The following is a 72,089-nucleotide window of genomic DNA, read 5'->3' as shown; positions in this document are numbered from 1 at the left end:
GAAACTACCTGAATCAAGGAGATATCACAAATATAAGGCTATGGTTGTACCGAAAAAGATCAAAGGACGTAAGAGTCTATAATTTACCATCTTCTAATGAGGTCGCAGCTCTAATAGTAGGATATTTTGATTCTGAAGATACAGGGCGTGATATTATAGTTCAATTAAAGTTCGGACATCTACAAAGAATTCATGAGACACACACCGCATTTATTCCTTTTCAGTATCCTATGATGTTTCCTTATGTTGAAGATGGCTACCAAGAAGACATTCATTTGCGAGAATCTCATAGGGCTGATGAAAATAGAAAGAAACAGCATGTGAGTTTAAGGGAGTTCATAGCATTTAGAATACAAGAGAAAAGGGTCGAGTATGTAACCATTGTCAATGGTGGACGACTATTTCAGCAGTTCTTGGTTGATTGCTTTTCTATGATTGAAGCACAAAGGCTGACCTACTATCGAAACAACCAAACCAGGGCGAGGAGTGATATATACAAAGGGATTCAAGATGTAGTTGTTAGGGGTGGGACTCGTGCTTCCAAAGCAGGTAAACGTGTCATCCTACCCGCGTCCTTCACTGGTGGCATGAGATACATGTTTAATAATTGTCAAGATGTTATGACAGTTTGTAAGAAATATAGATATCCAGACCTTTTCATCACAATGACACGTAACTCGAGTTGGCAAGAGATTGGCAGGGTTAACAATCCAAGAAACTTAAAGGTTGAAGACCGGCCGGATATATCGTGTAGAGTGTTCAAAATTAAGCTTGACATGATAATCTCGGATCTTAAGCAAGGAATTCCATTTAGAGTGCTAGATGCAGGTATTGCTCATTATCCAACCTTATTTTTAGAGAAATATTTCTTTAAATTGTTATAAAATAAATGGCAAAATATTTTCTTACTTAACATATTGTTGATTTTCTATTATCATCTTTAATTTATCAAAGTACATATATAAAATAGATAGTTTATTTATAACATATTTTTTTTGTCTTTTTGGTATAAGGGATGTAGGTGGAATTTCAAAAAAGAGGTCTACCACATACTCACATTCTTTTATGGTTAAGTGGAGACAATAAGATAACAACGACAATTCAAATTGATCGGTTAATATTTTCAGAGTTGCTAGATCCTGTTCGGTACCTAAAATTGTTTAGAGCTGTATCTACATATATGATTCATGGACTATGTGGTAGAGCTTTCTCAAAATCTCCCTGCATGAAAGATGGGTACTGCACTAAATATTATCCCAAAACATTCAGTAGAACCACAGTTATCGATAATAGTAGATACCCATCATATAGAAGACGAGGCACATGAGTGATTACTGAGAAGAAGGGAGTCCATATGGATAATAGGAATGTGGTTCCATACAATGCATATCTGCTGATGTCTTATCAAGCGCATGTTAATGTAGAGTACTGCAACAAGTCAAATGCTATCAAATATTTGTTCAAGTATGTGAATAAAGGTCCAGACAGAGAAGCAGTTGGAGTTACAAAAGAAGCTTCCAGTGGAGAGGATGCTCAGGTTATTGATGAGATTAAACAATTTTATGATTGCAGATATTTGTCTGCATGTGAGGCTATGTGGAGAACTTTAGCTTATGATATTTATTAGAGGTGGCCTTCAGTGATGAGATTAACCTTTCATTTGTCTGGAGAATAAAATATCATCTTTAAAGACGATGACAATCTTGAAGAAATTGTGAAAGAAGAGGAAGAAAAATATACGATGTTCTTAGTATGGATGGAGGCCAATAAAAAATTTGAATCAGGTCAAATTTTGATATATGTTGAGTTTCCAAATCAATTTGTTTATAATAGAAAAGTAAGGGAATGGAATCCATGCAAAAGAGGGTATTCTATCGGGAGGTTAAACTATATTTCATCGGGTACATGTGATATTTATTATATGAGAATTTTGTTAACTGTTCAGAGAGGTTGTACAACATATGAGTCTATTAAGACAGTTAATGGAATTACATATTCTAGCTTTCAAGATGCTTGCTATTTCATGGGACTACTGTGCAATGATAGGGAATTCATTACAGCTATTAATGAGGTAGCTGAACTTACATCTGGTCATCAATTAAGAAAATTATTTACGATGCTACTGATGTCTAATAGCATTAGCAACTCAGAGCGTGTTTGGAATGCAACTTGGACATTATTAGCTGATGGAATACTATATGAGAGGAGAAAAGTTTTGAAAAATCAAGGTATTTTACTATGTCTTTTTTTTATATCAAGATTGTGTTCTCTTATTATTTTTATTAATAATATTAATAGTTTTATTTTGGAATTACTTATTAAATATTTCATAAAACCACCATGTGCTTTTGTTAGATACTCAACAGCAATGCGAGATCTTTAAGAGACTATCAATCAATGCCATATCTTGAGATGTCTGGTGTTCGCCTTTTTCAGAATAAGCTAATAGAGGAGGAGTTAGCATATGACACAAATGAGTTGACTCATACAAACTTATATACAGAACAAAAGATGACTCATGAGCAAATGTTAGTATTCGATGAGATACTCAATGCTGTTATTACAGACTCTGGTGGTTTTTACTTCGTTTATGGGCATGGTGGGTGTGGTAAGACATTTATTTGAAATGGACTTTCTTCTGCTATTCGGTCTAGAAGAAAGATTGTTTTAAATGTCGCATCTAGTGGAATTGCGTCTTTACTCCTACCTGGTGGCAGAATGGCTCATTCTAGATTTTCAATACCCATTACAATTACTGATGAATCTACTTGCAACATCAAGCATGGCAGTTTGAAGGCTGAGCTGCTCATCCAAAGTAACTTAATAATTTGGGATGAAGCTCCAATGCTCAATAAAATGTGCTTTGAAGCACTTGATCAGACGCTCAGGGATCTTATGTCAGTTACCGATCAACATAAGACACATCAACCATTTGGTGATAAGGTTGTTGTTCTAGGAGGTGATTTTAGACAGATACTTCCGATGATTCCGAAAGGGAGTAGACACGATATATTGACATTAACTATTAACTCATCCCATCCGTGGTCGTTTTGTAAGGTTCTGAAACTGCATACGAGCATGAGGCTTCTAATGCCTTCTTCGGATCAAGATGAAGGTGAAATAAAGAGATTTGCTAATTGGATACTTGATGTTGGATACTTGATGTTGTCATGTTCAAAAAAGTTTTTAATAATATTTAGATAAGAAAAATAGTATTTTCATTTTAGTAACATGTTATGATTTTTAATTTTGTACGAATATTTGCCGTAAATTTAACTAATTTATCTATAACTATACTTTTAGACTTAAAATGAAATGTGTAACATAGAACACAACATCATATGGCAATTGTTTATCTAATGATGTTAGTAAAATATTATATTGTTGATAAACTTTTGTTAGGTTTTTTGGTATAAAGTTTAGTGCAAAATTAATATGCTACCAATACAGTTATATATATTCTTATCTTTTTAGGTCTCTTTTCTTATCGTTTAAGAATATTATAAATTTTAAACTATTTTATTTGTATTTTATTTTAAATAAATATAAAATAACAAATTCAATACACTTATTATATAATAACGATGATAGTATTATACTAAAGTTAAAAATTTTATGGTTATAAAATACTATTTTTAATTTATCATGTCAAATTAAAATATAAATTCATGTATCGCACGGATTTAACACTAGTTATTAGTAGCATGACCTTTTTTGAGATATTTTATAATTTTTTTGAATTTTTAAAATTTTTAAACTCTTAATTTATTTATTTTTTCTTCTGATAACAATTCTTGATATCATAACTAAGCTTATAACATACACGGCAAAAGGTTTAATTTTTAGTTTTTTTTTTTTTCAAATTTTTTTTAACATATTCTAAACTAGATTTCATAAAATATGATCTTTGACCATCAAATATTATTTCAATATTTTTAGAATTATTAACCATATTTTCTATCAAATTTCATAAATATATATTTTTTTAATTTCGTTTTCTTTAAGGATATCCTTCTTAGATTTATCAATTTAAAAATGTAGGACATTCACTTTCTTAAGATTTCATTTTCATTTCTTAATTTATCAATTTTTTTCGTTTAGAAAGACTATCTTAGACTTTTGAGATTTTAATTTTTAAATTTCATATATATATATATATATATATATATATATATATATATATATATATATATATATTTTAGACATTTTGAATAGTTAACCACGAGTTACTAAAATAAGATTTTGAGATTAAAACATAAAATATCATATTCAAAAATAAGTACTATTAATACGAGTTAATGAGATCAAGTACTTGAATATAAAACTCGTTGGGAGGTTGCGACTAAAAAAGTTATCCGGCATTTGTAGGCAAAAGGTATTGCAGGCAAAATTGAAATTCATAGGGGTGGATTAAAACGTACTTGAGGAGCTCGGAGTCTCCTCTTTTTATATCTGTCCAATAGCTATGACCAGGCTATTAATTCCTATGATTCGAAAAAATAAGTCGGAATCTTCCTTTTTAATTGATCAAATCTTTTCTCACTATGATTAACACTGTGTTTGTTTCAAATGAATATGGGAAAAAGAAAATATAGGGAAAGAAAAAGGGTGAAAAATCAAATTTTCTATTGTTTGGTTTACCGAAAAAAATGAAGAGGAAAAGAAAAAAGTAGAGTGGGGTCTACAAAAAATTTTTCTCCTCAACTGTGGGATGAAAACCAATAAAGAAAGAGGAAATAATAATGTAATTACGGATTTACTCTCTTTTTAATAAAAAAATCAAAATTTTTCATTTCACTTCCTTTCAAATTTAAAAATCATCTCTTGTATTTTTTCTAGTTTTACAGTTCCATCAAACTTCATCTTTTTCTTATAATTAAAGAGATTAATGGTGTAACTTATGAATAATTTTCATTAGTCTTTTATAAAATTATTTATTTGTATATATTTAAAAAATAATGATAATTTTTTATTTACCATATTTAAAAGATAATAGAAGAGAATAATCTAAAAAAATATTGTTATTAACAAAAATAATATGTTAAAATCTTAAAATTTAATTTGAATGATTTTTTTTTATTAAAAAAATAACTTGAATATATTAATAAATTATAATTTACATATAATATAAATAAAGGTATTAATGTAATTTTATACTATTATAATTTTTTTTCTTCTCACTTTTCTTTCAATCCAAACAAAAGAAAATTTTCTCTCTATTTTCTTTCCATCCATTTTCTCTAAATCCAAACAACATACAAATAACTCTACTTTTCTTTCTATTTTCTTTCCTCTCATTTTCTTTTCTCTTATTTTCTTTCCTTTCATTTTCCTTTTTATATCCAAACAAAGCCTAAGGATTTCGGACCCTGATTGAGTCATCGAAAAAGTCTCTTGTCACATTATCTATATCGTAATTATTTAAAGATAATGTCTCTCAAGCAAGGATAATCTAGGCTGCCTATCCACATTTTGAGCTAACGGAACAACGCATTCAATTTCTCTTTATAGGAGTCAAATCCTCTTTTTATTTGGAGTCAGATTCTCTCATTGTTGGAATCATATGCTCGGATCCTGGCATTTAATGCTTCTTGCAACTTTTTAAAAAATGATTGATGGATACAAAAAATGCGGGGTGGTTTCGCAGTTTATAAGATTGGAGTGGAATTTTTCTTTTTTTTTTTTCTTCCGTTAGTCGTTCGAATTTTGATGCAATTTTACCCTTTTCTTTCATTAATATAATGGTAGTTACCAAATTATCCCTAATTTTTCGATTTTTGACTTGTGGTGAGGGGTTAATCTAAATTGTTTTTCCCCACTACTACATTAATTTTTGGGCGCGCCTAGAGAGTTTTGCTTTCCCCTTCCTAACCTCCTCTTCTTCTTTCTAAATACTCCTTTTTTCCTTCTTAGTTTTTTTATAGTTCATTTGGAAGTACCATTTTTCGGATGGTAAAAACTCAGGTGAAGTCGACTTCACGTGAAGTTGATATCTGAGAGCCGTTAGATAAAAATTTAGTCAAATCAGTCAAATTATTTAACGGCTCTCAAATATCAACTTCATGTGAAGTCGACTGTACTTGAGTTTCCACCTTTTCGGATTCTTGTGGAAGTATTTTTTAATTTTTTATGACATAGTCCTTTTTTAATTTGTTTCAAAAGTCTTGTTTAATGGTTGCTACTTCTAGTCGTGAAGTATCGGTTGCATTTTTTGGAATATTGTGTAGTAAAATTTGACTTAACAAACTTAATCAAGGGATTTTTTATTATAATAAATAAATTAAGTGTAAGATTTACCGAAATAAATATTTTTCAGAGAATTTACTGAATTAATTTTCGTTGACATATATCGTTTATAGTGTAAACGAGATGTTTTTTCACGTATCTTGTTTACACTATAAATGAAATACGTGAAAACGTCATCTCGTTTACACTGTAATATATATATATATATATAAGACAAATATCCAGCTTCTATAAAAGGATGTGTAACCCTTGGTATTCCTCACATGCATATCATATCCTGTCTCTGTCTCCTTTTTCTCTTGAAAACATAGCTGAATGACCAGTAACAATTCATTCATACTCGTGCTTCTTTATCCGAATTGTAGTATGAGAAATGGTGATAATGGGGTGACATTCGAGTGTCAGAATCCGATATTGTTTTGCACTCATCGTGTGGAGAAGTTGTCGGATTTGAAGAGTTTGATATTGAGCAAGTTTGGTGGGACAGAAAGGAGGGAAATCGGAAGGTGGCGTATAGGTTGCTGGCACCCATGGGAAATGAAGTCTTCCGGTTTTGACTATTTCGACTTCATGGGGACGAGCATGTGCGACTGACGATGTTCAGTATTCATGGAAGGATCATGTGTGAACAGGTAATGGAGCTGTCCGCCGAGGTGGGTCATGGTGGTAGTGGGGGTTCCGCACAAGAAACCTATGTGCAGGACGACCTACCTATCGCACCACCTCCCATTCATGTCGCAATTACGGAGCATGAGGCAGAAGAGGGTGAGGAGGAGTCAGACGAGGATTACGTGGTGGACAGTGAAGATAGTGAGTCTGTCGATGGTGAGGATGATGATGAGTTTGTGCCGGAGACACCTACAGGGGCTATGCCGCGCCTTGTGCTGCCTCCACCTCACACGATTCTGGTGCTATCGGTTGTGCCTAGTCACTATCACAGTCTAGATCTGGACGCCATGCATGAGAGGATCCTGGTTTCTGACACCTGTGGAGTGGATTACAACCTAGACGGCGGTGTGGAGTTTCGGGTCGGACACAGGTTCAGAAGTCGAGAGGCGGTGCTTCAAGGTGTGAAGAACTACAGTATTCGCAGGAGTGCTGAGTACTGTGTGATCGAGTCCAACCGATTAAAGTACCATGTGCAGTGCCGTCAAGCTGACAGTGGGTGTCAATGGAGCCTCTGTGTGGCCCTTCGTCAGAATCTCGGATATTGGTAAGTTCAAGTTTAATTGTGAATTTGAGAAGTTTTGTATGATATGTTATTTTGGTTAGAGATATTATGTAAGAATAAATTTTTTGTTGTGATTAGGGAGGTTCGGAAGTTTGGTGGATCACACAGTTGTCTGGCACCCACCATGTCTCAAGACCATCGTCAGTTAGATAGCAGGCTCATCTGCAAAGTCATATTGCCATTGATTCAGTCCAACCCATCTGTGAGTATCCCAGTCTTGCAAGGTGCGGTCTAGGCAAGCTATCATTTCAAACCGTCATACAGAAAGGTATGCATGGCAAAGCAGAAGGCGATTACACGGATCTACGGTGATTGGGAAGAGTCGTACAACAAGGTGTCGAAACTTCTCCAAGCACTGTAGAGATGTTTCCCCGACACCATATGTGACATACGCGTCAAACTGTACTACGAAGGACACCTCATGGTGCGAGACTGCTGCATATTCGACAAAGTATTTTGGGCTTTCCCGTCATGTGTCGAGGCCTTCAAGCATTGCAAGCCATTTGTCTCTGTAGATGGCACGTATTTCTGTGGCAAGTATAGTAGAGTGTTGCTTATATCGGTGGCGGAAGACGGGAACATCAATATACTGCCAATTGCTTTCGCCATTGTTGAGTCTGAAAGCACCGAGTCATGGTCATTCTTTCTTACTAATTTGAGGCGCCACGTCACCCCACAAGACGGCTTACTGGTTATATCGGACAGATCTCAGGCCATCAAGGCCGCCCTAGCATCCGATGATAGTGGGTGGCATCCCCCTAAGGCGTTCCATGCTTACTATATCAGACACATGGCGGTGAATTTCATGAGCCGGTTCAAGTCAGCCGAGGGCAAGCGATACCTCATAAACGCTGCTTACAGTCTAAGTCAGGCTGGGTTTGAGTGGTACATGTATGTATTGAGGGGCGTCTCCCCGGCAATGGCAGACTGGGCTGGTCATTTTAGAAAGGAGATTTGGCTTCAGCATTGTGACAGTGGTCAGAGGTTTGGTCACATGACCACCAATTTATCCAAGTGCATCAATGCTGTGTTGAAGGGGACCCGCTACTTGTCCATTTCGGCCGTTATACGTATCACGTATGAAAGACTGCAGAAGTTGTTTGTTACGAAGGGTAGGGAAGCGCAGAGCCAGTTGGTGGCTGGTGCACGAATTGTAAATCACACTTTTCATAAGTCGTACCACTAACCAGCAAGTGCACTGGGTCGTCCAAGTAATACCTTACGTGAGTAAGGGTCGAATCCCACAGAGATTGTTGGCTTGAAGCAATCTATGGTTATCTTGTAATTCTTAGTCAGGATATCAATTATAATTATCAGTTTGGATTGCGAAAAATAAAAGAGTATGAATTAAATACTTGTTATGCAGTAATGGAGAATATGTTGGAGTTTTGGAGATGCTTTGTCTTCTGAATCTCTTCTGTCTCCATGTCTTCTTCTTCATGCACGCAAGGTTCCTCCTATGGTAAGCTGTGTGCTGGTGCATCACCGTTGTCAATGGCTACCATCCGTCCTCTCAGTGAAAATGGTCCAGGTTTGCTGTCACCGCACGGCTAATCATCTGTTGGTTCTCACTCATGCTGGAATAGGATCCATTGATCATTTTGCGTCTGTTACTACACCCAACCCTTGTGAGTTTGAAGCTCGTCACAGTCATTCAATCCCTGAATCCTACTCGAAATACCACAGACAAGGTTTAGACTTTCCGAATTATCAAGAATGCTGCCAATGGATTCTAGCTTATACCACGAAGATTCTGATTAAGAAATCCAAGAGATACTCATTCAATCGAAGGTAGAACGGAGGTGGTTGTCATTCACGCGTTCATAGGTTGAGAATGGTGATGAATGTCACGGATCATCACATCCATCATATTGAAGTGCAAATGAACATCTTAGATAGAAACAAGCGTGTTTGAATAGAAAACAGAAATAATTACATTAATTCATCGAGACACAGCAGAGCTCCTCACCCCCAACAATGGAGTTGAGAGACTCATGCCGTCAAAGAGTACAAAGTTCAGATCTAAAAATGTCATGAGGTACAAAATAAATCTCTAAAAGTTGTTTAAATACTAAACTAGTAACCTAGGTTTACAGAAAATGAGTAAACTACGATAGATAGTGCAGAATTCCACTTCTAGGGCCCACTTGGTGTGTGCTGGGGCTGAGACTTGAGCTTTACATGTGCCTAGGCTGTTTCTAGAGTTAAACGCCAGGTTGTAACCTGTTTCTGGCATTTAACGTCAGAATGCAACATGGAACTGGCATTGAACACCAGTTTACATCATCTATCCTTGAGCAAAGTATGGACTATTATATATTGCTGGAAAGCCCTGGATATCTACTTTCCAACGCAATTGAGAGTGCGCCATTTGGACTCCTGTAGCTCCAGAAAATACACTTTGAGTGCAGGGAGGTCAGAATCCAACAACATCTGCAGTCATTTTTCAGCCTCTGAATAAGATTTTTGCTCAGGTCCCTCAATTTCAGCCAGAAATTACCTGAAATCACAGAAAAATACACAAACTCATAGTAAAGTCTAGAAATGTGATTTTTATTTAAAAACTAATAAAAATATAATAAAATGTGACTAAAACATATTAAAAATACCTAAAAACAATGCCAAAAAGTGTATAAATTATCCGCTCATCAGTGGCTGGGAACTGCTTCTCACAGAGACTCTTAGTGGCCATTGAGAAGAATAGGGAATGCATTCCGAAGATCTGTGTGACACATTGCGATAGGCGGGCCTCCGTGTTTGTTGTGGAGGAGCTAGAGCCGTTCGAAAGCTGGGGTCATGGTTCCTTTTGGGTTCGGCTATCGAAAGACACATGTGATTGCGGGTTATTCCAGTCTCTCCACTATCCGTGCCGGCACGCACTTGCCGGGTGCGCCGCCGCTAGCATTGAGTGGGCCCCGTATGTGAATCCAGTCTACCGGTAGGAAGCTGTGTTAGAGGTGTACGAGATGGAGTTCCCACCCATTCCAGACGAGTCGCTATGGTCGGAGTGGCATGGGACGATGATACGTCCTAACCCAACCATGCGGCGAAAGGTGACCAGAAGACCAGTGTCCACCAGATTCCGGAACGACATGGATGATGTCGAGCGTCAAGAGAAGCGGTGTGCCTTGTGTAGGCAAGTCGGCCACACTAGACGAGGTTGCCCTAACCAACCCACCGGAGATGCCTAGGCCATTTTAGTTTGGATGTACTTTACTGCCTTTTGAGTTTCATTTTGAAAGTGTTGAACTCCATGTTTTAGTTCTTATTGTCATTGTTTAAAGTTTAGTTCTTTAATGTTAAATAATTTCTTTGTCATATCTCTGAATTATCCGTTACTATGAAAATAAAGATAACATGACATCAACCCAACCAAAATAAACATAACATAAATCCAACGAATACATAAACATAACTCATAATAACATATACATATACAATCCAACTAAAGTACAGAAAAAATACATAAAATGGCAACTAGTAAACATCATCTGTGGTGGGGATCCTGATAGTGGAGTCTGTGACCGGTGCCACATGGTGGAGGCTGAGCCTGGCGATGAGGTCAAGATGGCCTAGGGTCTCCGCGGGGCGACGCCGGGCCAACTGGCTGCTGGGGCTGTGGGGCATGGTATGGGTGGGCCCTCGCTGATGGTAGACCGGTGGCGTACTGATGTAGTTGTAGGTGTGGATGAGACGGTGGCCTTGATGGAGGGGTGATTCGCGGCTGGGAGGAGGTCAGATACTTACCGTAGTCATGGGAGGGCGGCGTCACATACTGGCTACCCGGCTGGATACCCGCCCCGAACGACGACGCAGAAGCCGGTGATATCTGAGGAATCTAGGAGGACGTCTGTGCGGGACCTGATGCATGCTGGTTATCCCCTATCCCAACCTTCCTATATGTGCGGAAATGCTCGGCTAAATGATCCATAGTCACCAGCGCGGCCGTGTGAAGCTGGAAGGCATCATCAAGGAGGATCTCATCAAGCATATCCTCCTCCTCCTGATGGCACCGGAAGGACCACCCTCATGCCAACCAGAAGGTGATATATCCCAGTCTCCCATAGGCTGCGCACCGCCGCTCCCAGATGCATGCCAAGCTCCATGTGACGGGGGAGGAGGTGGTGGTAGAGGTGAGGCCTCTCTGTCCTGTGGTATGTCTCCATGCTCCTCCTGGTGGGCGTACTCTACCTCATCAGAATCAACTCCGACCCCCACCCATCGTGGGCGGTCCCTCTCCCTCCTCACCGGCTCGCCAGGCTAACGCTCTCTGTGGCCCCTGTCCCTCCGAGAAGGTCTTCGAGTATCATCCCTACCCTCCCTTACACATCGACGTCAATCCGGCACGCCCCGAGGAAGGGCGAGATCGTCCCTGGGCTGGCTGGCAGTGGGCTGTACGTTAGGGGGCAACTTCGCCGGCCTCGGGTCCTCCAATACCTCCTTCCCCGATAGATGCCTAACACGAGAAACCCACGCCATCAGTCATAGTACTCCAAGATCGGCCTCGTATCGAATGTGTGGTGCACAGTAATCCGGCGATCGGGCTCAAACTTTTGATGCCATCTATCATACCACTCCTTCAGCTTGAGCGGCCACCATACATCCTCACCTCGACCAGTAGTATTCAGGTACCTGTCAATAAACATGTTGTGTTAAATACTTCATTAAGTCATAATAAATGAAATATTTTAACGGATAAGTAAGTAGAAATACAACATCAATCTCACCTATCAAGATTTATCGGAGTGCTTGGTACCTACTGCTCTCCATTGAACTGCCGTTTCACCCAATCAACATGGTGAAATCGGACGATATTGAAGCACAATAGGGGGACGGCTAACAACCATGTCCCCCACTCCTCCTCCTCACGAAATCAGGGCGGACACAATGCCTGCAAGGCGGGGTCATCGTAGACTCTCCATGCAAACTGAAGAAAGAAAGTTTTCACCATAACACAAACACAATTCTTATACGAAATCTCTCGAATTATCCTTATAACAAGCATATTAAAGGATACGATATCTAACTAATTATAGAAAATAAAAACATACGCATAATAACTACTGACCTCGTCGAACCGTAGCCGGTCAAGGGAAACCCTCCAACGCAGGACCCTGGCCTCATGCTGATCCCTAATCTGCTGCGGAAATCCAACCAACCTAACACATCGAACGAGAGCAAAAAAGGATTCGTTAAGTAACATACCAAAAGATTTGACAAAATTATTTAACTCAAATACATAAAATGATATTTCTGACCTCGCAGTCAGTGGATACTGGTAGACGCCTCTATCTGGTGGACACCACTGGGAGAATCTCTGATAAATCCAGGACATCAACAATGGAGTGTAGTCAGCGATATCCGTGATGCCCTGCTGAGCCACCAAAGAAAGGGATTGATACGTCCAGGCCAGCACAGCGGAGCTCCAGGAAAACACTCTACACTCCGTAAAGTCCCTGAGCAACGGTAGCCAACGAAGGTGCACCAGATTGTTGGACTTGTCGGTCATCAGATACCCTCTGATCAGTAACATGATATAACACCTGGCGTACTGTCGGAGGGTCTCGGGATCGTCTGTCTGTGGCATCTGGCGGACACGATCCTGTAGCCACACAAGTTTCAGCGTGAACGACTCCTTCCTCTGTGCCTCCTGCTGTGCTGCCACAGGAGGTCGAGCACCGAGGAGCTGCTCCACCAATGCCCACGACTCCGTATGGTACCACCTACCAAAGTCACGGAGCCACCCCCAACGGGGTTACCGTGTGTGCGTAGGCCTAGGTGGTATGCCACATACTGTAGGGTGATAGTGACCTCACCTCATGGGAGATGATACGTGTGTGTCTCTAGACGCCATCGCTCCACCAGTGCCGAAATCAGAGAATTGTCAAAGATAAAATCCCTGAGGGGTACGGTGTCGCCGAATCCAGCCTCAACCAAATTTGGGACGATGGCATCCGGTGGAGGTAAAGTATGGTCACTCGCCAGAACAGTAGGAGGCAAGGCCTCTAAGTAACGACAAACGAAAATATAGTTAAATTATATAAAATTAATTATAACTTATAAATTATTTGTTAACATTTTATAAAATTAATTTTACTTCTCATAATATTTATCTCTCAAAAGTCTCAAGATTAATTATTTTTTTGTTATTTTTATTACAAATTAAATAATATAATGCAAAAAAATAAAGTCTTAAATTTCTAATAAAATAAAAATATCAAAATTTATTAATGTAACCAGTGTTAACTATAACAGCATTAAATTTATAAATACTAACAAAATAGCACAGGAATAACGGGGTTCCAAACTAATCATACCTCAGTTCATACGAACCTAGCACAAGCAGATAGAGTTCTAAATTAAGCCTACAGACCTAACTAATAACTCATATACCAAAGTTTCAGATCTTCATGACTACCCTAATAATGCCAACATCATTAAATTTAACAACGATAACGAAACTAACCTCAAAGTCGGCCGCCCTGGTGTAATGTGTCATCTCATTCAGCTTGTTTATGTCCCCGTCATTCCCCACTTGGCGTGCCATCACCGCTTGAGTCAAAGGTATAGTCAGAAAGGGTTAAAAGAGGAGAGAAAGATGTTGACAAAGTGAAACTGAGGCCTGGAAATCGGCTGTAAACGACTTCTATATATAGGCGGATACGGGCCATATCTCGTTTACCCTGTAAACGAAATATGCGTATTGTCATCTCATTTACACTGTAAACGAGATATGAAAAGGGAATTTAAATCGGTAATTTTTCAAAAAATATTTATTTTATTTATTAAAATAAAAAATCCTTTATTCAAGTAGTAAATTTAATTGTAGTTATGAATTCATCAAATTTTAATTTTTTTTTAATTTGTAGGTTTAGATATGAAAAATATTGGTGAACATAATGTTATGAGTTTTACTAATTTATAGATATGAAGTTATTGTTTCTTTTAATGGTTCATGATTAGATAAGTTTTAAAAACTATTTATTGATTTTTGATTTTTAATTTAGTTTTATGATTAATATCTTTGATAAGTATCTGCAGATTCAATTTGTAGATTCAAATATAATAAATAAAAAATAAAAAAATTATATATATGAGAAACTTTTTGGGGCAGTCATTTTTAATATTTTTAGTTATTATTTGACTAGCACAAACACTAAATTATTTTTAACAAAAAAATTTTATTAATTCATGTGTGTAGACTCTGAAAAATGTGAGTACAAATTGTATTGATTCATATTTGTAAATTTTGGTAAAATATAGATACAAACTATAATATGTTTTTCAGTCCCCCTATACATACAAGCCTTTTTGTCAAACAAGTCCAACCAAATTAACCCTAACCCAACAAAACCCACTTACATAAAGTGCGCGTGAAATCACGTCGTTCTTTTTCGTGTTTTTTCTTCTTCTTCTTTGCATTCCTCCTCCAATGTTTGTACCCCGCGTTCCTCATCTTCCTCCTTCTTCTTCTCCTTTTTCATTGCATTTCTCCTCTTTTTTTCGCGTTTCTTCTTCTTCTTTGCATGTTTCATCCTTATCATCGCTCTTTTTATTACTGTTGTTGTTGCTTCATTTTTTTCTTCTTCTTTCTATTGATTTTGCAACATTATGTATTTTTTCTTCTTTGTTTGATTTTTCCTCTGAAGAATAATTATGAGAAAATGAAACAAGAAGATGACGAAGAAAAAGCAGCAGAAGATGAGGAGGAGGAAAAGGAAGAGTTTTGAATTATGTAGAACTTATCAGAATAAAAATACACCAAAATTTTTTAACAATAACACATAAGTTTCTTAGTTTTTATACAAAAATTTTGCTACAAATACACAAAAATATTTTCTTTATTGCTGCATTTTTTTCTTCTTCTTTTTTTTTTCTTATTTTTTCTTTCTTTTAGTTGAATAAATGTAGGTTTATCATCTTTCTAAAAATTTTGCAGTATTATGTATTTTTTTTTTTTTGTTTGATTTTTTATTTTTTATTCTTATTAAGAAGTAAAATAATAAGAAGAAGATGAACAAAAAAAGAAGAAGATGATAATGATGAAAAAAGAGGAGGAAGAGGAGTTTTGTAACCATTGCACATAAACTTTTCAATTTTGACATTGAAATTTTTTAATTGTGACACAAGGTTTTAAGAGGGTTATCATTAAGTAATTTTAGTGCATTGAGGGTTATCATTAAGTAATTTTGGTGCATTCTATATTTAATTTTGGTGCAATATGGACCTAAATAAGGTGCACTTTTGGTCTGAATTTATTTTTGTAATGCACCTCAATTAATTCTAAAATTAGAATAAAAATACACCAAAATTTTTTAACAATAACATAAACATTTTTTACTTTTTACATCAAAATTTTGTTATAAATGCACAAAAATATATTTTTTTTAATGCTGCATTTTTTCGTCTTTTTTTTTCCTTATTTCTTTCTTTTTTTAGTTGAACGAATGTAGGTTCATCACCTTCTAAGTAATTTTGTAGCATTATGTATTTTTTCTTCTTTATTTGATTTTTTTTGTTCTTATTCTTATTAAAAGAGTAAATCAAGAAGAAACTTGAGAAGGTAAAATAAAAAGAAAAAGATGAATAAGAAAAAAAGAAGAAGAAGAAGAAGAAGAAGATGATGATGATGATGATGATGATGATGATGATGAAAAAGAAGAAGAAGCAGCAAAAGATGAGGAGGAGGAGAAAGAGAAAGAGTTTTGAATTATGAAAAATTTATCAGAATATAAATACACCAAAATTTCTTAATAATAATACATAAATGTCCTAGTTTTTACATCGAAATTTTGCGTTTACAGTTGCACATAATTGCACAAAATCCAAGTGAACGAGACCAAACACACCTAAATTAACTCAGAAATGCATCAAAGGTACTTAATGATTGTGATACACAAATTCAGTTCGAAAACAATACAAAAAAATAACTGAATTATCAACAAAAACACATCCAAATTAATTTTGGATCAAATAACGTCATCAATATGGTAAAATTTTACGATAACGATAACATTAATGATGACAACGATAACTATAACGATGATGATCATGATGATGGAGGAGAAGGAGGAGAAAAAATTCCAATGAAAAAAAGAGGCGGAGGAGGAGGAGGAGGAGGAGGAGGAGGAGGAGGTTGTAAACCCCGCGTAATTAGTGAATAATTAGCGAATAAATAAATTATTAATAAAAAATTAAAAAATAGAATTTTATAGTTTAATGAGTTAGAATTAAGAGTAAAGTATCGTCTTTGTCCCCAACGTTTGGAGTAAGTCCCAAAGTTGTCCCTAACGTTTCAACCGTCCTATTTAAGTCCCTAACGTTTCAAAACTGACTCAATGTTGTCCTGCTGTTAGGGATCCGTTAATAGAATTGACGGCAGGACAAAATTGAGACGATTTTGAAATGTTAGGGACTTAAATAGGATGAAAATGTTGGGGACAAAAATGATACATAGAAATAAATTTTAATTTTATCCTTCAATAATATCATTTTTTTACTATACATAGTATTCAATTATTTTTTAATCACATCTAAGTAAATTACACTTAATCATATTACTTTCATTTTAAATAAATTAATTTTTTTTATAATTTTACTCTTAAAAATTTTTAGTTATCATGAAATGTTTGTAAAATGACTAGTATATAAACTTGTAGAAAAGAAAAAAAATAATATATATAAAATAAAATATAAATTATACCTTTTGTCTCTAATGTATCAAAATTCTTTAAAATTATAAAAAATAAATTTATTTAAAATGAAAGTAATGTGATTAAGTGTAATTTATTTAGATGTAATTAAAAAATAATTGAATACTATGTACAGTAAAAAATTACTATTATTGAAAGATAAAATTAAATTAAAATTTATTTTTATGTATCGTTTTTGTCCCTAATGTTTTCGTCCTATTTAAGTCCCAAACGTTTCAAAATCGTCTCAATTTTGTCCCGCCGTCAATTCTGTTAACGGATCCCTAACGATAGGACAACATTGAGTCAATTTTGAAACGTTAGAAACTTAAATAGGACGATTAAAACGTTAGAGACAATTTTATGAGTTACCCCAAATGTTAGGGACAAAATCGATACTTTACTCTATAATTAATTAAAACATTAATTTTGACACTAATTTTAAAAGTTTTGTCCCGAAATTGGGCCAAACTGGGCCCAAGGCCCAACCCAACTTACTTAAACACATGAGCATAAAGTCTTCTCTCCCTCCAACATAATGAAACACGATGAGCATCCATGGAAGGAGAAGGAAGAACTTTAACTCCAACCTTCACTAAATTTCACATATCTCATAACTCCGAGCTCCGATCACGGTGCCATTTGCGACTACGCGTCCACTGCGTTGAGCTCTACAAATTCCAATACTCAATTTAGTAAGAACTATGAAGCATAGATACTTCGCTGAGTTGCCCTGTCTGCATGTCGGACACATTTTGGACAGGACACTTACCGACACTTGTCCGACACGCGTATCTGCTGTGTCCAACCGTATCTCAATAAAAATAAAAAATTCTTCTCCGAACACGCTTGGACATACCTAAATACCATCACGTGTCAGCGTGTCCAATCTTATTCTTAACATATATTCTTAAACTATATTTAGATATAGTAACTATTATTATTTTTTAAAACAAAAAATATTTTAAATACTTGATATAATTAAAATAAGACATTAAAAATAATTAAAAAATCAATTTATATTTTAATATCAATAAAATATTAAAATATCATTAGAATTTATCTAAAAAATACTTTATATTTCATATGTATGCGTGTCCCCATGTCTTATAAGATTTTAAAATTCGCGTGTCAGCGTATCCCGTGCCATGTCGTGTCCCGTGTCCGTGTCAGTTCCGTGCATCGCAGGGTAAGAAAAATCACGTTTTCATCCTCAAGCTCTCTTCTCCCAATTTCAAAATTTCAAGGTTGTGGGTGTTGAGATTTTTAATTCTTTGATGTTTTAGAGTTCAATTAGCTTGAGAGAGTTGTGGGTTTTCATTCGATTAAGGCACATATAAGGTAAGGACTCTCAAGACCTTGTAAATTCTTGGATTATGTGAGTTTGAGTATTGAAATTTGGTATATGAATGTGATAATATGTGTTAGGTAGAGTATATATGAACTTGGAACTCATTTGAAGATATTAGAAACTTGGTGGAGCTTTAGGTGCTAGAATCTTGAAGGTTGAGCATCTTGGGCTGAGTTTTGTGCCAACTTGTGGTCTCTTTAGTTTAGGAGAGAAATCGGTCAAGGTATTATTTTGGTTTCTCGTATATAATATGTAATGTGTCGTGAAAACTTAGATTAGACGACCTAGGATAAAATGAATTGTGTGTTTGATGCCTATTTAGTGATTTTAGTTAATGCATTATGGGTTAGATTGATGTGGATATTTGGTACGTTGGTGAAAGGTATGAATGTGGTGTATGGTTGATGAGGTGATGGCTTTAATGAACTATAACGATACATTGATGATTGATGTTGTAGCGAGATTAATGAACATGAAATATTATTGTTGGTATATTGATGAATAATGTGTATTGAATGTAATTATTGGAGTTGGACTTGATGATTTTGAGGAATGGGATATCATGATATGAAAATGAAGTGTTGAGGTGTGGTTTGGTATGTATTGGTGCTGAGTTATAGTTGTCAAAAGCTTGACACTTGGCAACACTGGAGCATATGGAGCACGGTAGACTTGCAGAGAGCTGGAGCGTCATAGATTCGCTTTCAACCCATTGTATCACCACCTTTCCTCTTCCTATAGGCTAGTCAACTCTTGGCCATTCTTAGCCACCACTTTCTATGCCACCATAGAACTTCCCATATATATATGGCCATAATGAAAATGAATTATGAATGAATATGGTAACTAGTCAACTCTTGGCCATTCTTAGCCACCATTTTTTATGCTACCATAGAACTTTCCATATATATATGACCATAATAAAAATGAATATGAATGAATATGGTAAATAAGTCATGATTGAGGATGTTTGATGATGAGTATGCTATGTTTTCTCTTTGGTTGTAAGGGTGATAGGGCACCGATTCTCTCTAATGGTGACAGGGCACATATTCTCTCTAATGGTGATAGGGCATTCTCCCTCTAACGGTTAGTCGATGTGCTGAGATATTTATGCACAATAGAGAAATAATGCCCAGATTAGCTACCAGACATGTCAGGTTGGCTGTATAACCGACAAATAAGCTCATTAGCCATAGCACAGATATACATCATATGCATATGTTTATTTTATATTTCAGATGCAAGTCGAGAGACACCTCGTTAGGCATCTGAAGTTTCTGTCGCAGCAGAGTGGGATATTACTTTTTGGGGTGTTTATTTATATGTATATATATGTATATGTATAGACTTCTCCCATGTTATGTTTTGCTGCTATACTTCATAGAGGCTTTTGATGAAAAACTAGGGTTTATTTAAGTTATTTAGACTTGGGATTATATGTATGTATGTAAATATTCTCTAGCCAGCCTTAGCTTCGCAGGTTGAGCTTGGAGCTTGAATATTTTGTATCCTTGATTCTCCACTCTTATTATCTATATATATATGCTTTCTTCGTACGCAAGTAAACGTTATCTTGAGCGTTGCGCTTTTATTTTCACGACTTTGCTTTAACCAACCTTCAAGGCTCCTCGAATATTATATTTCTTCAATTATATTATGTATGTATGTTTTATTTTATAGATCGTAATACCACACCACCTCTGTTTTACAGCTTAAGCGTAAAGTCCTGTGTGGTAGGGTGTTACATTATGGTATCAGAGCAGTTCATTTTTGTAGAGCTTGAGGGACTAACTGACTGTGCTTCTGGGCATCTTCTGGGAGTCTTTACATGCTAAATTAGGTTATCTAACTGATATATGTGGCATGAATATTCATGAGCATGCATTTGGAGCTTGAAAACACTAAACTTGCGATATTGAGATTGATCAACTTGATATCACTTGTTTGGTGTGAACAGGGACCCGATGTTGACTCGTAGACGCAGTTGCGGGTGAGGCAGAGGTAGAATAGGTAATGCGAATCCTAGAATGACGGGAAACGACCTTGTGGACTTTATCGCTCCCCTGGGAAACATGGAAATATACCTTTATGGAAAACATGGCAATATACCCTAAAATTTGCCTTACTTTTGGTAACATACCTTTATGAAAAACTTGTTGATAGACTTCTGCCAATTATGCAACCAAAGGTGTATATATTGAGAACTTTTCCACATGTGGAACTGATGACTTCAGAGTATTTTGCCCCGAACTCTTGGCCTTATTAGGCGAGGGGGCTGGATTCTTTTGTATCGTTAAAACTACTCTCAAAATGTCTTTGTCCCTCATGTATTCTAGAGCAATTTTATGGATTTCTTTTATAGATTTGACATCTTTAGAAGTGAGATGTTTTTTGAAATCTTCTTCGAGTAATCCAGCTATGAGACAAAGACACATGACTTCAGGAATTGGTGTGTTAACTTCCAAAAATGTCTTATTGAAGTGATCTAGATAATCTCAAATGCTTTTCCCAACTCTTTGCTCTACCCCAAGTAGTGAAATGGGATGCTTAGCTTGAGTTTGTCTTGTAGTGAAATAAGCAAGAAACTTTATCTTGATATCGTGAAACGATAAAATAGAACCAGAAGGTAAAGTATTAAACCATGCCATCGTAAGCCCAAATAGTGTAACCATATATGTCTTACACTTTATAGCATCTCCTACTCCCTCTAAGTTCATTCGTGCCTCAAAGGCGTCAATTTGCTCTTGAGGACCTGACTTGCCTTCATACTCCAGTCTATTGGCTTGTCAAAGTATTTGGGCAGCCTGAGTTGAAGAACATGCGAAGTGAATGGAGTTTTTCCCATGATTATGTGTTCCCAAGAATCCCTATGCCTTCTAGGAATCAGACTCCTTTGCGAAGTTCGCTTCCTTTTAGACTGGCAGACATGGAATTAAACTTTCCTTGTCTCTCATATCCCGATGTACTTTCTCATGTCGAAGAGACTCTCTCTTATTCCTTCGTGGCAAATGGAATCATTGGCATTCGTCCTTATGTCTACGACATTGAAATCTCTCCGACATTCTCCTTTCTCGCTTGTTTCATCAACCTCTTGTCATATGACTCCGATATCAGGATTGTCGAGATTGTAAATATTTAGCAAGTTTACACTCTAACTCCTGCATCTTATAACGCATCTCCTGTATCGCATGAACATAATCTGCCAGGCCCAAGCCTACGAAGTGCTGAGCTTCGGTATTATGGTTCTGATGGTGCTCAAAACCCGGAGGAACTTGATACTTATCCGTGGTGTTGAGGTCAGATTCGTGCCCATCTTTGTGAAGCCTTTCTTTGTGGGGAGTGTTTGGGTTAACAGTTAATTGTATTTTATGATAAGCCATGGTACTAAGCGTATGAAGGTCCCTACAGACGGTGTCAAATGTCTATACCTGATGCAAAAATTTTCAAAACTACAACTTGACAAGTACACCAAATCGTATCAAGTAATACCACGGTGAGTGGATTATTGTTCCCACAAGAATTAATGAATTAAGCAACAATGATTAATTGATTATTCTAAATAGACAAATAAAAAACAGAGGAGTGAATCATTCAAACGTGTAAACAGAGGCAAACAGTAAATAAAAACAATGATGATGAGAATGTTAAGGTTTCAGAGATGTTCACTCTCTAGGAAAACAATCATTGTATTAATTTATTTGAGGCATGCAGAGATCAATCACGATAAATCATAAATAATCAAATTCCAATTCTTTGACAAATCAATTTCTCTTTAACCTAATTAATCGCTAATTCCTTAGTCAATTATTTAAGAAAAGAGGTGAAGCACAAATCTGATTTAGTTTCAAATAAGATTCAAGAATAGTCCTTAGGTTGAACTATATGTCACTTATCCAAACTAATCCTAAACAATTAAAACTTACAAGAAAGAATGATTTCCAAAAGTTTTCTAATCCAAATTTTATGTTACTTATTCAAACTAGAGCAATTGTAAATGATAAAGTATCGCACACTCTTCGAAACACTATTCCTAGTTAAATAAAAAAGTTGTGAGAAAGAGTTTTTAATTAAGCCAATTCCAATATTACTTTTTCTAAAACAATATTTAGAATCTAAAACGGGGTTAGAATGTTTCCCAACAATTCCAAATCTTTAGGGATAAATAACAAAAACTCAATCATGAAATAGATCAAAGCATAAACCTCAAATAAAGTAAAACACTCAGATTAATAATCTATAAAAGAGATAAACAGAGCTCCTAACCTTAACTAAAGAGATTAGTTGCTCATGGTGGAATGAATACAAAACTGTAAAGTGTAGTGTGTGGTATATGATGATAAATCCCTATGTTTGTAGACAATGACTTATTTAAAACCTAAACAATAACCTAGAATTCAAACTAAATCAAAACGGAATCAAATCTAATTCAAATAAAATCTTTTATTAATAAATCTTAATTAGCTAATGATCTTTCTTGCAATTGAAATTCAAAACTTGGTGCCTTTCTTAGTTGAAATCATGGGCTTGAAACTTAATCTTGGGCCAACAAAGCAATCATTTGAAGTTGGAAAGATTAGTGAAAGAATGAGATGTCCCTGGAGGTGTTTTTGGCCCGTGCATTATACGGATGGTTCCTTAAGTATATACCCATGGTTTCCAAGCATATACGCATGAAAAGAGTTGACCACTGGAGGTGCATTTTACTTGTGCGTATATACGCCTGGTGAAGCACGTAGAACGCATGGCAATTTGGCGTATATACGCATAAGCTTTGGCGTATATATGCATGGGTTGGTTGGCTACTAGAGGGGCTTTTGGTTGTGCATATATACGCCTGGTGAGGCAAGTACAACACATGGCAATTTGGCATATATACACCCAGACTTCGGCATATATACGCATGATTGGAATTTGGCTCCTGAAGGTGCTTCTCTGTTTGCTTGTTATGTTGTCTAGAAGGTTCTCTGTTTGCTCTTCTGTTTGCTCATTCCATGTCTTGCTCTTTAGGGCTATGGTTGCTTACTTAGTGTGGTTGCTTACTCCTTTTCATCCTTGTTTTTACTCATTTTCAACACTTTCCTACACATACCATAGCTTAAAGCAACTTCAAAAAATATTGATTAAATCACTAAAATCTCAATTAAGAATAAGAAATTCACTAACTTTACTAAAAGAAATACTAAAGAAAACAACTAAAGATGCTCATGCATCAGTATCTTTGATTGTTCACGAGCTTAAGAGATTCTGGGACCCTGACGTGAGCCGTGTTAACACCAGGCCGGGAGGACAACCTACAAAGGCACTCCGATGCTTAAGTTAGTAGTGCTTTTATGATGATTGTAGTGAGAAGAATGTAGCTTACCCCGTGGTTCCCTTCTCCCGATATTATACTGTCATGAAGTAATCGTTAGGCATTTACAACCTTGAGTATACGTTTCATTATCCTTGTGTTAAGCTGATAATGTATCAATTTTATTTACACTACAAGAAAAGCGTTGAGTACCGTCGGATTGAATTTGACAATATGAACGGCGCCAAAAATTATTTACTAGCAGATTATTTTGTCCAATGCTAATTACCAACGGATATTTCGTCAGTTTTTTAATGAATTTGCCAAGACTAAGTTGCTGATTATCGTCGAATTATTCCGACGGTAACTTTGGCACCATATTATGCGTTTTGTCGCCTAATTACTGTCGGATTTTTCTGCCAGTAAATTCTACGGTAGTTTTTTTCACAATTAAGCCACAATTAGTAGTCAAATTAAAATTCTTGTTAACATAATTAGGGCAAAAATTCCAAATTACCAGAAATTAACTAATAATTTTATTAAATATCAATTGTCTCAATATAATAAAATGTCACAGAAGTAGAATACAATGAAATAGACATAAAATAAAGTATATCCCTAAACTTATAGATCTCGATAATCTTTATCGCTGTTGTCTTCTCCCTGCTGAGGCGGCAGAGTAAGTGCTAATATCGATGCCCTACCAGTAGCGCTGTTGCCTCCAGCGTGCATCTGCACGTTGTACACCTCCATATGCTCTCGCAAACGCTATAGCCGCTCCAGCTTCTCTGTCATCTACGAGTTGATGACTGTGGTGTCTCCCATGTGTGCAAGAAGCTCGTTGTACCTCTGCTCAGACTGTTGAGCTTGTTGGTAAAGCTCTTGTGTGAGCTTCTGCACCACCTTCCTCAAGTCGACAACTTTCTCGGGATCGACATGGCTGGTAGTAGAGGCAGAGACAGATGAAGCTGCCAATGTGGAGGTGCGGAGGTCGCTGGCTAAGAATGACCCCAACCCGAAGATGCGATTCTTGTGGGGTTCAAAGGTGTTGTCGCGCCAAAACCTATCAGGATCTACCATTGAGGTATCAGAGCTGGGGTCATCGTTTTCACTAGCGGCTGAGATTGCTGGGTCATGGCCCCCAATCTCTGTGTGTAGTCCTCCTGTGTAACACACGTTGTGATTAGGATAACAGTTAATCAACTGTAAACCGAATAAATTTCAAACTTAGAATTAATTGAAACTCACATAATGAGCCGCATACCACTCATCAGCAAATCTCTCCTTGTTGGCCTTCAACATATGGGTATACTTGAAGGTCTCCACCAGTGTCGCCTCACGATCCAATAACTTAAATTACACATATTGAAATCAACCAATAAAATAAATCAAGAAACATCTAATTCAAGTAATAATTAACAAACAATAGCAAACTACTTACCAGCCTGCTCTTTGTCTTCATGAAGATAGTCGACCCACCCGTATACTTTGACGATCTCGACGAAACCCTGTTAGCGACGTTTGTTAGATGGCGACGCTTGAACCCCCCTCATCAGTTCTAAAATGGGCCTCCAGTTCCTTCTTGATAGATGGATGGATCTAGATTGTTACGTGGTTGCGCCCTCATCGAACGTCGCTCATCATCTGCTAAAGTCGTTTAGCTACCCAGTGGTCGTAGATATTCCTGATCATTAAATCATGTTCCGTATCCCATATAAATTTCAACTGAACAAAGTAATTCAACAACATTAGTTAGTTAAAATAAAATACAGTTTAAATATAGTTAATTCAACAACATCTAGTTCTTATCGCCCACTTCTAAAACCATCACTCTCTAGTCTCAACAGGGATCTTCGTGTAGCTCCGCCATGGGTAGTCATACATTGACTTAATCACACACACACACACACACACACACACACACACACACACACAAATCTTATCCGTATAAAAGATATTAAAATAGTAATAACTCACGTTTGCATGCCATTAGGCCAAATCCTCATCCGTATGACGGGCGGTGGTAGAGGGGCATCCTGTTAGGACGCATTAGACGAATCACCCACCACGGGCTCTGTCGCTGAATCTGTAGGGGAGCGTAGTAGAAGGAGACACGTAGTTCGGATTCGGGACTATGATGAACTGCTGGTCCGCTGGACCCATCTATGACGTCACATGGATTGACAGGATAGTCGGGGTAGAAGGCGATGATTGAGCAGTCTCTTAGGATTCGGTGAAAATCTTTCCTCTACCACGATCACTAGATCCACTCGATCTACCTCTGTTACCTATCGTCATATCTGTAAAGAGACTGTATTATTAACACTAATAAACATATATACTACACAAATCCTTCAATATTTATATTATTTCAAAAAAAAATTGACATAACCTCCCTTAAATTTGGACATATATCCATCTTTACGGATTTCACAAATCTAACCAACCTCAATTCACAGCATCAGTCAATCAATTAAATTCATAACAATTAAACTCAATTAAACAAGAAGCCTTCATGATTCAAATTCAAAGCAATAATCCTTAATCTCATGAAGGTTGGAGATATAACATGTAAGCTAGAAGACCAAAATTTTATACCTTAGAATGATAAATAAGCCTTGAACATGACTAATTTAGAATCTAGAACATCCATGTTGATGCATGATTAACAACATAACAAATATGGTACTAGTATATACATATGTCTTGCAAGTTTAAAATCATACACAAATGAAATTATAAACACAAGTTCTATTTCAAACATTCTAGAACCTTTAAATCAAGGATAATTAAGTTTGCTTACTTTCACAATTAGTCAATATATTAACATAATCAAGTATAATAAAATGTGCATATATAAATCCAATGCAAAAGTAATATGCAAAACTGTAAATATGAATTTGGTTGAGTGAATGGGATTGTGCCAAGGACTACTACAACTTAGCAATTCAATCTACAGAGATGTGCCTAACAAGTTATTATTTAAACTTGTAATGACCTATATCACATGGAAACACATTATTATAAAACACAATTGGATTGTTATAAGATTAGATTTGTGCAAAATGAAAGTTCAACTATTTATTTTTAATGGCTAACTAGAAATTATAGTTAAAAAAGGTTTCATTTTAATTTCATAATTTATAGATCAAATAACAAAAATAATTTATCAAAAACATACACACAACAAATAATGAATATACTAGTATTATAACCAAATTCGCATGTTTATATCTCGAGTCTTATACTAATTTTTTTTAATATAACTATTTTTATTTGATACCCTTACATAAAAACCCATCAATTTTCTCAAATAACTAAAGTCGTATTCCTAGAACAAACTTTTTTTTGTTCTTATATTAAGTTTATAATTAATATAAATACAATGAAATAACATACCTTATTATCATATTATTATCAATAATATTGAATGATTAATTGAGTTGTTACAAAATTCTAAAGTAACAAAATTTAAACTCTAAACCCAATTTCACGGTAATCAATTCCAAACCCTAAACCCAATTTCATGGTAACATAATTTAAACTCTAAACACTAAATTTACATAAATTTGTTCAATTTGTTCATAGAACATATATTAAAATCTATTTCACAGCAAAATCCAAATATTAATGGTAGAAACGACCAACTTACTTGAAATGGAGTCGGTGGTCGGTGGCGTAGCAGACTCCTCGTCGCAGTAGCGAGGCGGTGCAGATTTTTTACAGGGCAGAGGCGCAGTTTGAGCAATTCTCTAGTCGTGGAGAAGGGATAGTGCAACGAGAGGAGGGAGACGGCAGCGGTGCTGACGAGGTAGCGAGAAAAGGAGACGGGTAGAGAGAGTGGGAAAAGAAAGTGTAGAGAGAGAGAGAGAGGAGATTTTGAAATGAAGGGGGAGAGGGTTCGCGCTTTGAATTTTAAGGTTCTTTACCGGCGGATAAATCCGACGGTAACGCATTGCGGTCACCAAAATGCAGTGTTCTACTAAAATGGATTCACCGACGAATTTTTCTACGAGTAAATCCCAAACTAAATTTCGCGTATATTTTTCTCGTTTTTCCTCAAATTATTACCGGAGAATTTATCGTCAGAAACGAAAATTCGCCGATAATGATTTGACCTGATGAATTCCACATAAAAACCGTCTCTAAATTCGTCGGTAAAACTGACGCTAATATGTGACGCTAAATCTCAATGTTACTCAGCGTTTTTCTTGTAGTGTTAACCAAATTGTCAGTATATATTTTTGTCTAGAACAATTAGATATTTTTTTATTTTTTTAATTTTTTTCTCATAGTTTTATTTTTTGTTTTTATTATTTTAAAGATTATTGGAATTGGTGAGAACTTTGATTTTAAATGTTGGAAACTTAAATAAAAATGTCGAAAATTTTGTTTGGGGTCAACTTGACATTTTATATAATAATAATAATTTCATTATACATTGTAGAGATAAGTATTAGGATATATAAATTATTATTATCCTTAACATGCTATGACATACACACAACACTAAGGTTCAAGTGTTCAACGGAAAAATCAAGAACATACATGAATTTTAATTCAGATAAGAAAAAAGAATTCTAACATGTGATGAGGGTTTTATTGTAAATTCCAATTAAAAAAATTAGGCCCTGATAGTTTACAAGGAAAAACAGTAGAATAGGTTTATTTGTAAATATAGTTAATTGACATGTAAACAGATAATTATATTATTTCAAAAAGCTTAGAATCAAAATTGATTTAACAAATATAGTGTCTTATTTTTATTTTTATTGTTATTTAATTTCTTTGGAATTAGGTGTTGGAATGCGTTACTCCATGCTCCCATAATTCTTTTATCATGGCATGGCAAATGAAAATGATGAAAATAAAACTTGGTGAAATTATGAAATTGCATTATAAAATATAAGCGAGATTAACTAAAAGAAAAACAATACTTCAACTAAATATGTTGTCAATACTTAATTATGTACCAAATGTTTTGATTCAAAAAGGAAAAGAAAAATTACACGAGCTCAACTGAAAATTGAATGAAAAAAAGGGCATGATTTGAAGTTTGGAATACATGTAGGCCTTGTGTCTCAGACTCTAATCAAACATGCATCCCCATACAATAATACAATACAATACAGTACAAAATAAAAGTAAAACATTTGTGGTACCCCCACCTTTTTCCAAAAAAAAAAAAAAAAAAAAAAACCATCCACATGCACGTATACATGCATGCAAGCAGTATGCCGAACCCCTTCTTTCTGCTCCATCTTCATGCCAAAGCACCTTTTCTTTTCTGCTTCTTACAATATTCTTTTTTTTTCCCTTTTGTATTTTCAATTTTTTATTCTGTTTAAAAGTTAAAAAAAATATATAAATATGTATATATATATACTTGCGTATATAAATATTGTCATATATAACTACTCATCATCCTCACGATCATATAGGAAGTTTTGGGTGGTGGTGGTGGTAATGGTGGAGAAGGATAAGATGAATAATATAAATAAATTGAAGGTCATGTTTTCCTTTTGGCAATAGACTGATGAGGCTTTCCATCAAATAACTCATCAATATAGTTCTCTATATCTTCAGGTTGGTACTTGATATACTTCTCTGTTTGGCGGCCAGGATCCAATACCTGAGCGTATTTTCCAAGAAAAGCCCTGTAAGCGGGGATGATTACAGCGGAGATGGAGACCCTAAGCTCTGATTGGAGCTGCCCGTCCTTCACAACCCACGAGCTCTGTGTCCTGTGGATCTCGTCAAACAAGGCGTTGAAGGTCTTGAACCTTTCCTTTAGTTTAGGTTTATCAACCTTGCCGTTCACCGTCAGCTCCTCATGTTTCAGGGATTCTAACACTTTGTGCCATGTGTCTCTCATATATTTTTTGTGGTATGCTCGAAGCTCTGAGGATCTCTTCCGACACCAGTTGTCTCCCATCACTTGCGCCATCTCAATTGACCCCTTTATCTTTTGCAGAATGTACCTGATCTCATCATACCAATCTAGTTAGTTACCTCAATATGCTTGTCATGCGCCACTCGCTCTATGGACAGTAACTTGCACAAACCACAAAAATTGGATCTCGACGAACATGCAATTACAATTTTAACATGAAAAAGAAAAATTATAGCAACGATGTAAACAATAAATATATTGATAGTTCAATAGGTATACAGATAATTATATCTATTATTTTTAATTGGATAATTATTTTTTTATTCGATTTATTTATATACAATTAATAATAGTTAGATGTTCAATTTACTAGATGTGCAAATAATCCTAATATTAAGATTTAAGAGGTAATTTAGAGTGAAATATTTTTTTACTTTATTGAGTCAATTCTAAAATCTATTATTCATATTATTTACAAAAATTATTGTTTACTTAATAATTTTTTTTTAACATAACTAAAAAATAAATTGTTTTCAACTCTTAAATTTGGTGTAGTGCCAGTCACCTCTTTTGAATGATTAAACATCGACATATTTATTTATCAAAATTATTTGGGAAAAAGTTTGCTGGCCAAAAATAATCATAATTTGTTTTTTTATTCATTAAATATAACTAAAATAAATATATAATTATAAATATTATATATAAAATATTATAAATATTAATTAAATAAATTAATTATAAATTATTATCTTCTTATCTTTACTTTTAATATTTTTTTATTGGCTAGAGATGAGAAGCACGATAAATTTATTTATTTTGTGATATGACACCTGAATAAACTATCAAATAAGCAGAAAAAAAGAAATCAACAAAGATTTATGTCAACTGTAGAGGGCAACATCATATGTTGATTTATTTTTGCGTTAAATTGTAAGGTAACTACTCAAATGAAGATGGCAAAAACATCTTTTTATAAAGATGCTTTGTTTAAAAGTGTGATTTATTTATTTAGCCATATTTTAAACAAAAACAACACTTTTATAAATATCAAAATCTAACTATCCAATCCATCATCCAAAGATCAAAAGAAAATATTTTCACATGAAGACAATAATAAAATCTTCATTGTAGTATCCACCAAATTATAATGGTGGATATTCTCGTACCGACATCTTTTTATAAAAATAATATTATAAATTATTAGATAATTGAATATATTTAATTAAATATTTAAAAATTTAGAAGATGTTATAATGATGTCATAATATTCCTTGGAAAAAATTGCTGCAAAGAGCAATAAAGCTAAGAAGAAGAAGAAAAAAAAAACATATTTTTCATCCTAAATGAGTATCAGACTACATAGAACAATACTTTATATTTTCATGAAACTACACATAAAAAATTAATTGCAATTATCTTTTAAAAAATTCATGAGGCAAAAATAAAAATTTAGATTTATTGATTGAATCATGTACGTTATATAACTAAAATAAAAATTGAGATTGAGATTTATTTGATGTTTCCCACCAGAAAAGATAGGAATGGAGAGAGAGAAGATACCTTCCATTGTTCATCATGAAAAAGGAAGTTAGACAATTATCCTTGTAGAGCTTGGCCTTGGAGTCGAGGTAGGAGTCCAGCAAGTCCATCACCCTCATCACCTGCGCTGCAAACGGCGACGCAGCTGCCTTCTCATCCTCTTTCCCATTCTGCCCCTGACTCTCGCCGTGGGGCCTACTGGTGGAATCTGCGCGCTCGATCTTCGAATGCTCCTTGAAAACCTGCTCCAACGTCTCCTTGTAATCACCACTTGTAGTAAGGTAGTTCATCACATAGCGCGTCACAGGGTGTACGGCGCCACCTGGCACCGGCGTCTTTCCGGTATCAGACTTTATATTGTTCTCGAAGTCGCCGAAGATGGAGATAGTAGCCTCGCCAAGCCTCGACTTGGCCAGATTCAGCTCCGTCTTCAGCTCTTCCGCCACGTGCTCCTCGGAGAAGAGCTCGTCCATTTTCGGGATCACATCCCGAACGGTCTCGTACATGTCGAGGAGCTTGAAGAGCTTCTCCGCCGCGCGCTTTGTCATCGCTGTTCCCTCCAAGAAGTTCAGCAGCTGGATCACCACGCCGCGACAGAGGTTGCTAAAGATCCCCGCTGCCAATTCAGGCCGATCGGCGAACACCTCATCCACCAACCTCCTCTCGCCGGGGAAGTACACGGCGGCGCACTGCTTGAACGTGTTGATCCAAGACGGGATCATCTCCCTCGAAAGAGTCTCCCAATGCGCCTTCTGGACCTCGTCGATGCTAAACTTCTCGAACCCTAATTTTTGCAGAGCATCGTCGAACGCGTTCCTCCTTGAGGTCATATAAACCTGGCAGCACTCAGCGGTATAACCGCCGGCGACCATTTCGCCGGCAATCTCTTTCAGGCTGGAAATAGTTTCCTCGGAATATCCCGGGAAATCCAACTCGGATTCCTCCGGCGCGTTCTCGGAATCCTCCTGCGGCTGTTCCTCCACGTGCTTCCCCTTGTGGTCATGGCCGCCGGGATCTGATTCCGTAGCGTTTCTATATTGTTCCATCAACAACCGGAAATCTTCCTCCAAGTACGTCATTGCACGCTGCTGGATCGAGCCGATGCGGTTCATGAGCGGTTCTGGTTGGTGCTGAGTCTGTACGGTTTTCATTAGGCTCGAAATCCGGCTCACCGCTTCCAACAACGACGAATCATCCGCTCTATCGTCTCCAGCGTCGTACCTTGCTATCTTGTCCTCCACCAGATCCAAGAACTTGTCAAGGAAAACAGGCATCTCAACCGACGCTTCCTCCTTCTGTTTCAGTGTTTCGAGGAATTGATCCATGTCTTCGTGCGCCTTCTCGAGGCTTAGCGGGGTTGAAAGCGGAGGATCATCAATAACATCCTCTGCGGTCTCTTCCTTCTTCTCTGCGCTCTCTGCATCCTCCCCTCCCTCGTTCGGCGGTGGCTGTGAGTCGGTTTCTGATTTGGTTTCTAGTTTGGGATCGGATTCTGTGGGGTCCGCCATGGGAGAACGTGGCGGTTCGTCGCCGGCGTCTTTGTTGTTCTCCATTATGGTAGTTACGACCGTTATGTGTCCCCTCCTCACAAAAAGAAAAAATGAATAAGCGTTTCCAAATGACAAATGCGAGAACTGAGGAGGATCTCTCTTATTTTTATTTATTTATTTTTTCTTTTTTAAAAATTTAATTAATTTCCCCTTTTCGATGGAGAAAGTTTGACCGTTGACGTTTCTTTTCTTCTGCTACGTCGTTTTGTTTGTGCTCCCCCACTAAGATTCATTGAAAGAGATGTTTCCTTTTTCTGACGGATGCGGTGCGTAATGCGCGCCACTCATTCACACGAGCGGGTTCGGATTCAGATAATGATGGTGCGGGTTAGGGTCGGATATAAACCCGATAGAGGCACGCGTAATTGCCAACACACTTACACACCGAAGAGAAAAAGGAAAAGGAAAAGGAAAAGAAAAAGAAAACACAACACACTTCAGAGTTCAGATCCGTCTTAGCAGGCACACGAAGCTAGCTATGCTAAGCTGAGCTTGTTGAGAAGCTGCAAGAACAACAGAAAAACATTGAGAGAGAGAGAAGATGAGATATGGAGGAGGAAGAAGGAGGCGAATGTTGTTGCAACCGTTTGTGGTGTTGTGTGCGGTGGTGACGGGTTTGGGGCTGTTGATGCTGGCGTTGAGGCCGATGGATCCTCCGATTACCGTCGATTTCCCGCAGGATTTCGAGTTCGAAGAGTCCAATAGCTCCAGTTTAGACGGCATCGGTGGCGACGAGGATGGTGGCGACGATGCCGATGCGACCATCGGAGTGGGGAACGCGGCTGAGGAGGGCGTGGGAGAGAAAACGTGCGCGACGGTAGAGAAGATGGGGAAGGATTTCAGCAGAAGCGTTGGGATTGAAACCCTCAGAGCGAGGAGAATTGTTGAACATCATTTTTATGTGAATGGTTAGCCTCGTTCCCCTTTCTCTCTCTCTCTCTCTCTCTCTAAGTTTCTCGCATTTCTTTCTTTTTTTTTTTTCTTTCTTTCTTTTATTTTTTCTTGAAAGAAAAATGATGTTTTGGCTGAAGGAGTTAAATATCTGAGTTTTCCATAAAATTGGCTTTAGTGGAACGTAACTTGTGTAGCTCTTACTTGGCTTGTATGTTTCATCAGCTCAGGACTTTGCTAAATACTTCTTCTTCTGTTGTTTGGTGTAATGAAATTTGGAGGACGCTCTCTACAAGACAAGAACTTTGATGTTGTGTAGTTTCTGAACTTCTGATTAGTATTTCAGACTTTTCTTACTTAATGTTACTAGATTTTGCACTCAAGACTATGTTCCTAAAGGGAGCACTTGCTAATGGATAATGGCCAGCTATTATCTATGCTATTTTTTAATGATGCTCTTTTATTCCTTTTATTGAAAAAAAAAAGGGAAGAGAAATAGTGATAGGAACCTACAGACAGGAACTATGTGCATCTGCAGATAACAATTATGAAATAAGATCCTGTCATTGTTTAACTTTGTTTCAGGAACTTTGGTGCTATGTAGTTTCTGCGCTTGTGATTACGTTTCAGACTTCCCTTACTTAAGTATTCTAGATTTCACACTCAAGACTTTAATTCTGTTGTAAAGGGAGCACTTGGTAATGGATAATAGCCATTTTTCAATGATCCTCCTTTATTTCTTTTTTTGGAAGGTGGAAATAGTAATAGGAACCTACATATAGGAAATATGTGCTTCTGCAGGTAACAGTTATGAAATCAGGACTTGACATTGTTTGATGTTTCAGGTGCTGCAAGAGTCAGGGATTGGCCCCCGGAGCAGTTCTGTAGGCATGGCTTCGTACTTGGAAAGACAGCTGAGGCAGGTTTTGGGAACGAAATGTACAAGGTTTTAACTGCTGCAGCACTGAGTATAATGTTGAATCGGTCCTTGATCATTGGCCAAACCAGGCATATTGGTTCTTTCCCAAGCCTTTCTTTTTCATTTTAAAGAACTAACTTTGCTTTGCTTTTTGGGAAAACACAAGTTCCATCTAGTAGGTCCTTTTTGGTTAATCTTGTATCCTATAATAATGTGGGTGTGAAAATCAAGGACCCATTCTGCATGAAAAATTATATACAGGAACTAACACCATAATTCTTCTCTGTTAAACTTTAGGTGATAACCAAACTTCCCCTTTGAGCATCCACTATGTCATTGGCTCCAATATTAACTATCTGTGTTAGCTTAAATATGCCTTGTACTAAAAGCATTGTTGAACAGTCAAATAGCAACTTATGTTCACTTTCCATAGTTTACATTCATTAAACCTTTGAGATGGAATAAATTACCTTTTTTGACCATGAAAGATTCAAATACCGACAATTCTAGCCATGAAAGATATAAACTAATTCAATACTCATCAATGATTGGATTAGTTCGATAAAACTACCTAATGAATCTCCCATGTGGGTAGTTTTGTTAAACAAACCCAATCCTTGACGGGTATCAAGTTTGTTTTTATTTTTCATTGTTCAAATAGTTGCCTGCCATTGTTGAATTTGCAAAACTGCTCTGGTTTTGCAGCCTAGCTTCCTAGGATCCTCTTCAGATTTTGCTTAGTGGACATATCTCTATCTTTACACTATCTAATTATCACTTGCTTTTTGCATTTCAGAGGTAAATATCCTTTTGGAGACTACATTTCTTATTCCAACTTTACCTTTACGATGAAAGAAATAAAGCATTTATGGAGACAAAACAATTGTGAAAGCAAATATGGAAGGGCACTGGTTATGAGGACTGATGATTTTGAAAAGCCAACTGAATCAAATGTTCTCTGTAGCAATTGGAAGCAATGGAAGCAACCTATCATATGGTAAAATGAGGTCCTCTTCTACTTATTACTCTCCCAGGCATCATGTAATGACTATTAAGTATTAACCTTACATTTTAGGTTTCAAGGAACAACAGATGCTGTGGCAGCACAATTCTTCCTAAAAAATATACACACTCAGATGAGGGTTGCTGCTTCTGATTTATTTGGTGATCCACAAGTTCTAGGATCTAGGCCGAATGTATTTGGGGAGCTCATGAGAGTCCTCATATCCCCTTCAAAAGATGTTGAAGCGGCTGTCGATTGGGTTATTGGTGGTGGGGAAAACCCTGACATCTCATTGCATATGCGGATGCTTATGAATAGGTAATGTGAGTACATGCTAATTTCATTCAAGAGGAATTATCATGTTTGTTTGATGAATGAGGCTGGTGATTGGTGAAGCCTTTCTTTTCTTTTCCTTTTTGAAGTTATACTCTTTTTCAACAATAGAATGTGATAGGACCAGCAATAGCAGAATGGTTAAGCTTTATTGATACACAGGGATGGCCAATTAGCACTCCCTAGAAGGTTCTACACAGTTGGAACTACCAACTCAGGGAGAGAGATTCCCTCCAACTTCTAACAGAATTCACAACAGAAAATACACTCCCCTAAACTAACTATAACCTAGCTATTTATATTCAGTGAGTAATAGAGTCTAACAACCTATCATCCAGCTGGACATGCCCACAACTCCTAAAACAAACCGTTACTTAACCGCCACTTACCTCTCCTTTTGTAACACAGCCCAAACCTGTTAGTAGTAGGCGCCTCTCCATCAATACTCCCCCCTTGGACAACCACCTTGTCCTCAAGGTGGAACTCCGGAAAGGTGGCCTGCCACTCTCTCCCAGCTGTCCTCACAAGGGGAGAGGCCCAGCCAGCGCACCAAATACTCCAAAGCCTCGTCCTCTGCGGTTCGCGATGCCATGATCTGAGACGGATGCATAACCAGCTCACCATCCTCAGCCACTCCCAGTGGAAGTGTCTGTACCTGCTGCTGCGGCGGAACGGCCTTTTTCAACTTGCTAATGTGGAAGACCGAGTGGAGTCTGCACCCTTGAGGCATGGGTAACCTGTATGCCCCTGCCCCTATCTTCTCAACCACTTCAAACGGTCCATAGTAACGAGGGCTTAGCTTTTCATTGACCCTCTGCGCTAGTGTCCGCATCCGATAAGGTTGCACTTTCAAATAAACCCACTCACTAGGCTTGAACTCCACATCCCTTCGATGCCATCTGCTCCTTGTTTCATCCGCTGCTGAGCCTGCACCAAGTGCATCTTCAGCTCTGCTAACACCGCATCCCTGCGGTCAATGCTGCCACCTCCTCAACATGCGATGGAAACGTCTCTCCACGGAAAAGAACAGGTGCTGGCACACCATAAAGTGCTTGAAATGGAGTTGTTTGGGCTGAGGCATTGTAGAAGGTATTTAACCAAAACTCCGCCCATGGTACTCCAACCATTTCTTCGGGTAGCCCTCCCCACAAAGCACCGCAAATAAGTATCCAAACAGTGATTCACCACTTCGGTTTAGCCATCAGTTTGAGAATGAAATGTCGTGCTGTATTTCAATTTTGTCCCTGCGACTTGGAATAGTTCGGACCAAAACTTACTAATGAACACCCTATCCTTATCCGATATGATTGGCTTAGGAAACCCGTGTAGTTTAACCACCTCCTTAATAAGGGCTAGTGCCACCTCCTTGGCTGAAAATGGATGAGCTAGGGGGATGAAGTGAGCGTATTTAGTTAACCGATCGACCACTACCAGGATAGTGTCCATGCCTTTGGATTTTGGCAATGCCGCCACAAAATCCATCGTAACGTGCTCCCAAACTCTCTCTGGAACTGGTAGGGGCTGCAACAGCCCCGCCGGTTTCAACATGGCATGCTTGTTTTGCTGGCAAGTATGGCAGCCTGCAACATAATCCCTGATCCGTTGCCTCATGCCGCGCCAATGAACCGCTGCTGCCAGCCGCTTATAGGTTCGAAAGAAGCCTGAATGTCCTCCCACCCCACTATCATGGGACTCAGCCAGCAAAAGTGGGATCTGAGAAGAATTTGCGGGCACACTGCTCTCCCTTGATAAAACAGCCGACCCTTGTGTAGGGAATACCCCGGATAGTCATCCAGCCCCTGCTGCAGGGCGACCAGGATCTTTAGCAGCTCTTGGTTGTGAGCCACCTCCTCTTCCACCGTTTCCTAGAGGTTCATATGCACTACCGAGATTGCCCTTGACATCATTTGTCGTGACAACGCATCTGCTGCCTTATTCTCAAGGCCTGGCCGGTATTGGATCTCAAAATCCAAGCCTAACAATTTAGTGGTCCACTTCAAGTAAGCTGGGTCCACGAGTCGCTGGTCCGTGAGGAATTTCAGACTTGGCTGATCTGTGAGAACAATAAAATGGCGGCCCAACAAGTAATGCCGCCACTTTTGGACAGCGAAGACAATGGCCATCAACTCCGTCTCATATGCAGATTTTTGCCGGGCCCTTGGAGATAGTGCTTGGCTTAGAAATGCTATTGGTCTGCCTTGCTGGGACAGCACCGCACCCAACCCCTCACTCGATGCATCAGTTTCCAACAGAGAGTCTCGATTGAAATCCGGGACTGCTAGAGTCGGTAGGTCTGCATCAGCCTCTTCAATCTCTCAAAAAGCCTCCTGGGCCTTGTCATTCCATTCAAATGCATTTCGCTTTGTCAACTCCGTCAATGGCTTGGCGATCACCCCGTATCCTTGCACAAAACGCCTATAATAATAACCGGTAAGGCCCAAGAATCCCCGTAAAGCCCGCTAGTCCGTAGGCACCGACCATTCTAGCATCGCTGTGGTTTTGTTAGGATCAGCCGAGACCCTTTGTGCAATGTGACCCAAGTAGTAGGCGCCTCTCTATTAGAATGAATGAATGGGATAACAACAAAGTGTTATCCCAATAGGTGGGGAAGGTTTGCAAAAAGAACTAAATAACTTAATTTATCTGTGATAATTTCATTGCATAATGAAGCAAATACACCGCATATATCAGCAGGTGCTTGTAAGTCCTCCCTTGACAGATTAGAAATTAAGGCCAGCCTTAGATATTCCTTATCAACTCAGTGAATTCATACTGTAATTAGGAATAGCAGCAAACGTGCCTTGGTTTGGGAGTATCATGATTCTTGTTTCTGCTCCATACCTCCATGGACAGTATTCCTGCCTCCTCATCCTGTTTTGATTGTTTCCCTCTCCTCCTATCCAACTATGGCAATGCGAGTCTTAAATATTGCAAGGCAATTTGAAGAGATTTATGTTCATAAAATCTTAAACTGGTTTTTCAACCACTGTTCAAACTGGCAATTAACACCTCGGAACACATCAAAATGTGAATAATATTTTTGGGGCAATGGTTATATTTTGAATGATCCTGGTTTTCATCCCGTCTTGCCACCATTCTGATCTGTACCCATTCAACTTCTATATAAATCAAGGCAAACAAGTCAAGAGAAACGCCTACTGTGCCCCTTAACAATGTAAAATAACTTAGCTTTCTTGTTAGCTTATTATTTCATTTGTACCATCTGTTGAAATTTGGCATCTTCCATCGAGCTTTCAGCTGTTTTCCTGACTTCTAGGCAATTTCAACCTCTACAATGAAATATGGCCTTAATTGATAGATACAATTTCTTCCATTTTTTCAGGTCTATAAGAGCTGTACAGGCAGCATTGCGTTGTATAAAAAAAGCCATAGAGAGACAACACCTAACATCAAGACCAAAGGTGGTTGTTGTGTCAGATACACCTACCCTCGTTAAAAGTATCATAGCCAATATAAGTGAATTTGCTGAGGTAAGTTTCAGTTCTTAAGTGTGTGAAATTTATTGTCAATGTAATGTGTTAAGTAATTGTTTCCTCCATCTAGTTTAATACTTTTCTGAATATGATGTATGAGGTAGCCATCAATAGACGCAGCAAAATTCATGTGCCTTTGATTATATGCTTGACCAGGTTATTCATTTTGATTATGAAAACTTCAAGGGAAGTATGTTTCAAGGATTGCAGAAGGCTGATTTTAGAGTGAAGGATTGGGGCCCAGCTCCCAGATGGGTTGCTTTTGTTGATTTTTTCCTTGCATCTCGCGCTAGATATGCTTCTATTTCTGGAGCGCACCGGCGAGTTGGTACTACCTATGCTCAGTTAATTGCTGCCCTCGCTGCAGCACAAAATCTAGGTGCTTGCACAACACAACCTCCGTCCCTTCTATTGATTTTTCTTTCATTATTAACTATGCAGAATAATGTCTAAATATCATGCCACAACTTCATGATCTGACAATAGTTTTTTTTTTTTTTTTCTTTAGGAAACAACTCAACCGGTTCAAATTTTGCATTCTTTAGCAGCTTCCAAAGTAATTTGTTGAATGATGGTTTGAAAAACCAGATTGGTTGGGGCCATGTTTGGAACAGATATGCCGGGCCATTGAGTTGTCGCCGTCAGCCCAATCAATGCGCCTTCACGCCACTTCTCCCTCCTGCCTGGTGGGATGGCCTTTGGCAATCTCCTCTTCCAAGGGACATCAATAGACTCGCTTCCTTTGGCATCAAACTATCTGCCATGGGCACAGTTGATACCGATTCCCTTCAGAATCATTGTAATTCAAAGAAACCTGTCGTGAGAACTGTTAAATTCGATTTGTAGTTTTTGGAAGTCGTATTTAATTGTATTCTTTTTTGAATATTTATAATAATTATTAGTATAGAATGTTGTATCATTTGTTTAATTTGCATCCAAGTATTCCTAGTCTCGTTTCTTCAGTATTGCTGCTTGTCTGTATAAATTCAATCCAATATGATTCTAACTTATTATGGGTCAAATATCAAAATTTAAAAGACCATATTAAGTTAAAGTCAATTTATGAGTATCACCATGGATGTTGCAAAGAATCGAGTCAACCAAACTAAGGATGTACAAGAGCCGGGTGAAATTGGGTTTGTCTTAACTTAGACTTGACTCTAAATATATACTGGATATATTTTTTAAATCCTAATCCGATTTTAAATTTGATGAAAATCGGATCTTTAAAGCTTTAACAATAATTTATAAAAAAAATTTATTTATAAAAAATTTATTTATAATGTATTTATTTATAAAGAAGTAACTTGTTATTGAGAAGTTGATATTCATATTTCAATTTGAATTTGTTCATAAATTCTAATTTGATGTTTCTTTGATTTTTTTTCTAATTTAGCAAGTATGATTAAAAATAAAATAATAAATTTATAATTAATATAACATAATTATTTTTATTGATTAAATTATATTTTTATAAGAAAAAAATTATTTTTTTAATGATCAAATTATTTTTTTCAAAAACACAAATAACAGTCACCCTTATTTCTGAAGATTGTCATTGAAAAATCCATACTTCTCCATATTGCTTTCTTCTCAGATTTCCTTAATTTTTTTAAAAAATATTTTAGTTTAAATACAATTTAATCAATAGAAAAATAATTTATTAAAAGATATTTTGAAAAACAAAATTCAATCACAAAAAAATAAAATTTTTGTTAAAAGATATTTTTGTAAAAAATAATTTATTTTTTTTAAAATTGATAAAATTAATGTTAATTAACACAAAAAATTTATTGAGGTTTTTTAAACGTTATAAACGAAGAAAGTGTATATTTTATAAATAGAGATGAGATTATCATTTTAGTATCTGAGACTCAGGATAGAGTGGAATTTTTTCAATAAAACATGTTAAAGGGTCAGATTTTGTCGAGTATTTTTGACGTGATGATGTGATTATGCAGAGCATTGTGAGTGGCTTACTGGATGTTCCCGTAACCAAAGCATGTAGATTGGAAATTCTGGGTGGATGCCCTGAGTGTACAACCCTTACGACGACGGCTTAGCGGCTCAATGTATGGTCAGCTGTGTTATGAAATTGGGGATAAGGGGCCATAGTGCTTGTGCCTTTTCTGGACACTTGAGTATGAAATTTGAAACTGCTGCATAATATGAACGATCATTTGGATGAGTCATAAGAGCAACTCTAACGCTCCAGTTCTAATAACACTTTTTCTGGCAAACAGAGAAATCAACCATTGGAAGGAAGAGAAGAAGGGTCTCGGTTTTCGAGACAAGAGAATTCCTATGAATGAGAATTTGTGATAACCAATAATAACTTGTGAAGTGGTAAGTTATTATAAAAATAAATAATTGTATAAAATTTTAATTAATTAAATAATTATATTAAATAATTAAATCATAATTAATTTAATAATAATTATAATAATTAGTTATATTAAATAATTATATTTTTATTTAATTAATAATTTATATTAATTATTTATATCATAATAAATATTGAATATTATTTATATTATTATATTAAATTATAATTAATTAAATTTATTTACATAAAAAATAATTTAATTTTTACACCTTATAAAATAATTTTTGGTTGGGTTGCTTATTTTTATCAATTATAGAGTTTAATTATGTTTTTCTTTGTATTAAGTAATTTTATAAATTAGTGTAATTTTGAATTATATATTGTGTATTATTGTTATATATGAATTTTTTTTAATATTAATATCTTATAATAGTGAATTATTTTTGAATTTATAAATTTAAATAACATTATTGAAAAAAATAATTACATTAATTTTAAGTATTTTAATAAATTAATTAAGTGGGACTACAATAAGGACTAAAGTTAGTTCCTCCTAATAGAGAATAGAGAGGTGCTTTGAGTTCCTATTTACTATTTAGGGTTAAGTACGATTTTGGTTCCTAATGTAGAGGTCGAAAATTTATTTCGTCCCCAACCTTTTTTTCGCTACAAAATGGTCACAAAGGTTCCAGTTTGTTTTAAAATCGTCCTTCGGACGAAAATACCCTTCCCCTTCTTCTTGAAAATCCACCAAAAACAGAAGATGAAGCTGAAGCTAAACCAGAAGCGGAAGAATAGCAGAAGCAACAACAACCAGACGTAGAAGAACAACAACAACAATAGATTATGTATACAGTTTAACTACAGAAATTCAATAACCTCAGCTAATTCTATCAAATCTAAACTAAGTCAACAACAACAATTCAGCAGTAACTTTCAGCAATTCAATACCCACCTAAAATCAACTAACAGAAAATCAAAATTCAGCTAAACAAATCTAGAATCAAATAAAGGAAATAACACTAACCAAAAATAGAAATTGAAAGCAAAATGGTAACCTGGATTATGAAAATAGAAAACAAAAAAGAGGGGACAGGGGAGGCAGTGGTGGAGCGTCGGCGGTCCGGGCATGACGGGAAGGGGCTGGAGGTGGCCAAAGAATGTGTTAGCCGAAGCAGAAGAGGTGGCCGGTCCAGAGGCGGTTGTGAGTGGCTAGAGAATTAAAAACAGAGGCTGGGCCCTGTTTCACTTGTCAAAGCCACGAAGAACTGGGAGTGGCCAAACAGAAGTAGGGCAGAGATGAAGTGCGAAAAGGAGAGAGAAGAGGAATGTGATGGGTTCGCCGGCGGCACGGCGACGACGGGCTGGTTGGGCGAGGGCACATAAAAAGGGGAGAGGGAAAAGAGAGAGAAGAAGAAAGAAAGAAGGACGAGGATGAAAGAGGGGGAGAGGAGCAGCAGCGGCGGCGGCGAGGATCAGTGGTGGTCACTGGTGCAGAATTTATAACCCACAAACTAACCGGCAAGTGCACCAGGTCATACCAAGTAATACCTCAGGTGGTGAGGGTCGATCCCACGAGGATTGATGGATTAAGCAACAATGGTCAAGTGATTTGCTTAGTTAGACAAACAGAAAATGGTGTTTGAAAGTTCAATTGTATTAAATAGTAAATTCAGAATATCAGAAAGCAAGCAGTAAACAAGTTGTGAATAATATATGGAGAAAACAGTTAAGGCTTCAGAGTTATCTATTTTTCGGATTGACTTTTCTTACTAACTATTTTAATCATGCAAGATTCAATTGATGGCAAACTATATGTGACTAAACTCTAATTCCTTAGAGCTTTTTAGTCTCCTCTAACTCTCATCAACCGCCAATTCCTTTGTCAATTAATTCTAATTAAAGGGTGAAGTTCAATTCTAGTTTATATGCCACAAAAACTCTAATTACCCAAATATAAGAGGATTATATGTCACGTATCCCATTAAGTTCAGATAATTAGAAGTTTAGGAAAATATGTTTTCAAGCTATTGTTCAAGTAACGAGCTTTTCTAAGTTATATAAGAACGCAATTAGAACAAGGGTCAAACTTCCGTTCCACCCAAAATTCATAAGATAAAGTATGAAAATAATTCTTGAATTATAAATTAGTACATGAATTAAAATAGAAAAATAATAGTATCAATCCATACAATAGCAGAGCTCCTAACCTTAACAGTGGAGGTTTAGTTGCTCATGGTTCAGAGAGAAAACTAGGATTCTGTAAAACTGTAAAGTGCGGAATGAGATAGAAGAGAAGAAGAGAAGAACCCTAAGGGCTGATTCTTTTCCCTTTTATATCTAATCCTAATTAATGTAAAATATATTTTCTCAAAATTAAATAATATCTTTTCCTATTTATAAAAGAAATAAAGTTTAATCAAAATTTATTAAATACTTCTCGTGCAGCCTCTGGACGTATTGGGGACGACCACTTGTGTATTAATGTCTACGCTGAACTTGGAAATTCTCAAGTTCAGTGTGGATGAGGCAGTGTGTTTCCTTTGTGCTTTTCTTGAGTCCACGCTGAACTTGAGAATTCTCAAGTTCAGCGTGGAGTGATGCGCGTGATGTTCCTTTGGTGCGTTGAGTTGACGCTGAACTTGAGAAAGCTCAAGTTCAGTGTGGAGAAAACCATACGAAATAGAAAAAAATGGTATACTATTATATATCATTGGAAAGCTCTAAACGTTAGCTTTTCAATGCCGCTAAAATTATGTCAATTGGATCTATGTAGCTCAAGGTATTTCTGTTTGAGTGCAAGGAGGTCGGGGTTGACAGCATCATTCGCTTCCTTCCTTTTCTGCTACAAAACTCCATTAAATCCATCCGAATGCTAGCTGAAATAAACCAAATTGCACACAACTCAAAGTAGCATTCATAGTTACTCAAAAATACTTAAATCTTGATTAAACTTAGCAATTCAAGTACAAATTCACTAGGAAAAGATAGAGAAGATGCTCACGCATCACAACACCAAACTTGAATTGTTGCTTGTCCTCAAGCAACCAAAATTTGTACATGATTAGGATGTGAATTTGCATGAGAAGTGAGAGTTCAGTTATACTCATGTCTATTCTTAAAGTGGGGCTTATCTCCTGTAATTCTGAACAGTTTTGGCATCTCACTCTCCTTTGAATTAGATGAGTGTCACTGTCATTCGGAATTAGAATCCGGATTATATTATGAATTCTCTGATCCTTATACTTCATTTTAATCCTTAAACACAGCAGATATCCTTTAATTCTCAAGCAAATGGTACTTTGCACCTTGAGCCTAGCGAGACTTTAAATATTCTGTCTCAATGGTTAGTTGACACGAGAACACCACAAGCACTTAACTGGGGAACTCTCTTTAAGTTCTGAATATTTTTTTTCCTTCATCTACTCCCAGACAGTAGTGCTCAAAGCCTTTGGCATACTCTACTAAATGTATCTGATCTCAACTCTAAATATTCTGTCTTAAAGATTACTTGACACAAGAATACCACAAGCATATGACTAAGGAAACAACTCTTTGAGTTTTTAATCATGTCTGATCTCCTTAGTCATTGATGCTCAGAGCCTTGGACCTTGCTTTTATTTTTCTTTTGTTGTTTCTTTTGTTTCAAGGATTAAGCTTTCACTAATTTCAGAGAAGTCATAATAGTTCTCTTTCATCTTGTTCCTTATACATCAACATCCCTTTATTCAAATTCAAATATGTACTGTTCATGTCATGCATTCAAAATCACGGATAATACTACCACATTTAAGTAAATAAGACTACTCTTAAATATAACCTCAATTTCTCATGCAATACATCACTTCTTTTTTTTTTCTTTTTAGATTCAAACTCAGTGAGTGGTACATGAGATAATTTTTTTTTTACTAAAAGCAAATAATAGAATGTGCAACTAAATCTAAGAACTGAAAGCACTAAAGATCATGCAATCAAAGCAACAGAAAATAGAAGACAACAAAATAAGAACGGAAGAGAAAATAGAATGAAAGGAACTCAACCACCTCAGTTATGCTGGTGGCCATCTCATTCCTCCGGTTGTGCTCCTCCATGAAGGACATTCATCTTCCCATGGTGCCACTGATGATAAGCTAAACAGAGAGCGCACTCTACAACACCAAACTTAAAAGTTTGCTTGTCCTCAAGCAAAGAAAAACTCCAGGGTGTCAAAAATTCCTTTTTAATTGCTCATGTTCTTATTCTAACCACTCTGCATGACCAAAACACATGTAAAACATGAAAATTTCTAAAAAAAATTGAGATAAAGTAATTTAAAACCAAAACTAAAATAACTATAATGCTAAAATCAAAATAACTATAAAATTAAAACTAAAGTAACTGCAAAACCAAGGATACTAGTAGTTGGGTTGTCTCCCAACAAGCGCTTCTTTAATGTCACTAGCTTGACACTTGATTATTGAAGTTTCTTCCTCTTCTTTCAATTGGTTAAAAGAAATGTTTCCAAGGGGGGAGAGGTGAAAATTAGTGCCCCCTGATATAAATTCCTCCTAACAAGCTTTCTTTTATTGTGATTAGCTTGATTCACCTTGCTTGTTGGGGTAGAGGTTGGATTTTTTTGCTGACTTTTCTTTTTCATGGATATTTTCTTCTGTTTCTTGGTCACAATCCCTTTTTCAGTTCTTTCCTTGGTTGCCTTCACTTCTTTGATTTCAAAATTTGGGTGTTATGTGATGGTTAGAGTGTATCCTTCATCAAAAACTTCTTGAATTGATGGTTCAATAAACTCACCCTCTATGCCACTCTCTGCTTCATTGGAGTGTAGATTTCCATAATTATTTTCATCCCTTACAACCTCCTTTGTTTGTGCATCTTCCTTCTTTGTTAGTGCATCTTCCTCCTTTGTTTTTGCATCTTCCTCTTCTTCCATGTGTGAGCGTGGGAAGTTCTCTAATCCACTGGAGTATAAACTCCTTTGATTGATTTCCTCACTTTCTTCTATAGGATCTTTCATTATATCTCTTGGGAAGGAATTTGCTTGTTCCTCTTCCTGGGACTTGATAATCAACTGCACATATTTCTCTATATTTTTGACACTCGTCCTTATATCATGTATGAATTCTTTCATGAAAAGCACAAGAGCTGATGGTTCTTGATATGAATAAGGAGATGGTGGCTCTTGATATGAATAAGAAAGAGATGATGATTCTTGGTAAGAGTAAAAAGATGATGGTTCTTGGTATGAATAGGGAGATGGTAGCTCTTGATATGGGTAGAAAGATGATGGTTCTTGATATGGATAGAGAGGTGGTGGTTCTTGGTATGAATATGGATATGGTAGTTCTTGATAGTTGGAACATGGAGTACTGAAGTTTCTTTGGTTTTGACTTTGCCTACCAAAATTCGGGTACTTCCTCTATCCACAATAATATGAATCACTTCTTGGGTGTGAGTAGTAACCCATGTGATATCTCTCCATTATATTTTCTTAGTACAAAATACTAAACAGAATTAAAGTCACCATGTGGTAAACAGACAAACAAAGAAGAAAGAACATAAAGGAAAATAAAATAAAATATAAAAGAAAATGAAAACAAAAGAAATATAAAATAAAGAAAATAAACTAAATAATTAAGAAAATAAAATAACTAATAAGCAAAAAGGAGTATAAAATTTTAACTAAAATAAGTAAAATAGCTAGGAAGAATAAAACAACTAAGGGGACACGAAACTTATTTTCAGAAATTAAGAGAATAAAAATAAATAAGAAGAAAATTTTTTTTAAAAAATTAAAAACAAAAATAAAATAAAACTAATAAAATATAAAAAGTTAAAAAAATGAAATAAAAAACAAAACGAAAATACAAAAAAATAAAAATAAAAAGAAAAATTAAAAAAAGAATGGACGAGAGTTAAATAAAAAAAATAAAAGGAAGTAAAAAAAGAAAACAGGGGACAGGGGGATGGAAACGAAAGGCAAGGAAAAAAATAAAGGAAACAAAAGAAATAAAAAATAAAAATTAATAATAATAAAAAAATTTAATTAAAAGAAAAATTATCTAATCTAAGCAATCAAACAACGAATAGTTGTCAATCACAGTCAATCCCCGGTAATGGCGCTAAAAACTTGGTGGGGAATTTATATCCCACAAACTAACCGGCAAGTGCACCGGGTCGTACCAAGTAATACCTCAAGTGAGAGAGGGTCGAGCCCATGAGGATTGATGGATTAAGCAACAATGGTCAAGTGATTTGCTTAGTTAGACAAACAGAAAATAGTGTTTGAGAGTTCAATTGTATTAAACAGTAAATTCAGAATATCAGAAAGCAAGTAGTAAACAAGTTGTGAATAATATATGGAGAAAACAGTTAAGGCTTCAGAGTTATCTATTTTCTGGATTGACTTTTCTTACTAACTATTTTAATCATGCAAGATTAAATTCATAGAAAAATATATGTAACCAAACCCTAATTCCTTAGACCTTTTTAGTCTCCTCTAACTCTCATCAACCGCCAATTCGTTGGTCAATTAATTCCAATTTGAGGGTGAAGTTCAATTCTAGTTTATATGCCACAAAAACTCTAATTACCCAAATATAAGAGGATTATATGTCACGTATCCTGTTAAGTTCAGATAATTAGAAGTTTAGAAGAATATGTTTTCAAACTGTTGTTCAAGTAAAGAGCTTTTTTAAGTTATATAAGAACACAATTAGAACAAGGGTCATACTTTCATTCCACCCAAAATTCATAAGATAAAGAAAGAAAACAATTCTTGAATTATAAATCAGTACATAAATTAACATAGAAAAATAATAATATCAATCCATACAATAGACAGAGCTCCTAACCTTAACAGTGGAAGTTTAGTTGCTCAAAGTTCAGAGAGAAAACTAGGATTCTGTAAAACTGTAAAGTGCGGAATGAGGTAGAAGAGAAGAAGAGAGGAACCCTAAGGACTGATTCTTTTTCCTTTTATATCTAATTCTAATTAATGTAAAATATATTTTCTCAAAATTAAATAATATCTTTTCCTATTTATAAAAGAAATAAAGTTTAATCAAAATTTATTAAATGCTTCTCGTGCAGCCTCTGGACGTATTAGGGACCACTTGTGTATTAATGTCCACGCTGAACTTGGAAATTCTCAAGTTTAGCGTGGATGAGGGCTGAGGCAATGTTTTTTGTTTGTGCTTTTCTTGAGACCACGTTGAACTTGGGAATTCTCAAGTTCAGCGTGGAGTGATGCGCGTGATGTTCCTTTGGTGCGTTGAGTTGACGCTGAACTTGAGAAAGCTCAAGTTCAGCGTGGAGAAGGCCATACGAAATAGAAAAAAAGGGTATACTATTATATATCGTTGGAAAGCTCTAGAAGTTAGCTTTCCAATGCCGCTAAAATCACATCAATTGGATCTTTGTAACTCAAGTTATTTTTGTTTGAGTGCAAGGAGGTCGGGGTTGACGGCATCATTCGCTTCCTTCCTTTTCTTCTATAAAACTCCGTGAAATCTATCCAAATGCTACTTGAAATAAACCAAATTTCACAAAATTCAAAGTAGCATTCATAGTGGCTCAAAAATACTTAAATCTTGATTAAATTTATCAATTCAAGTGCAAATTCACTTGGAAAAGATAGAGAAGATGCTCACGCATCATAACACCAAACTTGAATTGTTGCTTGTCCTCGAGCAACCAAAATTTGTACATGATTAAGATGTGAATTTGCATGAGAAGTGAGAGTTTAGTTATGCTCATGTCTATTCTTAAAGTGGGGCTTATCTCCTATAATTTTGAACAGTTTTGGCATCTCACTCTCCTTTGAATCAGAGGAGTGTCACTGTCATTTGGAATTAGAATCCGGATTATATTATGAATTTTCTGATCCTTATACTTCAGTTTAATCCTTAAACACAACAGATATCCTTTAATTCTCAAGCAACTGGTGCTTTGCACCTTGAGCCTAGCCGTGACTTTAAATGTTCTGTCTCAATAGTTAGTTGACACGAGAACACCACAAGCACTTAACTGAGGAACTCTCTTTAAGTTCTGAATATTTTTTTTCTTTCATCTACTCCCAGACAGTGGTGCTCAAAACCTTTGGTATACTCTGCTAAATGTATGTGGTCTCAACTCTAAATATTTTGTCTTAAGGATTACTTGACACAAGAATACCACAAGCATATGACTAAGGAAACAACTCTTTGAGTTTTTAATCATGTTTGACCTCCTTAGTCATTGATGCTCAGAGTCTTAGACCTTGCTTTTATTTTTATTTTGTTGTTTCTTTTGCTTCAAGGATTAAGCTTTCACTAATTCCAGAGAAGTCATAATAGTTCTCTTTCATCTTGTTCCTTATACATCAACATCCCTTGATTCAAATTCAAATATGCACTGTTCATGTCATGCATTCAAAATCACAGATAATACCACCACATTTAAGTAAATAAGACTACTCTTAAATATAAACTCAATTTCTCATGTAATACATCACTTCTTTTCTTTTCTTTTTAGATTCAAGCTCAGTGAGTGGTATATGAGACAATTTTTTTTAATAAAAGAAAATAACAGAATGCAACTAAATCTAAGAACTGAAAGCACTAAAGATCATGCGGGCAATCAAAGCAACAGAAAATAGAAGACAACAAAATAAGAACAGAAGAAAAAATAGAATGAAAGGAACTCAACCACCTCAGTTATGCTGGTGGCCATCTTATTCCTCCGGCTGTGCTCCTCCATGAAGAACATTCATCTCCCCATGGTGCCACTGATGATAAGCTAAACAGAGAGCGCACTCTACAATACCAAACTTAAAAGTTTTCTTGTCCCCAAACAAAGAAAAACTCTAGGGTGTCAAAAATTCCTTTTTAATTGCTCCTGCTCTTATTCTAACCACTCTACATGACCAAAACACATGTAAAACATGAAAATTTCTAAAAAAAAAATTGAGATAAAGTAATTTAAAACCAAAACTTAAATAACTATAATGGTAAAATCAAAATAACTATAAAATTAATACTAAAGTAACTACAAAACCAAGGATACTAGTAGTTGGGTTACCTCTCAACAAGCGCTTCTTTAATGTCACTAGTTTGACACTTGATTGTTGAAGTTTCTTTCTCTTCTTCCAGTTGGTTAAAAGAAATGTCTCCAAGGGGGGAGAGGTGAAAATTAGTTCCCCATGATATAAATTCCTCCTAACAAGCTTTCTTTTATTGTGATTAGCTTGATTCATCTTACTTGTTGGGGTAGAGGTTGGATTATTTTTTTGCTGATCTTTTCTTTTTCATGGATATTTTCTTCTGTTTCTTGGTCACAATCCCCTTTTCAGTACTTTCCTTGGTTGCCTTCACTTCTTTGATTTCAAAATTTGGGTGTTGTGTGATGGTTTGAGTGTATCCTTCATCAAGAACTTCTTGAATTGGTGGTTCAATAAACTCACCCTCTATGCCACTCTCTGCTTCATTGGAGTGTAGATTTCCATAATTGTTTTCATCCCTTACAACCTCCTTTGTTTGTGCATCTTGCTTCTTTGTTGGTGCATCTTCCTCCTTTGTTTTTGCATCTTTCTCTTCTTCCATGTGTGAGGGTTGAAAGTTCTCTAAATCACTGGAGTATGAACTCCTTTGATTGATTTTCTCACTTTCTTCTAAAAGATCTTGCATTATATCTCTTGGGAAGGAATTTGTTTGTTCCTCTTCCTGGGGCTTGATAATCAACTGCACATATTTCTCTACATTTTTTACACTCATCCTTATATCATGTATGAATTCTTTCATGAGAAGCTCAAGAGCTGATGGTTCTTGATATGAATAAGGAGATGTTGGCTCTTGATATGAATAAGAAAGAGATGATAATTTTTTATAAGAGTAAAAAGAGGATGGTTCTTCGTATGAATAGGGAGATGGTGGCTCTTGATATGGGTAGAAAGATGATGGTTCTTGATATGGATAGAGAGGTGATGGTTCTTGGTATGAATATGGAGATGGTAGTTCTTGATAGTTGGAACATGGAGTACTGAAGTTTCTTTGGTTTTGACTTTGCCAACCAAAATTCGGGTACTTCCTCCATCCACAATAATATGAATCACTCCTTGGGTGTGAGTACTGAGTAGTAATTCATGTGATCTCTCTCCATTATGTTTTCTTAGCACAAAACACCAAACAGAATTAAACGCACCATGTGGTAAACAGGCAAGCAAAGAAGAAAGAACATAAAGAAAAATAAAATAAAATATAAAAAAAATAAAAATAAAAGAAATATAAAATAAAGAAAATAAACTAAATAATTAAGAAAATAAAATAACTAATAAGCAAAAAGAAGTATAAAATTTAAACTCAATAAGTAAAATAGCTAGGAAGAATAAAACAACTAAGGAAACACCAAACTTAATTTCAAAAATTAAGAGAAAAAAATTAAAGACAAAAATAAAATAAAACTAATAAAATATAAAAAGTTAAAAAAAAAATACAAAAAAATAAAAATTAAAAAAGAACGAACGAGAGTTAAATAAAAAAAATAAAAGGAAATAAAAAAAAAGAAAACAGGGGACGGGATGGAAACGAAAGGCAAGGAAAAAAAATAAAGGAAACAAAAGAAATGAAAAATAAAAATTAATAATAATAATAATAATTAATTAAAAGAAAAATTATCTAATCTAAGTAATCAAACAACGAATAGTTGTCAATCACAGTCAACTCCCGGCAACGGCGCTAAAAACTTGGTGCGAAATTTATAATCCACAAACTAATTAGCAAGTGCACCGGGTCGTACCAAGTAATACCTCTGGTGAGTGAGGGTCGATCCCACGAGGATTGATGGATTAAGCAACAATGGTCAAGTGATTTGCTTAGTTAGATAAACAGAAAATAGTGTTTGAGAGTTCAATTGTATTAAACAGTAAATTCAGAATATCAGAAAGTAAGCAGTAAACAAGTTGTGAATAATATAAGGAGAAAACAGTTAAGGCTTCAGAGTTATCTATTTTTCGGATTGACTTTTCTTACTAACTATTTTAATCATGCAAGATTCAATTCATGGCAAACTATATGTGACTAAACCCTAATTCCTTAGAGCTTTTTAGTCTCCTCTAACTCTCATCAACCGCCAATTCCTTGGTCAATTAATTCCAATTAGAGGGTGGAGTTCAATTCTAGTTTATATGTCACAAAAACCCTAATTACCCAAATATAGAGGATTATATGTCACGTATCCCGTTAAGTTCAGATAATTAGAAGTTTAGGAGAATATGTTTTCAAGCTGTTGTTCAAGTAAAGAGCTTTTCCAAGTTATATAAGAACGCAATTAGAACAAGGGTCATACTTCCGTTCCACCCAAAATTCATAAAATAAAGAACGAAAACAATTCTTGAATTATAAATCAGTACATAAATTAAAATAGAAAAATAATAAGTATCAATCCATACAATAGGCAGAGCTCCTAATCTTAATAGTGGAGGTTTAGTTGCTCATGGTTCAGAGAGAAAACTAGAATTCTATAAAACTGTAAAGTACGGAATGAGGTATAAGAGAAGAAGAGAGGAACCCTAAGGGCTGATTCTTTTCCCTTTCATATCTAATCCTAATTAATGTAAAATATATTTTCTCAAAATTAAATAATATATTTTTCTATTTATAAAAGAAATAAAGTTTAATCAAAATTTATTAAATGCTTCTCGTGCAGCCTCTGGACGTATTGGGGACCACTTGTGTATTAATGACCACGTTGAACTTGGAAATTCTCAAGTTCAGCGTGGATGAGGCAGTGTGTTTCCTTTGTGCTTTTCTTGAGTCCACGCTGAATTTGGGAATTCTCAAGTTCAGCGTGGAGTGATGCGCGTGATGTTCCTTTGGTGCGTTGAGTTGACGCTGAACTTGAGAAAGCTCAAGTTCAGCGTGGAGAAGGCCGTACGAAATGGAAGAAAATGGTATACTATTATATATCGTTGGAAAGCTCTGGAAGTTAGCTTTCCAATGCCGCTGGAATCACGTCAATTGGATAGCGTGGGTGAGGCAGTGTGTTTCCTTTGTGCTTTTCTTGAGTCCACGCTAAACTTTGGAATTCTCAAGTTCAGCGTAGAGTGATGCGCGTGATGTTCCTTTGGTTCATTGAGTTGGCGCTGAACTTGAGAAAGCTCAAGTTCAGCATGGAGAAGGCCGTACGAAATGGAAGAATAGTGTATACTATTATATATCGTTGGAAAGCTCTGAAAGTTAGCTTTCCAATGCTGGAATCACGTCAATTGGATAGCGTGGAGGAGACAGTGTGTTTCTTTTGTGTTTTTCTTGAGTCCACGCTGAACTTGGGAATTATCAAGTTCAGCGTGGAGTGATGCGCGTGATGCTTCTTCGGTGCGTTGAGTTGACGCTGAACTTGAGAAAGCTCAAGTTCAGCGTGGAGAAGGCCGTACAAAATTGAAGAAAAGAGTATACTATTATATATCGTTGGAAAGCTCTGAAAGTTAGCTTTACAATGCCGCTAAAATCACATCAATTGGGTCTCTATAGCTCAAGTTATTTTTGTTTGAGTGTAAGGAGGTCGGGGTTGACAGCATCATTCGCTTCCTTCCTTTTCTGCTACAAAACTCTATCAAATCCATCTGAATCCTACCTGAAATAAACCAAATTGCACACAACTCAAAGTAGCATTCATAGTGGCTCAAAAATACTTCTTGATTAAACTTAGCAATTCAAGTACAAATTCATTAGGAAAAGATAGAGAAGATGCTCACGCATCAGTCGTCCTTCCCCTTACCTTCCCCCTCTTCTGAACCAACTCCCCCTCCCCCTCCAGCGTGCGTGATTCTCTTCTCGCTTTCTCCCTTATTTACGTTTTTTAATAGTTAGAGGTATTTTTGGAATAAAAATTAAAATTTTTGGTAAAAATAACGATTTTAAAACTAACTGAAACTTTTGGGATCATTTTGTAACGAAAAAAAGACTGGGGACGAAATAAATTTTTGACCTCTATGTTACTTAACCATATTATTTATGATGCAAAAGCTGATGTGAAATTACTTTTTATGACAACTGGGCCATAAATAAAAATTGGGATGAGTTTTCTACTGAAAATTGTCTAATAACCAAAGCATTAATTACTGACAAAAAAAAAGCGTTAGAGATAGGAAATATAAATAATTATAGGGATAGATGATTATGTGACAAAAAATGGGGAAGGAAAGTACCATTGATTGAAAGTGAAAGGAAAAAAAAAGGTCAAATAAAAGGAAAAAATAAAGAAAAAGAAGAAGCAAATTACTTGACAAAAAATTTAGAGTAATTATCCAAATCAGTCTTTAAGGATTTTAAAAGTGGATATTTTAGTCTCAAAAAAATTTAATACACAAATCAATTCTCAAGATTTTACTCCAACAGACAAATAAGTCCCCAATTCATTTTCCGGCAGAGTAATTATCCAAATCAGTCCTCAAAGATTTTAAAAATAGACATTTTAATCCCCAAAAAAATTAATGTACAAATCAATCCCCAATGTTTCTCTTCGTTAGACATAACAGCCCTCTGTCCAAAAATAAAATAAAATAAATAAAATAATAATTATTATTAATTGCATAATAATATTGTACTATAATTTTTTGTATTTTTGGACAAAAATAATAAGAAATTTATTCATTAAATTCTTATATATATATATATATATATATATATATATATATATAGTCACTCAATAATAATAATAATAATAATAATAATAATAATAATAATAATAATAATAATAATAAAATTATTAGAGATTATTTTACAAGAAATTCAAAGTTAAAATTATTTGATATTTTTGTATTTAATATAATCAAAAGATGTCCTATTTTAAAAAATATGTTTGTATTAAAAGAAATATGTATTTAATATAAATTCAAATTAAAATATTTTCTTTTAATACGTGTTTTTTAATACAAACATATTTTTTTTTTCAAAATTGCGCATGGGCGTGCAAACGGGCCATTACGCATACGCATCCCCTATAGACGCGTACGCATGGGCGCCTAACAGAAGCGCACAGATGCGCAGGGAGGTTTCGCTTACGCAAGCACCCATGTCACGCGTATGCATATGCTTTCTCGTGTATGCATGGGGAGGAGGCAATGGCGACAGTCCGCGAATGGGGTGTATGCATGCGCAAAATGTCCATGCCACGCGTACGTGTAGGCGTACGTTTTTTCAAAAATTTTACTAAGTGTCAAAAGCTGCAGAATTTCAGTTTTTAACCTCAAACTTCCGACGCGCATAACTTTTTCGTTTTAAATCATTTTTCCTCCGTTTTTCGAACAGCGTAAACTTCACGGACCTAATCTTTGTATAAAATAAGTTTGAAATCATTTGGAAGTCCGAAAGCCAAGTTATGACTTGCCAAAGTTCGTCCAAAAAAAATAAATTTTCACAAAACCTTCCAACCTCTATTTCAATGATTCACCATTTAAATATTAACCATTCCACACTTAACATCAGTCCTAAAATATGCAATATCACAATAACATAATACTACAACCTGCTATCATCTATCAAGCATCAATATTATACAATTTTGCTCCCGAATTCCTACTTTAAATAACAAAACTATAAACAATTCATCAATTATGCACAAACATCCTTACCAACAAACCCATCATTAATCAAATACCACTCTAGCATTCAGATTCCAACATAATCACAACTACCAACACATACTCAATCCATGTCATTAACCATTATCACAAACCCTAACATTCAGCATGTTTAATCATTCCAACTTATCATATGGTCCTCTAGCCTAATGTTTCACAGAACATTATATATTAAATACGCGAAATCTAAACCATACCTTAGCCAATTTTCACGTTCGGTCCAAGGCAACCCATGAAGCAAGAAGCAAGTCCTCTCACCACAATTTCAGCTCTAACACCAACCCAAGCTTCCACCAATCACCAATGTCCACAATTCAAGCTCCAATTACATATACACAATCCTAATTCATATATACATAACACACATATACTCAAATTCAATGTCTAACATACTAACTCAAGAAATTGACTAGGGTTAGAGATCCTTACCGCACCCACGGACAAAACAATCCAAGCCCGATAAGCTTCGCAAGTTAAATCGAACCTAGAATACCAAAATCGACAAAATCTCAACATAAAGGCTCATGATGGGAAAATTTGTGGAAAAACGAATTTCCAAAACACCCAAATCTAACCGGCAAGTGCACCGGGTCGCATCAAGTAATAAAACTCACGTGAGTGAGGTCGATCCCACAGGGATTGATGGATCAAGCAACTTTAGTGGGTGATTAGTTTAGTCAAGCTAACATTTAAGTGAGATTGGGTGAAACTTAAAGCAACAAAATGTAAATGACAAGGAATTTAAAGTTGCAGAATGTAAATTGGCAAGTAACTTAAAGAGCAAGAAATGTAAATTGCAAGAATCTTAAATTGCAAGAAATGTAAATTGCATGAAATTAAAGGGGAGTAGGTGCTGGAAATTAAAAGAAAGCAGTAGATCAAGTAACTGGAAAGTTAAATTGCAAGAAGAATAAAGGAAATTGGGTACTGGGATTCATGAAATCAAACACGGAAGTGTAAATAACAATCAAACAGAGAAGTAAAAGATGCAGCAGGTTTAATGTAAATTGAATTGAGGAACCGAACAGAAAATGAAATGCAGCTCAATTGCAAAATCTAAATGAGAGGTTGAAGATCTCAGGAAATCAATGAGACTAGAAAACAAGTCTAGATCTCAGTTCCTTCCTTGATCCGCTAGCAAACAAGATGCAGGAAAATTAAAGATGAAAGCGATGAAACGAACTTTGATTCAAATCACAATTCACTTGAAAGTTTGCAGAAGAAGAAAACAGAGAGAATTCTCAAGGTGAGATTGAAACAGAATTTCTTCAATTCTCAACCCAAGATTCAAAACAAAAAGAAAAACTAAAGAGAGAGAGTTCTGTATTCCTAATGCTCCCTAGTGGAGCTCGTCCCCCTCCCCAATAAAATGAAACAGATGCCTATTTATAGGCATTTTTACAAAATAAAAATAAAATTCAAAACAAATTACAATTAAAATGAAATTTCTATTCTAACTATCTCTTGTGCCTTTGAGTGGTGTCAATTGGGCCCTTGCTCTTGATGGAATTGGATTGACAAAAGCCTCTGTTGATTGCTCTTGGAGTTGGAGAGAAACCCATTGTGAACCGGGCCATGAATCATAAAAGTTTGAGTAAAAGTTTGAGTAAAAGTTTGAGGCAAACTTTTACTCAAACTTTTTATACCAGCTGCCCTTATTTGCTGCTACCAACGTTTGGGCTAAAGTTTGAGGTCAAACTTTTAGCCAAACGTTGGGCCTTCTTGCATGCATGTTGGGGTACTACTTTGTATGCTTGTCAACGTTGCAAATTTCATGCCCATTATAGAATATTATATATGGTTAGAAAGCTCTGAATGTCAGCTTTCTAACCCAATTGGAATCACCTCAATTGGACATCTACAACTCAAGTTATGCTCATTTGAAGAGGACAAGGTCGCTGGCCTTGGTGTGCAGCGTTTGAGATAAAGTTTGCCTCAAACGTGGTCGAAAACGCCAGTTCTGGAGGCTCAAACATATTGTCCACCCCACACTATTATATATTGTTGGAAAGCCCTGAATGTCTACTTTCCAATGCCTTTGGAAGCGCATCAATTGGAGGTCCACAGCTCGAGTTATACTCCGTCGAAGGTGCAGAGGTCAGTTGGCCTCACTGCAGGTTGCCACCATGTTCGTTTATGCACATTGCGGGGCAGTTTTCTCCCTCAATTTTAGTGTCCATCATGCAGTGCCATATATGCTTGAAAAGCTCTCGATTCCTACTTTCCATTGCTTTTGGAATCACCTCATTTGGAGCTCTGTAGCTCAAGTTATTCTTGTTGGAAGTATACCCCTTCAGGCTGTGAGGTGTGTGGCGCCAACGTTTGCCAAAAAGCTTGAGGCAAACGTTGGCGCAAGCTTTTGCTCCCTCCAGGGTGTAGTCAAGCTCCTCCAAAAGTTTGAGCTAAAGTTTGAGGCAAACTTTAGCTCAAGCTTTTTTGTCCTCTTTTGCTCTGTTTTGTGCCACGCTTTTCTTCCTTTGGGCCACGCTTCTCTTCCTTGATTTGGTCATGGGTCACGCTTTTAGAAGCATGGCCTAAGCCTCCAAAGTGTGCTCCAACTTCAAAGTGTGCCCAAAATTCCTCTTTTCTTCTTTTTAGCTTATTTTGTGCTCTTTTTGCTTCTTTTTCTTCTTATTTCCTACAAAGTTTATCAAATCAAAAGATCAAAGAAATATACCATTTAAGCACCAAAGAATGCAATATTTAAGCACTAATCATAAATTTCTTGTATGAAAAAGCATAGAAAAACATGACATGGTGACATGTCATCACAACACCAAACTTAAAACTTGCTTGTCCCCAAGCAAGAAAAGAATCATGCAATAAAGATTGACAAACTAAGGTGAGAAGAATAGCAACTCAATGTTCATGGTAAGCTAGTTTTCTAAGCATGCTACAATCACAAAAGAAATGTAAATGATTGATGCTTCCATCTAGCTCAATTTATGAAATCTTTCTCTTATATTTCTTCCTTGAAACAAGCTTTTGATTTTTTTTTATTAGCTTCTCTTTTTGGGTGCTTTGCCCCATGAGTTGATAACAAAGCTACGACTTCTAAATGCTTTGTTTTCAAGTATTACCACTTGATACATAAGCACCACAAGCATTTGATTAGAGGACTTCATTAAGCTCATTTTTTTCTTTTCTTTTCTTGACTCTCTAATCATTGATGCTCAGAGCCTTGAGCTTTGAGGGAGTGCTTTTGCACTTTGAGCCTAACCTTGACTTCTAAGTGTTTTGTTTTCAAGCATTTGGCTTGATACATAAACACCACAAGTACTTAACAAATAAATTGCCATTGGTACTCAGAGCCTTCAGCTTTCTCATTCTTTCCTTTTTTCTTTTCTTGCTTTAATTGTATTTGCCTCTTCAAGGTTTTCATGATTTTCAAAAGATTTCACAAAATGTTCTAGATGAAAACTTCAATTAAATAAAATCCAATGCAATTGAGCAACAATTAATCATACTAGCTTTCCAATACTTGTATGCACATGCTAAACTCTTCTTTAATTCCTTGTTTGTTTATGATCATGATACTTTACTGCTTTAAGCTTTACAAAACTCAAGTTGGTAGTCATAATGGCATGGCAACATGTTATAAATCAATATTCAAGCTATGCTTTATGCATACACACATGTAAACAGAAAAGATGAAGACAACCATGCATTTTAAGCGCTGGAAACAAATGAGGAGAAAAGGAACTCTACAACCTTGTAGTTCATCTTCATTATTGTTGTCCTTTTTCCTCTATTCTTCCTCCTTCCCTTGCCAAACTCAGAATGCTTGCTCATCCTCAAGCAACAATTAGAACAATGGCTAGGGACTAAGATGGATCATGAATGTCTTACACAATGAAAAGTTAGTAGTACATGTGTTCTAAGCAAGCAAAATTAAAGATAATAATCAAGGCACAAGAGACAGAGACATTGTGATTGCAAACTTAAGAAGGTGAGCATAATACTTTGCATAAAGAATAAGTGGCACACCAAACTTAGTGTGACACTTTCACTTGGAATTGATGCAAGTATCTTGTAAGGATTGGAAGCAAATTTTGTTGCATAGCAACACCAAACTTAGAATGCAATCCTATGTCAATTTATTTGAATTAATACTAAATGAAAAAAAAAAGAAAGACTGTTATATGTTAAATACAATCACCAAGTGAAGAATCTGTCATGAATAAGGATGTCTTGGTGAAGTATTAACAAGAACAGTTAAACAGCAAATTAAATGAAAGTAAGTAAAGATAGAAAAATGACTAAAGCAAGTAGAATGAAAAAGTGTGAAGTCAAAAGAGAAAATAAAACTGCAGAGGCATTATGATTATGCAGACAAGTAGTGTTGCTTGAATAAATTGCATAGGAAAATAAGTGGCACACCAAACTTAAAATCTTGGTGTGTCACTTTCATTTTTGATTTGATGCAATCATCCAAAAAGATTGAAAACAATTTGTTGCTAGGCAACACCAAACTTAGAATGCAACCATATGCCAATTTATCGAATTTAAACAAAACAAAGAACGAAAACAAAGCAGATAAGAAATGTTACCTACGGTTGGGTTACCTCCCAACAAGTGCTCTTTTAGTGTCATTAGCTTGATATGTTGTTCTTCACTTTCTTCCTCTTCTTCCAGTTTGTTAAGAGGAATGACCTCAAAGGAGGGAAGGATTCAGCTAGTGTCCCTTGTCTTGGCCTTTCCTCAGCAAGCTTCCTTTTGCAAATGGCTTGATTGATCTTGCTTGCTGGATTAGGGACAGAATTGGTGTTCTTGCTAGTTGCCTTCACTTCTTTGGATTCAAGACTTGGTTGCTGTGTGATTATTGGAGTTTTGTATTCATCCAGAGCCTTTTGAACTGGTGGTTCCATGAACTCCTCCTTCATGTACTTCTCTGCCTCACTTGAGTTTGGAATGACTTCCTCACTTTCTTGCTCCTCCACTTCCTCTTTTACACTCAACATTTGTTTTAATAGCTCTTTCATGGAGGAGGTTTGTTGATCTTCCCAACATTTCTTCATCTCCTCTTCATATCTTTTAATCTCAGATTCAATTGTTGAGATTTTTTGGTCCAGGGGGGTTTGAGGAGGTTGTGAGTGTTCAGGTTCTTTTGTCACCTCAAGTGCAGTTTCATTTTCAACTATTTCCACCATCTCTTTCTTTTTCACTAAAAATTTACTTGACTCAGTAGCCTCTTCCTCTTGTTTTTCCTTCTTCTTCATTGCACTCACCAGTTGGCCTAATTGTGCTTCCATGTTTTTGAGGGAGTTCTCTCGTTCTTTCCAGACTTTCATTGTCTCCTCCTCATGTCTTTTGAACATGGTCTCAAGCTTTGAGAGGCTTTGGTTCATGGAAGTTTGTGTGGGTGGTGAGTTTTGAAAGGGACTTTCTGTTGAAGCATGGTCAAGTGATGATAACTTTGGATGAATATCATATGGAGCATTAGAATTCCCTTCCCAGCCACCATTAGAATCATGACTTGCATCATTTTGTGGTGGAAGGAAATATTCCACATGGTTTTCTTGCTCATCTTGTGTCTCTGAAGCAAATCTCCATGGATTGGAGTGCTTAGAATTTGTATTTTCTTGGTGATATTCCCAGCCACCATTAGAGGTTGGTGATGGTGGGTGATATCCTGAAAAATTTTGTTTGACTGCAAGATGAGTTGAACTCCATTTGTATTTTGCAAAACACAACACCATTGAAAATTGAAATTCATGTCACAGAGACAGAATTTCTTAGTGAGGCAAAAACACAAACACCTTGGGTTCAGTTTAAAACAGAGAACAAAAACAAAAAAAATGCTTGATCTAGACTTCTCACCCACTTAATCATTGTTGATCTAAATCAATCCCCGGCAATGGCGCCAAAAACTTGATGGGAAAATTTGTGGAAAAACGAATTTCCAAAACACCCAAATCAAACCGGCAAGTGCACCGGACCGCATCAAGTAATAAAAATCACGTTAGTGAGGTCGATCCCACAGGGATTGATGGATCAAGCAACTTTAGTGGGTGATTAGTTTAGTCAAGCTAACATTTAAGTGAGATTGGGTGAAACTTAAAGCAACAAAATGTAAATGACAAGGAATTTAAAGTTGCAGAATGTAAATTGGCAAGTAACTTAAAGAGCAAGAAATGTAAATTGCAAGAATCTTAAATTGCAAGAAATGTAAATTGCATGAAATTAAAGGGGAGTAGGTGCTGGAAATTAAAAGAAAGTAGTAGATCAAGTAACTGGAAAGTTAAATTGCAAGAAGAATAAAGGAAATTGGGTACTGGGATTCATGAAATCAAACACGGAAGTGTAAATAACAATCAAACAGAGAAGTAAAAGATGCAGCAGGTTTAATGTAAATTGAATTGAGGAACCGAACAGAAAATGAAATGCAGCTCAATTGCAAAATCTAAATGAGAGGTTGAAGATCTCAGGAAATCAATGAGACTAGAAAACAAGTCTAGATCTCAGTTCCTTCCTTGATCCGCTAGCAAACAAGATGCAGGAAAATTAAAGATGAAAGCGATGAAACGAACTTTGATTCAAATCACAATTCACTTGAAAGTTTGCAGAAGAAGAAAACAGAGAGAATTCTCAAGGTGAGATTGAAACAGAATTTCTTCAATTCTCAACCCAAGATTCAAAACAAAAAGAAAAACTAAAGAGAGAGAGTTCTGTATTCCTAATGCTCCCTAGTGGAGCTCGCCCCCCTCCCCAATAAAATGAAACAGATGCCTATTTATAGGCATTTTTACAAAATAAAAATGAAATTCAAAACAAATTACAATTAAAATAAAATTTCTATTCTAACTATCTCTTGTGCCTTTGAGTGGTGTCAATTGGGCCCTTGCTCTTGATGGAATTGGATTGACAAAAGCCTCTGTTGATTGCTCTTGGAGTTGGAGAGAAACCCATTGTGAACCGGGCCATGAATCATAAAAGTTTGAGTAAAAGTTTGAGGCAAACTTTTACTCAAACTTTTTATACCAGCTGCCCTTATTTGCTGCTACCAACGTTTGGGCTAAAGTTTGAGGTCAAACTTTTAGCCAAACGTTGGGCCTTCTTGCATGCATGTTGGGGTACTACTTTGTATGCTTGTCAACGTTGCAAATTTCATGCCCACTATAGATTATTATATATGGTTAGAACGCTCTGAATGTCAGCTTTCTAACCCAATTGGAATCACCTCAATTGGACATCTACAACTCAAGTTATGCTCATTTGAAGAGGACAAGGTCGCTGGCCTTGGTGTGCAGCGTTTGAGATAAAGTTTGCCTCAAACGTGGTCGAAAACGCCAGTTCTGGAGGCTCAAACATATTGTCCACCCCATACTATTATACATTGTTGGAAAGCCCTGAATGTCTACTTTCCAATGCTTTTGGAAGCGCATCAATTGGAGGTCCACAGCTCGAGTTATACTCCGTCGAAGGTGCAGAGGTCAGTTGGCCTCACTGCAGGTTGCCACCATGTTCGTTTATGCACATTACGGGTCAGTTTTCTCCCTCAATTTTAGTGTCCACCATGCAGTGCCATATATGCTTGGAAAGCTCTCGATTCCTACTTTCCATTGCTTTTGGAATCACCTCATTTGGAGCTCTGTAGCTCAAGTTATTCTTGTTGGAAGTATACCCCTTCAAGCTGTGAGGTGTGTGGCGCCAACGTTTGCCAAAAAGCTTGAGGCAAACGTTGGCGCAAGCTTTTGCTCCCTCCAGGGTGTAGTCAAGCTCCTCCAAAAGTTTGAGCTAAAGTTTGAGGCAAACTTTAGCTCAAGCTTTTTTGTCCTCTTTTGCTCTTTGTTTTGAGCCACGCTTTTCTTCCTTTGGGCCACACTTCTCTTCCTTGATTTGGTCATGGGTCACGCTTTTAGAAGCGTGGCCTAAGCCTCCAAAGTGTGCTCCAACTTCAAAGTGTGCCCAAAATTCCTCTTTTCTTCTTTTTAGCTTATTTTGTGCTCTTTTTGCTTCTTTTTCTTCTTATTTCCTACAAAGTTTATCAAATCAAAAGATCAAAGAAATATACCATTTAAACACCAAAGAATGCAATATTTAAGCACTAATCATAAATTTCTTGTATGAAAAAGCATAGAAACACATGACATGGTGACATGTCATCAGCTCACAATTTCAAAAATCAAAGGGGATTGAGAAACTGAGGTGAGATTGTGGCTTACCGATGAAATTGTTCCGATAGGTTTGTAGAGCTTGACGCGATGGACGCATGGTCGCGAACAGTGCGGCGATCGGAGCTCGGATGAAGGAGATATGATGGTTTGAATGAGGATTAAGGGTTTAGGAGTCTCCTCTTTCCCTTGGCTGTTTCAGCGCCCTTTTTGCTGAATGGGGAAGAAGGAAGCTCTTCCTTCGTTAAGTGTTGGGCCATTGGATTGGGTCACGGCCCCTTTTAGGCTCGGTTTAACCAATTTGATCCGTTCGACTCAATTTTGGATCAAAATCTTTGAAATTGGTGTTAAAATTCTTGTTTTAATGAGTTCTATCCTAATTTAATATAATTTTCACATTTTTAATTTTTCTTATTAAAATTTAATTTATTGACTAATTATTTACTAATTTAGTGGGGTTTATATTTATATAGTATATTTTTAGTACTCTTAGTATTCTTTTTTAGTATACTATAATTTTTTATTATTATTATTTATAATTAATTTTTTATTTAATTTAATTTACCTGATAAGATCAATAAATCATATTATAAAAAGATAATAAAAAATAATACAAAAAATTATAATTATAAAAATGTATAATGTCAAACAAATAATTAATAAAAAATAAAAATAATAAATAATAGAAAAAGAGAGTTCATATAAACAAAAATAATAAGAATTCGCACTACAAGAAAATAGAGTTATTTTAACATTTTATTTTTTAACACCATAATTAAATGTCAAAATTAATATATATTTTTGACAAATATCACAAATATCAAATTTTCTATATTTTCTTGATGAATAATTTGACCGTAGAAAATTACTCCTCAATTTTGATACTCATTTGTTTTTAATTTACTCCACTATTTTTCTTCTTCTTTTGGCTCTGTTAATTTTGACATCATACTGCTCTCAGTTTAAGACTCATTCTTTATCTTCAAAATCTCAATGTATTCTTTAGTTTCAAGATCTTATTTCATTCTTTGTTAAAATTTTTTGTTGAAAATATTTTATAGTCAATAAGTGTCAAAATAAATAGTATTTTTGACAATTAATAAGTATCACAGAAAATATGTTCTCAAAATTTTCTAACAAATTATTTTTGACAGCCAATATTTATCAAAATAAGATTTAAATTTTTTTTACAATCACTTATATGTTAAAAATACTATTTTTGACAAAATTTTTATTAACATATTTTCATAGTTAAAATAGTGTCAAAATTTGTTTTTTTGACAAATTTTAATTTTTTTTACACATTATAACCCTAAAAAATAATCTATATTGTTGTAGTGTCGATAAATAATATAATAACATGCATGAAAGATAAAGTTGGTAAAAGGTAAATAAAGATTAAGTATTAATGGTTAAAAGTCCGTTGGTAAAACGCAAAAACTCAAAATTATTGTTTGTTGTAAACATGATTTTAAATACAAAATCACTATAAAAAATTTACTAAACCAAAAATTAAAACTTTCAAGAAGTCTAAACATGTTTTTTTTTTTTTTTCTAACGCGCTTGTCATACACACCCTTAATTTCATTAAATTGAATACAAAAGGATGGAAAAGCTACTTGCGGTGGCATTCTAAAGGATCACGAGAAAAAAATTCTTAGCTTATTTTAGTGTTAATTTAGGCTTCTATATTGTAACCATAGCTGAATTATGGAGTATTTTTCTTGGTATGGATTTGGCCACTACAAGGGACATTACCAATCTCTCTATCGAGGTGGATTCTCAAAGGCTGTAGTTTTACTGTGTTTGCAAGACAATTTTAATCTTTATATAGCTACTCGAACTCTTATTGCAGTAATTGAAAATACATTTAACAAGTTTTTAAGCTGAGAGTTCCATAATGTATTTTGAGAAGTAAATGTTTGTGCTAATCGTCTTACGGGTAAGGGCTTGTTTGGATAGGTTCATAACTAATTTATTTTAATTTTTAATTTATAAAAAATGTATAATATTAATGTTTGGTATAATTTTTAAAATTAAATTATAACTTTCTAATAAGTTATTTAAGTGTTTATGAGGAAGTTAAAAAAATAATTTTTTTCATAATAAAATTTTTTTATTACATTTATTTTAAAATAAACACTTTTAAAATTAAAAAATCAAACACGAATAATTTATTTATAAACTATTTTTAATATAAATATTTATTATTTAAATTATTTTTTTAAAAAGAGCTTAATTAATCTTTTTATCCAAATTAAGCCTAGAGAATATATGTTGCAATTTGGTTGTCATTTTTTTTATAGTTTACCATCTTATGTTTTTTTTATGTGTGTTTAATATCATAAACACCTCTTTTTCTAGAGTAATTTTTGTTTAGTGTGTTTGGCCTTTATTAGCTTTGTTGGTCATAAAAAAAATAAAACAACCGTTTCAAGTATGACTACGAAATAATAGGATATATTTGGAGAAAAAGTAGAACGGAGAAAAGCAAATAATAATAATAATAATAATAATAATAATAATAATAATAATAATAATAATAATAATAATAATAAAATCCCACTTTATGTCACAGCAAAACTTCAATTGAAGCTCGATTTAAGGTAGATTAATTCCTAATCAATTGAATTGAAATATCGTGAAAGATAAAAAATAATTAAAATATTATTTACACACTAAAATTAATAATTAATTATTATATATTTGTATATAAAAATATATATAATTTAATCTATTTTTAAAATATATTTATATTTCAGTATATATTTTATTCTAATAGTTGATTTTGATGGTCGATACTTAATATGATTGAAAACTAATAATAAAAATATTATTATTGTTATTACTGTTGGTTGTTATTTTTGTTTTATTTATAAACTTTTCTCCATTTTCCGAATTGCTACCATATGATCCAAAGCACCAACAAACCTGAATAACATAAAAGGTTTATAGTACCGAAGGGAAACATGAATCGATACTTGGGGTTGGGGGCGCCATTCATGATCATCATCATCATCAAATTCTTAACGTGTGAGGCTGGTGGGGGCATCACCATTACCAAAATGAGGAGATTCTGTTGAGATCCTCTGTATGAATTTATTTATTTTGTATCATTAATTTCCTTTTGAAAATAGACATATTTTTTTGGGAATTGGAACCATTTGTTTCCTTTTGTTGTTTCAAATGGTTGAATTATCTCTATCAATGAGAGTAATCTTATATTTGTGCTTGCATTAGGTTAAATTGGTCATATTGAGCTGTAGGATAGGAAAATACCGTAAAAAATTCTTTAGATTTTTGTATAATGATAGAGAAAATGACTTAGTTTTTGGGTGTGAATTATGATAGGAGCTGATGGGTCATTGCCCATGTTTTGGGTTTAGAAAGAAGGCCAATAGAGGAGAGAAGCTCACGTTTCAACAAGAGGAACATAGCAAGGTTATTGAGAAGAAACTCCATTCTCCACACAATGTTTCTGCTGAAAAACCTTCAGGTCACAATGTCAAAATTCATTCATGCTCTTTGAGTTTTTTTTTTTTTTTTTTTTTAATGTTTATAACCTTGTTTTCATTATAATTTTGCAAGGTTACTATTTTTCCATTCTTTATTATTCTTTTTAAAATGGCTGCGGAATGAGCTACATCACTACTCACTATGATAATTGCCGTTTTAAAGTTTAGGATTCTTATTACTTTTTTGAATTTTTTTCATTCAATTTTTCCATATATATTTTGTAAAGAGTTGCCTATTTGGATGATGTTTTTGTTTGCTCTAACTTGGTTTAATTATTCTAACTACTTATGGTTAGAACAAAGTTTAGTTTAAGTACATAGAATTTAAAAATGTTGTAACTAAATCTGCATATTAAATAAAAATTTCAATTAAACTTGTAATCAAAATGAAGAATCTGATGAGATATAAACTTGTGAAAACACACAGGACTATTAACACCTGAGGCAACTTTTGCAACAAAGGAGATTGACCATTCTAATAACAAGGCTCATATATTTACCTTCCGAGAGCTTGCAACAGCAACAAAAAATTTTAGGGATGAAACATTTATTGGGCAAGGTGGATTTGGAACTGTTTACAAAGGAAAGCTAGGTAAACTAAATCAGGTACAATTTGATTTATCAAAGTTTTTAATCTCATTTTCTTTCTTCACAAACTCCCAAGCCTGGCTACTTTTCAAATGGATGGAAGTTGTACTTAATAGTAATACTTATTGGCCACTTGTGAGTAATTAACTAATTATTGATCAGATACTATATTAAAAAAAATTATATACACACAGATCTTCATATTATATCAAATTTTGTATAATATATATTTCGGCATCTGTACAGTTGAATTATTATAACACTAGCATATCAATAGATAATTAGATACTAGTATGTCTATTGATATATTTTTTTATTTATTAAATTTATATAAAAATAAAAGTAAAATTAGTTGGGATAATAAATTACTTATAACTTTACTAGGAGATTAAGTCTTGGGCTATATAATTTAATTTTGGATAAATATATGTGTAAAATGTATTGATTTATATGTGTAAATTTTAGTAAATATAGATGTAAATTATGTATTTTTTATGTATAAATTTTTGTAAATGTGAATGCTAATTATTATTAACTAAATACTAATTTAAAATGATAAAATTTATTGGCCATATAATATTATTAAAAAAGTTATATATACACCAATGTTTTTCCTATTTTCATTATATAGTGTACAGTGTACAGAAGAAGAATAGAAAGAAAAATATAAAAGCATAGAAGTAGGGGTGTTCAAATCCAAACTGATATAAATTAAATCGTTCATCCAATCTAATTCAAATCGAAAATCGATTAAAACTGTATTAATTTGGATTTGATTGGATATTATTTTTTACAAACCGTTGGATCGGATCAAATTTTGGATCTACTTTTCATAACCGATCCAATCCAATCCAAACCGTACAATGTAATATAATATTATTTTATTATTATATTTACAGTTATATTTATAACATGTTCAATTTATTATACACTTTTATATTATTCATGTACTATTATTATTTAATAAATATTTTATATTCAAAATATTATTTATTTATTTATTTTAACTAATTTATAATTTTATTTTTATTGTTATGTTATCATTGGCTTTTTAAGAAATCGTTGAGACTTGTTATGTCATTGTTGATTATTTAAAATTTGATATTGAGATTTGTTATATGTATTTAATTTTTTTAATTTACAAAACCGCAAATCCTTCAGATCGGATCGGATTTTTTTTTAAAAAAAACATCCAATCTAAACTGCATCGCAAGTAAAATTAGTGTTTGAATTAGATGAGTTTTTAACTCAAAACTGATCCAAATCACACCACAAACACTCCTATCGAAGAAGTATAAATAGTGATCGACAACTGCCAGCGGGAGTGGGACCTAATAAAAATTTTGATAAAAAATGAACATCTTAGCATGGAATGAACAGTGGATGTAATGATGAAATATTGTTGGTATGAGCAGGTTGTAGCTGTAAAACGACTTGATACAAGTGGTGCCCAAGGGGAGAAAGAATTCTTAGTGGAGGTTCTGATGTTGTCTCTTTTACGTCATCCAAACCTTGTTAATTTGATTGGTTACTGTGCTGAAGGTGATCAACGTCTTCTTGTCTACGATTACATGCCTATGGGATCCTTAGAATCTCGTCTCCATGGTAATGTATTATAACCTTGGCTTTTTTATCATCTACAATGCAACAATTAGTTTCTTTCTTTTCTTAAACTGATTTTCAGCCCTCTTTCAAATGGAATGGTAATGTTTAAGTAGCAACTAGTAAATTGAAATGCATGGAGTATGCATGGACATTATAAAAAATATAAAGATAAAAAATAATAAAAATAAAGAAATAAAGAAAATTTTCAATGCTCATTACAAACATAATTTTATCTTCAAATACTTAACAATAATAAACAACAAACATTTTTACCAAACATATTTATAAAACAACCAAACATATCCAAAAACTAAAAAATATAATTCATCACATTGTAAAAAACATAATTCTCAAACCTTTTTTTTATCTGTGATGGTAGATTCTGAATTGTTTGAATTCTACATCGAAAAGAAAAAAATAATTAAAAGTTAAAATCATAATAATTCACAAAAAATTACAGAAATAACAAAAATCAAATAATAGGAATCACAAAATTTAAAATAAAAAACAGAGAAATCAAATTACAAACAATCACATAAATCATAGAAATATAAATTATAATGAACAGAATCAAAATTACAAGAATAATCAGAATCAGAAATATAATTTATAATGAACGTAAATCACATAAGTTAGAATAATGCTATAATAATTAACAAATTCTTTAAAGTAAATTAAAATTACAGAGATAATATGATAGATCGGCAACTTATCAAAAGGAAGAGCAGCTGACGGCGAAGATCGCGCGAAGAGACGAAGATGTAAAGATCGGCGAAGAGGCTCCGGCGCGACGCTGCTGCCTCAGTTAGGGTCAGGCAGTGACGATGATGTTCTCCCCGGTTGGCCAAGAACGACGACGATGTTCTCCATGGGATGACTGATGATGAGACTTAGGCGCTCAAGGAGAGAGTAGGAGCTTGGCGTTGGCGGTGAGGGAGTAGGAGATGGCGGACGGCAGTGGTGACTGATAGTGATAAGACCGTGAGAGGAGAGGGAGTTTTGCTGAGCAGTGAGGATTGAGGAGAGAACGAGCTTCAGAGTGACTACTAGGTTAGGGTTATCAAATTCTCAACTTTGATATATATATAAAACAGGGGGTATTATTGTCTTTTCACATATACGAGATTTAAACGGATCTCCATGGGGTGGGGCCCTCTATCTCCGCCCCTGCCTCATAAAATAAGCGGGTCTCCTTTTTTCGTCCCTGTGGGTACAAAAAACCCTCCCATATCCATCCCCCAACAGATAAATTTTTGTGGGTATCCGTCCCTTGGGGGGTTTTGCGATCCCTAAGTAGGAGGAGGGACGGCAGAGTTGGTGTTAGGACTAACGGTGGATGGTGGCGATCGGGGAGGGGAGGGTGATTGTTGGAGTGAGAATGAGAAAGATGAGATGGTGATGATAATGACAATGATCAGGAATGGCAGCGAGTCCTCAGGGGCGAAGACAAGAATAAGGCTGATTAGCTACCACAAAAAGAGTCGTAAAATAATCGCTAATCTGACGCAAAATATAATTTGTGACGGATTAGCTACTGCCTAGTAACTAATGCTTTCCTCGCTAATTACAAGTCGCAGATCAATGAGGCAAACACAATAGTCACTAATTCATTAGAAAGTTTTTTAGCTACCGAATAGATAGTCGCAAATCCGTCACTAAAATAAAAGCTAATTTCATACAAGAAATAGACTAAAAGGTAGTCGCTAATTAGCGACAAACTCTACTACAGCAGAACCATCGCTAATTCCAAGCTAACTTCGTAGACAAAATGGAATGCTTAGTTGACGCTAATTAGCAAGGAATATTCCGAACCTAATTCGTCACAAATTGTCCGCTAATATGATCGCAAATCTGTCACATTTTGTAGCAAATCTATAGTTAATCTTTGAAAA

At 35.3% G+C, this 72,089-nt stretch overlaps 6 protein-coding genes across 6 annotated transcripts in view; 4 read left to right on the top strand and 2 right to left on the bottom strand.

Annotated features, from left to right (window-relative positions):
* Positions 1 to 3,113, top strand: part of LOC140180243 (uncharacterized) — a 3,351-nt gene extending 238 nt beyond the window's left edge. Inside the window, exons 2-7 of the mRNA XM_072220695.1 lie at positions 1 to 828; positions 1,425 to 1,537; positions 1,946 to 2,071; positions 2,356 to 2,603; positions 2,718 to 2,959; positions 3,058 to 3,113. The exon at positions 1 to 828 is cut by the window's left edge and continues 101 nt beyond it. Of these exons, the coding sequence (XP_072076796.1) occupies positions 1 to 828; positions 1,425 to 1,537; positions 1,946 to 2,071; positions 2,356 to 2,603; positions 2,718 to 2,959; positions 3,058 to 3,113 (1,613 nt within the window). The remainder of the gene's footprint in view (positions 829 to 1,424; positions 1,538 to 1,945; positions 2,072 to 2,355; positions 2,604 to 2,717; positions 2,960 to 3,057) is intronic.
* A 4,785-nt stretch (positions 3,114 to 7,898) lies between these two features.
* On the top strand, positions 7,899 to 10,419 carry LOC112757579 (uncharacterized). The gene is made up of 2 exons (XM_025806136.1): positions 7,899 to 8,630; positions 10,153 to 10,419. Exons 1-2 carry the CDS (start codon positions 7,899 to 7,901, stop codon positions 10,417 to 10,419), a joined length of 999 nt encoding a protein of 332 aa, XP_025661921.1.
* Positions 10,420 to 12,350: 1,931 nt separating this feature from the next.
* On the bottom strand, positions 12,351 to 14,024 carry LOC112757578 (serine/threonine-protein phosphatase 7 long form homolog). The gene is made up of 5 exons (XM_025806135.1): positions 13,944 to 14,024; positions 13,311 to 13,480; positions 12,736 to 13,200; positions 12,546 to 12,636; positions 12,351 to 12,404 (listed from the first exon to the last, which is right to left on the bottom strand). Exons 1-5 carry the CDS (start codon positions 14,022 to 14,024, stop codon positions 12,351 to 12,353), a joined length of 861 nt encoding a protein of 286 aa, XP_025661920.1.
* Positions 14,025 to 29,280: 15,256 nt separating this feature from the next.
* Positions 29,281 to 32,856, bottom strand: LOC112755046 (exocyst complex component EXO70C2-like). The gene is made up of 2 exons (XM_025802933.3): positions 31,270 to 32,856; positions 29,281 to 29,794 (listed from the first exon to the last, which is right to left on the bottom strand). Exons 1-2 carry the CDS (start codon positions 32,799 to 32,801, stop codon positions 29,323 to 29,325), a joined length of 2,004 nt encoding a protein of 667 aa, XP_025658718.1. The 5' UTR covers positions 32,802 to 32,856; the 3' UTR covers positions 29,281 to 29,322.
* A 309-nt stretch (positions 32,857 to 33,165) lies between these two features.
* LOC112755047 (uncharacterized) lies at positions 33,166 to 40,366 on the top strand. The gene is made up of 7 exons (XM_025802934.3): positions 33,166 to 33,706; positions 34,535 to 34,697; positions 35,405 to 35,605; positions 35,684 to 35,929; positions 39,288 to 39,435; positions 39,595 to 39,817; positions 39,947 to 40,366. Exons 1-7 carry the CDS (start codon positions 33,340 to 33,342, stop codon positions 40,282 to 40,284), a joined length of 1,686 nt encoding a protein of 561 aa, XP_025658719.1. The 5' UTR covers positions 33,166 to 33,339; the 3' UTR covers positions 40,285 to 40,366.
* A 28,074-nt stretch (positions 40,367 to 68,440) lies between these two features.
* The window catches only part of LOC112757577 (serine/threonine-protein kinase PBS1-like), a 12,193-nt gene continuing 8,544 nt past the window's right edge, over positions 68,441 to 72,089 (top strand). Inside the window, exons 1-2 of the mRNA XM_025806133.3 lie at positions 68,441 to 68,610; positions 70,008 to 70,197. Coding sequence (XP_025661918.2) covers positions 70,077 to 70,197 — 121 coding nt within the window. The 5' untranslated portion in view covers positions 68,441 to 68,610; positions 70,008 to 70,076. The remainder of the gene's footprint in view (positions 68,611 to 70,007; positions 70,198 to 72,089) is intronic.

The sequence above is a fragment of the Arachis hypogaea genome, chromosome 16, assembly GCF_003086295.3.
Source record: "Arachis hypogaea cultivar Tifrunner chromosome 16, arahy.Tifrunner.gnm2.J5K5, whole genome shotgun sequence".
NCBI classification, from domain to species: domain Eukaryota; kingdom Viridiplantae; phylum Streptophyta; class Magnoliopsida; order Fabales; family Fabaceae; genus Arachis; species Arachis hypogaea.
The sequence above is the reverse complement of the archived record's forward strand: the minus strand, read 5'-3'. Positions and strand labels throughout refer to the sequence as shown.

What these genes read in the sequence shown, in the direction of transcription:
- LOC112757579 (XM_025806136.1), top strand. Translation starts at nt 7,899, where the DNA reads ATGGTGCGAGACTGCTGCATATTCGACAAAGTATTTTGGGCTTTCCCG. An exon ending in TGGTGGCTGGTGCACGAATT is followed by an intron (nt 8,631 to 10,152) that starts GTAAATCACACT and finishes TGCTTCTCACAG; the next exon opens with AGACTCTTAGTGGCCATTGA.
- LOC112757578 (XM_025806135.1), bottom strand. Translation starts at nt 14,024, where the DNA reads ATGGCACGCCAAGTGGGGAATGACGGGGACATAAACAAGCTGAATGAG. An exon ending in TGGCGTCTAGAGACACACAC is followed by an intron (nt 13,201 to 13,310) that starts GTATCATCTCCC and finishes TGACTTTGGTAG; the next exon opens with GTGGTACCATACGGAGTCGT. An exon ending in CAGTATCCACTGACTGCGAG is followed by an intron (nt 12,637 to 12,735) that starts GTCAGAAATATC and finishes TCGATGTGTTAG; the next exon opens with GTTGGTTGGATTTCCGCAGC.
- LOC112755046 (XM_025802933.3), bottom strand. Translation starts at nt 32,801, where the DNA reads ATGGAGAACAACAAAGACGCCGGCGACGAACCGCCACGTTCTCCCATG. An exon ending in TTCATGATGAACAATGGAAG is followed by an intron (nt 29,795 to 31,269) that starts GTATCTTCTCTC and finishes TGATGAGATCAG; the next exon opens with GTACATTCTGCAAAAGATAA.
- LOC112755047 (XM_025802934.3), top strand. Translation starts at nt 33,340, where the DNA reads ATGAGATATGGAGGAGGAAGAAGGAGGCGAATGTTGTTGCAACCGTTT. An exon ending in ACATCATTTTTATGTGAATG is followed by an intron (nt 33,707 to 34,534) that starts GTTAGCCTCGTT and finishes TTGATGTTTCAG; the next exon opens with GTGCTGCAAGAGTCAGGGAT. An exon ending in CGCTGCAGCACAAAATCTAG is followed by an intron (nt 39,818 to 39,946) that starts GTGCTTGCACAA and finishes TTTTTTCTTTAG; the next exon opens with GAAACAACTCAACCGGTTCA.